The sequence below is a fragment of the Salvelinus fontinalis genome, chromosome 13 (genome assembly GCF_029448725.1).
Source record: "Salvelinus fontinalis isolate EN_2023a chromosome 13, ASM2944872v1, whole genome shotgun sequence".
Taxonomy (NCBI): domain Eukaryota; kingdom Metazoa; phylum Chordata; class Actinopteri; order Salmoniformes; family Salmonidae; genus Salvelinus; species Salvelinus fontinalis.
In genome coordinates, this window is record NC_074677.1 from 47,375,695 (window position 1) to 47,446,060 (window position 70,366).

At 44.9% G+C, this 70,366-nt stretch overlaps 1 protein-coding gene across 1 annotated transcript; it reads right to left on the bottom strand.

The window, feature by feature from the left end:
* Nucleotides 1-13,625: 13,625 nt before the first annotated feature.
* Nucleotides 13,626-49,260, bottom strand: LOC129868821 (histidine-rich protein PFHRP-II-like). Its single transcript, XM_055943096.1, has 2 exons — nt 49,076-49,260; nt 13,626-19,073 (listed from the first exon to the last, which is right to left on the bottom strand). Exon 2 carries the CDS (start codon nt 18,632-18,634, stop codon nt 17,531-17,533), a length of 1,104 nt encoding a protein of 367 aa, XP_055799071.1. The 5' UTR covers nt 18,635-19,073; nt 49,076-49,260; the 3' UTR covers nt 13,626-17,530.
* Nucleotides 49,261-70,366: the final 21,106 nt, after the last annotated feature.

Genomic DNA, 70,366 nt, shown 5'->3' on the forward strand with positions numbered 1-70,366 from the left:
GAGCAAGAGGGAGAGGGAGAGGGGGGAGGGGGGAGGGAGAGAGAGAGAGAGGAGGGGGGATAAAAAAAGAGGGTGCATGAGGAGCCTGCATGACCTGAGTCAGGTCTAAGTAATTATTTCCATGAATTAGATCAGAACCCAACCCAGAGCCAAACATACAGAAAACGCTCACACACTCACACACGAAGAGCCACACCCCCTCATTCCCTCACCACATGCCAACTCAAGGGCCACTAATTCCCTCCACCGGCCCAGGGACATTGAAAATGGAGGCCTAATCATGGGCAAACAGCTGGCCCCTGGTTCCGGAATGTAGCCACTTGAGTCCAGCTAATACCTCTGTAACAAGGCCAGCCCTGGCAGAGCATCAGACCACTTTACTCCTGGGTTTGTCTGGGCCACTTGGACTAGATTTGACCAAAGAGAGAAAAAACATAATATTAAAGTGCCTTGCAGTTTAGATCAGATGAATACACTGTGTCATCGTTGTTTTGAATCATAACCCTGCTTGCCAAGTAAACGTATCTTTACCAATATGTGGACCAAAACACACAGGCAGTTCTGGTGCTTAAAATCTAGCCCACATCTAAAGAAACAGACATGAAACAGAGAGATCAAGGCCACAGAGAAGTGGGACCGACTTATAGAAGGAGAGGAACAAGGGTACATACCTCTGTGAATAGACAGTAAAGGAGGGTGACGTTTGGAGGGGGGCTCAAAGGAAAACCGTGCCCTCTCCTTCTCTCCCTGTGAGTGTCTTTTCCAGAGCCTTCTTCCTTTCACAGTGTCTAATGCTTTACCCAGACCAGCTCCTTATGGAGGTCATCCAATAGCTCCTTATCCAGATGTTTTCATCCTCAGGTTTTATCTGTCTCTCTCCGCCAGGTTATCAACACTGGGAGAGGACTACACAAAGGCCAGGAGAAAATTACTACATCTTTAAATCTGACCAGCTGCATTCCCTCCCTGCACACAAACACATGTCATTTTGTGAATGCTCTTGTATCAAATACAGGGGCATGTATTGATTCATTGTGATACTGTACGTGAACAAAGGGCGATTTTGTCAGATTTAATCCATGCTTTCCAGTCAGAAGCACCTGCAGCCTATAACACACAGAGTGATATGATAGGAGCAGTGTTAACCCGTGGCCATACAGTATTTTGTGATGTGTATCACAGATGGGCCATTGACCCAGCTGACCCCTGTGTCCTCCAGGCTAGACAACAATTGGCCTGAAAGAGATACTGACAGACAGAGGCCAACTGCAACTACCATCTGGGCTCCCGAGTAGCGCAGCGGGCTAAGGCACTGCAGCTCAGTGCTAGAGGGGTCACTACAGACCCTGGTTCGATTCCAGGCTGTATCACAATTGGCTGTGATTGGGAGTCCCATAGGGCACCACACAATTGGCCCAGCGTTGTCTGGGTTAGGGATTGGCCGGGGTGGGCCGTCATTGTAAATAAGAATTTGTTCTTAACTTACTTGCCTAGTTAAATAAATAAAAATGTATAGATTAAAAAATCTGTGCCAACAGACAGCAGGGTCTGATTACGACTCCCATCCATGGGCTGTATTTCCCTGGTCAATCAGGCTGTTGGCTAAATGAGCGCATGTGCAACACAAGCTATTGAGTGGCGTGTGTCTCTTTAGACGAGCGCCAGGTTAAACTTAGAGGGGTCCCCAAAGTATTTGTTTTCTTGGAAACTCACTGACCCTGAACCTTCTCTGGTCTGAAAGACGTGGCCTCCGAGGAGGCTTTGATCTACTATAGTAGCTATGTTTGTCTACTGTACTTCAAACAATGTGTAGGCAGGTTGCTTAGGATTCAAACATTTTCAAACAGCCTACTTCATACTCTTAATTTTAATAGAGGTGCTGTACTGCATACATAGAAAATAATGTATTGCATGTTTTCCACCTCACACCAAGACATTATCCCATTCCACTACTTTTTCAAACTTTTTATATTAAATTATATGAATGCAAGCTTTGCTTTTATAAGACCATCAGGCTTGATTGAATTTGCTTTTTGTCTTGTAATAATTTATTAGGTACTGTACCTGCCTGCTGTTCTTTGCCGTTTTATTTTATTTAAAATTTTATTTTAGCAATATATGTAATTGAGAAAAATGTATATTTCATAATAACATCATTTCTTGGTCAGTAGCTGTGCAACATAACAACAGGTGGTGTGTGGAACACAGTCACTCATATACAGTGCATTCAGAAAACATTTAGACCCCTGGACCTTTTCTTTTACAGCCTACAATGTATTAAATAACGTTTTGCCCTAATCAATCTACACACACACACACACACACACACACACACACACACACACACACACACACACACACACACACACACACACACACACACACACAATACCCCATAATGACAAAGTGAATACAGGTTTTTAGAAATACCATATTTCCATAAGTATTCTGACCCTTTGCTATGAGACTATAAATTGAGCTCAGGTGCATCCTGTTTCCATTGATCATCCTTGAGATGTTTCTACAACTTGATTGGAGTCCACCTGTGGTAAATTCAATTGATTGGACATGATTTGGAAAGGCACACACCTGTCTATATAAGGTCTCACAGTTGACAGTGCATGCCAGAGCAAAAACCAAGTCATGAGGTCAAAGCAATTGTCCGTAGAGCTCCGAGACAGGATTGTGTCGAGGCACAGATCTGGGTAAAGGTTATACCCAAGAAGACTCGAGGTTGTAATCGCTTCCAAAGGTGTTTCAACAAAGTACTGACCTCGCCTTCTGGATGATAGCGGGGTGAACAAGCAGTGGCTCGGGTGGTTGTTGTCCTTGATGATCTTTATGGCCTTCCTGTGACATCGGGTGGTGTAGGTGTCCTGGAGGGCAGGTAGTTTGCCCCCGGTGATGCGTTGTGCAGACCTCACTACCCTCTGGAGAGCCTTACGGTTGTGGGCGGAGCAGTTGCCGTACCAGGCGGTGATACAGCCCGACAGGATGCCCTCAATTGTGATTCTGTAAAAGTTTGTGAGTGCTTTTGGTGACAAGCCGAATTTCTTCAGCCTCCTGAGGTTGAAGAGACGCTGCTGCGCCTTCTTCACCACGCTGTCTGTGTGGGTGGACCAATTCAGTTTGTCCGTGATGTTTATGCCGAGGAACTTAAAACTTACTACCCTCTCCACTACTGTCCTGTCGATGTGGATAGGGGAGTGCTCCCTCTGCTGTTTCCTGAAGTCCACAATCATCTCCTTTGTTATGTTGACGTTGAGTGTGAGGTTATTTTCCTGACACCACACTCCGAGGGCCCTCACCTCCTCCCTGTAGACCGTCTCGTCGTTGTTGGTAATCAAGCCTACCACTGTAGTGTCGTCTGCAAACTTGATGGTTGAGTTGGAGGCGTGCATGGCCACGCAGTCGTGGGTGAACAGGGAGTACAGGAGAGGGCTCAGAACGCACCCTTGTGGGGCCCCAGTTTTGAGGATCAGCGGGGTGGAGATGTTGTTACCTACCCTCACCACCTGGGGGGTGGCCCGTCAGGAAGTCCAGTACCCAGTTGCACAGGGCGGAGTCGAGACCCAGAGTCTCGAGCTTGATGACTAGTTTGGAGGGTACTACGGTGTTAACTGCTGAGCTGTAGTCGTTGAACAGCATTCTCACATAGGTATTCCTCTTGTCCAGATGGGTTAGGGCAGTGTGCAGTGTGGTTGCGATTGCGTCGTCTGTGGACCTATTGGGGCGGTAAGCAAATTGGAGTGGGTCTTGGGTGTCAGGTAGGGTGGAGGTGATATGGTCCTTGACTAGTCTCTCAAAGCACTTCATGATGACGGAAGTGAGTGCTACGGGGCAGTAGTCGTTTAGCTCAGTTACCTTAGCTTTCTTGTGAACAAGAACAATGGTGGCCCTCTTGAAGCATGTGGGAACAGCAGACTGCGATAAGGATTGATTGAATATGTCCGTAAACACACCAGCCAGCTGGTCTGCGCATGCTCTGAGGACGCGGCTGGGGATGTCGTCTGGACCTGCAGCCTTGCGAGGGTTAACACGTTTAAATGTTTTACTCACGTCGGCTGCAGTGAAGGAGAGTCCACAGGTTTTGATAGTGGGCCGTGTCAGTGGCAGAGGGATAATGGACTTTACAGTGTCCTGATATCAAAATAAGTATATACACACTGAGTATACCAAACATGTACCTTCGGGGCATGGTGTTGAAAGCGTTCCACAGGGATGCTGACCCATGTTGACTTCAATGCTTCCCGCAGCTCTGTCAAGTTGGCTGGATGTCCTTTGGGTGGTGGACCAATCTTGATACACACAGGAAACTGAGTGTGAAAAACCCAGCAGCGTTGCAGTTCTTGACACAAACCGTTGTGCCTCGCACCTACTACCATACTCAATCAGTGTAGTTGAAGGGGAGGAGATAGGTTAAATAATTATTTTTAAGCCTTGAGACAATTGAGACATGGATTGTGTATGTGTGCCATTCAGAGGGTGAATGGGAAAGACAAATGATTGAAGTGCCTTTGAACGGAGTATCGTAGTAGGTGCGAGGCGTATATATATATATATACATGTATATATACTTATTTTGATATCAGGACACTGTAAAGTCCATCATCCCTGTGAAGAGTATGAAATAAGCAGTTTGGTTAGGATTCAAATCTTCTCAACCTGCCTTCACATTGTTTGAAACACAATATGCCAACATAGCAGTAGGTCAAAGTTGTGTGGTGGAAAACCTTCGTTAGTGCACCATTGTGGTGCTAATTTAACTACCAATTGGATATCACGAAATTGGGGAGAAAAAGGTGTGAACAAATATATTTCTGTTTTAAAGTTCCATGGTTTTTACACCGGAAAGTGATTTTCTGTTAAAGGTGTATTATTCCAAAGCCAGATTTTTTTAGCAACGAAAAGGCTGTCATTAGCAGTGTTATTATAACCTATAATGCAGCCTCTGACAAAAGGTCTGGCCCTTAATGGCACAGGTGGTGTGCTTACATAACTGCAAGTGTTGCTGGCTTAAACTCTGGTCTGCTGGCCGTCTAAAATCAGGTTTGAACGAACTAGATTGCGACAGAGTCTTACATTGTAAAGTATGACTTCCCATTCAAAGCAAAGTTTTAACTCAAAGTAAAAATGTTTTATAACTGAGTGACTTTTAAAGGTCTTAGCTCAACATTCATAGAGACGTTTATGGTGTTTCTGAGTTATGTGTCGTTATACAATGGTTGTCATCAGGGTTTGGAGGGAGGTTGCCCCCACCAGCAGTGTGCCACTGGATCCGGCCCTGCACGGTGGAGTTGTTGACCAATAGAGTTAGCTAGTACACATGGGCTAGCTGTCAAGTAGCTAGCTCGGAGCTGTCATGGCAAAGTTGTGGTCAGAGATCTTTGGGATTAAATGGCAAGAGAAGAGTGAATAGTTGACGATGACAGGGAAGGGAAGGGAACGTACTGAATTTGCATCAAGGTAATGACCTGGAACTTCTTCTGAATGCTCAGCCATGTGTATCTAGTGTATTTATCTATTGAGCATGTACCCCATTCAATAAATGGTCATGTTAAACATTATACCGTCTACTAATGAAGTTGTCTGCCAAATGGGGGGAATTCCCCGACACTGCCCAAATGCTCCGTCTCAACTCGAATTCGCCTCGGATGCGATACAGTTTTGGAAACCTTTGGAACTTAACTTTCATATAAGCAAGAAATTGCTTTCTAAACACAAAAGATGCACTTACTGTACCCAGTTTAGGAAAGTTGCACTTGAATGTATTTTGAGAAACACCGGAAATGTGGAATGGAATGGTAAATTGGAAATGCAAGCGCAAGATGAGAGAATGTGTTGTATCCAAGGTGGCGAGTGTATGTTTTGTATTTGAAAATGATTTCCACTTATATGAGAGTTAAGATCCAAAGGTTTCCAAAAATCAAGGTTCTCTGAACCTTGGGTTCTTGAAAGCTAGTGAGCATGTACAATTGTTTCTTGGCAAGGCAATTTGTTTTCTTTTTATTTATTTATTTTTATTTCACCTTTATTTAACCAGGTAGGCAAATTGAGAACACGTTCTCATTTACAATTGCGACCTGGCCAAGATAAAGCAAAGCAGTTCGACACATACAACAACACATAGTTACACATGGAGTAAAACAAACATACAGTCAATAATACAGTGAAAAATAAGTCTAAATACAATGTGAGCAAGTGAGGTGAGATAAGGGAGGTAAAGGCAAATAAAATATATCTATAAATAAAAAATAAAAAAAGGCCATGGTGGCGAAGTAAATACAATATAGCAAGTAAAAAAAAACACTGGAATGGTTGGTTTGCAGTGTAAAAAGGTGCAAAGTAGAGATAGAAATAATGGGGTGCAAAAGAGCAAAATAAATAAATACAGTAGGTAAAGAGGTAGTTGTTTGGGCTAAATTAAATTAAATTATTCTCAGCTACAGTTTGTTGTTGTGTGTTGGCTGGTCTTAGACAAGGAAATATAGGTAGCTAGTGATTTGAGTAATGCAGAGTTACTAGCGTGGCAGTTTCCCAAAGTTTTGTGTTGGCTTTAAACTTATCAAGCTAGATAGCTTGTTTCGTGGAAGAATATGGGATATATTAAACATTGAGTTGTGGTGCATGAATGTCCACACCACTGTTTGGGTATCATTGGCAAGCTAACGTTAGCTCTGTGAAGTAGCTAGCTAGCAAGCTAATGACCGAAGTAATCTGTGTAAAAACCTTCCATAACCAAAATATAGCTAGCTTTCTGTGCATGTTTGGTAGCTAGTTAGTGGGCTCTCATCTAAGTGGTGTTAGCTAGCTAACGTTAGCCAGCTGCTGGAGTTTTGGAAAACAAGCTAACCAAAACGAAACCACATTCATTGGCTAACTTATTAAATCGGAAACAGCTCACTAATGAAACCCCATTTTTAATATCTGACAATTATCTGTGTACATTTATTGATTAACCTCAGCTGGAATACCACCATAGCTATCTACAGCATCATCCCTCATTCTCATCTACATCTGAATACCAGCAGTCTCAGTGTCTGTCTGCCTGTGCAGCTGCATGCTGTTGAGTTGCCCAGCAACCGGGTTGCTAGACATATAGATGTTAGACAGATAGATGTTAGACAGATAGATGTTAGAATTGATAGATGTTAGACAGATAGATGTTAGAATTGATAGATGTTAGACAGATAGATGTTAGACAGATAGATGTTTGACAGATAGATGTTAGACAGATAGATGTTAGACAGATCGATGTTAGACAGATAGATGTTAGAATTGATAGATGTTAGACAGATAGATGTTAGACAGATAGATGTTAGAATTGATAGATGTTAGACAGATAGATGTTTGACAGATAGATGTTAGAATTGATAGATGTTAGACAGATAGATGTTTGACAGATAGATGTTAGACAGATAGATGTTAGACAGATAGATGTTAGAATTGATAGATGTTAGACAGATAGATGTTAGACAGATAGATGTTAGACAGATATATGTTAGACAGATAGATGTTAGACATATAGATGTTAGACAGATCGATGTTAGACAGATAGATGTTAGAATTGATAGATGTTAGACAGATAGATGCTAGACATATAGATGTTAGACAGATAGATGTTAGACAGATAGATGTTAGACAGATAGATGTTAGACATATAGATGTTAGACAGATAGATGTTAGACAGATAGATGTTAGACAGATAGATGTTAGACACATAGATGTTAGACAGATATATGTTAGACAGATAGATGTTAGACAGATAGATGTTAGACATATAGATGTTAGAATTGATAGATGTTAGACAGATAGATGTTAGACATATAGATGTTAGACATATAGATGCTAGACAGATAGATGTTAGACAGATAGATGTTAGACATATAGATGTTAGACAGATAGATGTTAGACAGATAGATGTTAGACAGATCGATGTTAGACAGATAGATGTTAGAATTGATAGATGCTAGACAGATAGATGCTAGACATATAGATGTTAGACAGATAGATGTTAGACAGATAGATGTTAGACAGATAGATGTTAGACAGATAGATGTTAGACAGATAGATGTTAGAATTGTCAGATATGCTACTAAAAGGTAGCACATTGTTGGTTTTTATTGGACATGTGAGAGCAATACATTATAAATGTAATAAAAATTGTTGCACCGGCAAACTTAGTCAATCCGACAAATTTTAAGTCCAATGGTCACCTTACAGACGTTACAGTCTCGGTTTAATCCAACGTCTGTGCCACAACCGGCCGTGTCCAGGAGTCCCATAGGACGGCGCACAATTGGCCCAGCGTCGTCCGGGTTAGGGGAAGGTTTGGCTTTACTTAGTTCATCGCCCTCTAGCGACTCCTTGTGGCAGGCCGAGTGCCTGCAGGCTGACTCCGGTCACCAGTTGAACAGTGTTTCCTCTGACACATTGGTGAGGCTGGCTTCCAGGTTAAGCTGCCGGGTGTTAAGGAGCGTGGTTAGGCGGGTCATGTTTTGGAGGACGCATGACTCTACCTTCGCCTCTCCCGAGCCCGTTGGGGATATTCAGCAATGAGACAAGATCGAAAATTGGGGAGAAAAAGAGGTTAACATACATCAACAATATAACATTTATATATTTATGAACATTTATGAACATCTGTTTTATTGTTGTATGTTTCCCCTTTTTCGCCCCAATTTTCGATCTTGTCCCATTGCTGAAAATCCCCATCTGGTACAACAACAAAAAATGTATTTTAAAAAATCTGGTACAACAAAAAAAGTATTTAAAAAAATCTGGTATGTGGTTCTCGGTAATGGCTGAACGTATCATGATGAGAGGCAAGGAGTGTGTCGTGTACCTCCAATCAAGTTGATTTGCAAAATTCAATAGACATTGGTGTCATATTGTCATGGTAGGAAGATTTTGTATTTAAAATTGAGCATCAACCTATGCTTACTATTGTCGCCTATTGGCACGACCATAATATGGTTTGTGCCTGAAAAGACCATCTGTAGCAATCGCTGAATGTATTAGATCAATTTATTTTTGGGTGAAAACACAAACCATGGTTGAATAGAAAATCAATCATGCAGAAAAATGAGTTCCAAAGCTTCTACACCTGCATTGTTTGGTGTTTTAGGCTGGGTTTCTGAACAGCACTTTGTGACATCAGCTGATGTAAGAAGGGCTTTATAAAATACATTTGATTGATTGATTGATCACACATGCATAGTAAAAGCTCAGACTGGGTAATGGAGGTTTTCAGAGCTCTCTCCCTCTCTGGTTAACTTCACTCTGTCACCTCTCATCATGTATCCACCATACTACTATCTCTACAGCTAATCTTCCTCCATCTCTCTTGTAACCCAGTCCCTTTCTCATCATACTCTCCCTCCCATACCATGTTGTCTTATTGTTCTCCTCTGACAATTTCATGTCTCTCCTTCTCCCCTCGCCATAAACACTGTCATAAGTGGTGTACTGTGAGTACAGACTTTTAGGGGTGTGCTCACACTGTGAGGAATGTTAAAATGAATGCAGCCCGGTAGGTTTGCCCAAGGCCAGAGGTTGCATTAGTCAGCTAACAAACTGCAGAAGGAACAGGCTTGACCCAATCAAACCCATTCAGCAGGATATAATGCACCCAGGCGCCCTTCTACGCCCCCAATGCACAGCCAGGCTGGCAGCACTCACAGCAGGCAGACAGCCCCCTAGAAAGACTGTGTAATCCCCAATTTAACACACACTCAAGTGAGCAGGCCGATATAAAAAGAGTGTTAATGGTATGCGTCACTCACTGAGCTTTGTTTCACACACACACACACACACACACACACACACACACACACACACACACACACACACACACACACACACACACACACACACACACACACACACACACACACACACACACACACACACACACAAACACACACAGACACCAGAGACACACTCAGAATGCTTCTTATTGTGCTCAGAAAGGAAACATCTAAACTGAGTTGAACAGTACTTCTTTGCCTAGAAAACAATTTGAACACATGCAAGAATTCACTATTGAAAAAACAAGACTGACAAGAAATGGATGTAACCCAAATGCTCTATTCCTCTTAACCAATGCTCTATTCTTCTTAACCAATGCTCTATTCTTCTTAACTAATGCTCTATTCATCTTAACTAATGCTCTATTCTTCTTAAACAATGCTCTATTCTTCTTAACCAATGCTCTATTCTTCTTAACTAATGTTCTATTCTTCTTAACCAATGCTCTATTCTTCTTAACTAATGTTCTATTCTTCTTAACTAATGCTCTATTCTTCTTAACCAATGCTCTATTCTTCTTAACTAATGTTCTATTCTTCTTAACTAATGCTCTATTCTTCTTAACTAATGTTCTATTCTTCTTAACTAATGCTCTATTCTTCTTAACTAATGCTATATTCTTCTTAACCAATGCTCTATTCTTCTTAACCAATGCTCTATTTTTCTTAACCAATGCTCTATTTTTCTTAACCAATGCTCTATTATACTTAACTAATGTTCTATTTTTCTTAACTAATGCTCTATTATACTTAACTAATGTTCTATTCTTCTTAACTAATGCTCTATTCTTCTTAACTAATGCTCTATTCTTCTTAACTAATGCTCTATTCTTCTTAACTAATGCTCTATTGTTCTTAACCAATGCGCTATTCTTCTTAATGCACCAAGTGCAAGCTACACTGTTGGTGGTGCAGGCAGCGTGTTCCAGCTTGGCGTGGGGATAATCACCCTTTGTTTGACAACATACAGCAGGGTGCAGGGCTAGCATTAGCATACAAGCATAAGCGTATTACCCAGGACCTTGTTACAGATACCCACCACACACACACACAGACACACACACACACACACAGGACGGGATCACAACCCCAGCACCATTGCTAACCTAACATATAATCACATCTTAAAATCAGTTTCCCCCCCTCCTTGCAAAAGTCCCCCTTGGAGGTTCAAGTAGAGTTGAAAGGTGAGGAGGTCAAGGCAGTTGCTGGAGCTTTGGGGAGGAGGCAGCCTCACATGGTGTCATGTGGGGCCTGTCTGAGAAGGGGGGGGGGGGGGACTGGTGTTTTGGGGTAAGAAGCCACGCTTCACTCCTTAAATGCCTTGACACGTTCACACAATGCTCTTTCACACTCTGTCGGACACAAACACACACATGAGCACACACACACTCACTCATACACACTCATTAATATACAGTACCATACAGGTCTAAGTATACAATAATAAATACTTGTAATAAACTTAGAGACAACAAATTAAGGGCATGGCGTGAGAGGGGTGTTGGGTTCGTTAGAGTTCTAGGAGCTGTCCCTGGAAAACTCCTCTGGGGAGTGCTATAAAGATGACAGCGGAGCCAGTCACAGCTCCCTTTCTCATGTGAGGCTGGGCTTTTCACATGCCGGGAGAGTGAAAACTACGGCCCTGTGAGACACCTATGGACATATGGCAAAGTATCACCACACACACACAAGTTCACTGGATACACACTTTGAAGTTGCAAAGAGAGTTTGACACAGAGAAAGTAGCAAAACATATACACAAGAAACAAAATCTCAGACAAAAATGTGCTAATGGACAAGACATGCTCCCTGGAGTGATGTGCTTGTGAAAAATCCATTACTCAACACATCTCTCTCTCTCTCTCTCTCTCTCTCTCTCTCTCTCTCTCTCTCTCTCTCTCTCTCTCTCTCTCTCTCTCTCTCTCTCTCTCTCTCTCTCTCTCTCTCAATTCAATTCAATTCAATTTGCTTTATTGGCATGACGTAACAATGTACATATTGCCAAAGCTTATTTACAATATAAAAATGAGAATCAAAATGGTCAACGGGACAACAGTAACAACAATAACTAAGTGTCAAAATAACCAACACATTCAACAATAACAATAAACATACAGTAGAGGACATGTGCAGGTTGATTGGTCTGTCAGACACTGTCCCTCAACTTATGGCAGGCAGCAATGTAGTGCGCTGCCAACCCACAGCTCTCTGCGTCCTCCCCCAACAGGACGGGTAGCCTATCCTCATCAGAGAGGTCTTTGAAACCTTGAATAAGAGTTTCAAATTTGGGGAAATGACACTCTCTAATTGTTTTATATTTTTGACATTTTGTCAGGAAATGCAGCTCCGTCTCAGGTTCTGTTGTTGTGCAGTGGTTGCACAGCCTTTCCTCTACAGGGAGCCAGGTTTTCCTGTGTCTACCCTTCTCAATGGCAAGGCTGTGCTCACTGAGCCTGTACTTTGTCAAGGTTTTTCTAAGGTTTTGATCAGTAACCATAGTCAAATAGTTAGCCACGGTGTACTGTCGATTTAGGGCCAGATAGCACTGCATTTTGCTCTGTGCTTGTGCTTGTGTTTCCCAATAAGCAATGTAGTTTTGTTTTGACTGTGTTGTAATTTGGTTTATTCTGATTGATTGGATGTTCTGGTCCTGAGGCTTCAGTGTGTTAGTAGAACAGGTTTGTGAACTCAGCCCCAGGACCAGCTGGATGAGGGGACTCTTTTCTTTGCTCAGCTCTTGGTATTGCAGGGCTTGGTAGTGATATGAGAGGGGGTCACTGTATTTTAGATGATTCCAAAACTTAATTGCTCTTTTTTGAGTTTTTATTATTAGTGGATATTTGCCTAATTCTGCCCTGCATGCATTGTTTGTAGTTTTCCTCTGGACATGTAGGAGAATCTTACAGAACTCTGCATGCAGGGTTTCAATGGGATGTTTGTCCCATTTGATGAAATCTTGTTTTGCAAGTGGACCCCACACCTCGCTGCCATAAAGTGCAATTGGTTCAATGACATATTCAATTAGTTTTAGCCAAATTTTAATAGGTATTTCAATTTGAATTTGCTTTTTAATTGCGTAGAATGCCCTGCGTGCTTTCTCTCTCAGTTCATTCACTGCCTCATTAAGGTGTCCAGTTGAGCTTATTTTTAAACCTAAGTAATTGTAGTGTGTGCAGTACTCTATATATTTTGTACCAATTGAGAACTTTGGTCTAATTCCCTGAGATCTGGATCTTCTCTGGAAAATCATTATTTTAGTCTTTTTGGGGTTTACTGCCAGGGCCCAGGTCTGGCAGTACTGCTCTAGCAGATCCAGGCTCTGCTGTAGGCCATGTGCTGTGGGTGACAACAGGCATAGGTCGTCTGCGAAGAGTAGGCATTTAACCTCTGAATTATGGAGACTAACACCAGGGGCTGATGATTTATCTAGAATAGTGGCCAATTCGTTGATGTAAATATTGAAGAGTGCAGGGCTCAGATTACAACCCTGACGAAGGCCCCGCCCCTGGTTAAAGAATTCTGTTCTTTTCTTGCCAATTTTAATGCTGCACGCATTGCCAGTATACATTGATTTAATTATGTCATATGTTTTACCCCCTATACCACTTTCAATAACTTTGTAGAATAGTCCTGTGTGCCAAATAGAATCAAATGCTTTCTCTCTCTCTCTCTCTCTCTCTCTCTCTCTCTCTCTCTCTCTCTCTCTCTCTCTCCTCTCTCTCTCTCTCTCTCTCTCTCTCTCTCTCTCTCTCTCTCTCTCTCTCTCTCTCTCTCTCTCTCTCTCTCTCTCTCTCTCTCTCTCTCTCTCTCTCTCTCTCAGCAAATGTGTACATTCCTGAACTAGTCAGGGAGAGGTCAGGTTAAATCAGTGAGTGGCAGAACGGTGGAAACCGTCAAACATACAATGAGGATGGCGTGTGTGTATACAAACTGTTTCTCTAAACTCACACTAAATCTAGAACAAACGGTACAAAACAAATAAACTGCTGACAGACTAACATATGAACTGGGTAACACTTTACGTGACACCTAGCGTCATAACACGTTATGAAACGGTCAAAACCATGTCGTAACAGCTGACATTTGTATTTATTATTAGGGGTCCAAACACATTAAGGCACTTACATCAAACATCAAACAAAAGATAAAACAGTACATCATATAACATTATTACACCACTACATATCTACAATACAAAATGTATAATACCACCATACAACAATATTACAATGTACGTGTGTACAGAGTGTGTGTGCTAGCGCTTGTGTGTGTATGTGTGTGTCTGTACCTGTGTCTGTGTCTCTTCACAGTCCCCACTGTTCCATAAGGTGTATTTTGATCTGTTTTTTAAAACTAATCCTCGTGCTTGCATCAGTTACCTGATGTGGAACAGAGTTCCTTGTAGTCATGGCTCTATGTAGTATTGTGCGCTGGACTTGGTGATTGTGAAAAGACCTCTGGTGGCATGTCTTGTGTGGTATACATGACTGTCCGACTGCTCTGTGCATTCAGCATGTCAACACTTCTCACAAAAACAAGTAGTGATGAAGTCAATCTCTCTTCCACTTTGAGCCATGAGAGATTGACATGCATATATATTAGCTCTCCGTGTACATTTAAGGGCTAACTGTGCTGCCCTATTCTGAGCTAAGTGTTGCAGTCATTTCAGTCGCTGTAGTAGCTGATGTGTATAGTGTTGAGTCATCCGCAGACATAGACACACTGGCTTTACTCAAAGCCAGTGGTATGTCATTAGTAAAGATTGAAAAATAGTAAGGGGCCTAGATAGCTGCCCTGGGGAATTCCTGATTCTACCTGGATTATGTTGGAGAGGCTTAGTGTTCTGTTAGAGAGGTGTTCTGTTAGAGAGGTAACTCTTTATCCACATTATAGCAGGGTGTGTAAAGACATAACACATACGTTTTTCCAGCTGCAGACTATGATCGATAATGTCAAAACCCGCACTGAAGTCAAACAAAACAGCCCCTACAATCTTAACATAACATGCCATGACCTGTCATAATATGGTCATGACATATATAATTAGACCGGTTGTAACATATATTGTGTTATTTTATGGCTGGTTATGACACCTACATAAAAGGGGCAGCAGGTAGCCTAGTGGTTACATCGTTGGTTCGAATCCTCAAGCCGACAAGGCTATGTCAATGTACCCTTGCTCAAGCTAAATGACTAAAATGTCAAATGTAAATGTAAGAATGTCAAAACCCCCAAAACCTACCACACAAGGCAAAACATATCACACCATAGCCTACTTATCAATAGCATTTTTATGTTATATAACGTTTTCTGAAATTGACCATATTCAATTATAATTGTTATTGCGCACACATTGATGTCAGACATGCACCTACCCCAATGCTCTGTTGCTGATGACTGGGATGCATGCAGGAGCAGATTTCAGGACAAGACACCCTCCTTTTGACTGATGACAGACATAAGGGCATGCACTGTACGTGATAGGCCTATCTGGCTTATAAGATGCTGGTGGTCATAATGCTTCTTGACAGTGTCATAAAGTGTATTTTCTTAGTCCAAGTAAAGTGACACAGTACAGTCATAGTGCTTCATGACAGTGTAAAAGAGTATTCACTACAAGGTACTTAAAATATGATGAAAAGAAAAGAAAGAATTCATTACAACAACAACAAAGGATTAAAGAAACAAACTTTCAAATGAATGGACATTTCTTGGAAGTGAAAAAACACATTTTAATACATTTGGGTTTTGACACTTACTGTATGTAGGTGTCATAACCAGCCATAAAATAATGCAATATATGTCAAAACAGGTGTAAATATATGGGTCATGACAGTATAATGACCATATAATGACAGGTTATGACCGTGTTATAACATGTTGTGATGCTATGTGTCAGGTAAAGTGTTACCAAACACCATTTGGCAAAAACTTAGTTTTTGACAACATTTTCAGTTTGAAGCCTATAACTCTGTGATTGTGCAGCAGGTCTTTGCAGACCTAGAATTACAACACACTGCTGCCAAATAAGGCAAATACACTTGCTCTCCTGTGACCACTGAGTTTTTCTCCATAATCCTGTAAAATACCAAAAACCGGTTGAAACTTTGAAATCCCATACATTTCGGTAGTAGGGCTCAGAGAGTTAATGAGCAGCTCATAAATGTGAATGTGGAGGTCAGGGCATTACTATGAGTGATATAGAGCTCTCCTCTATAGAGTTTCGCAGGCAGGCAGGCAGGCAGGAAGGCAGGCAGGCAGGCAGGCAGGCAGGCAGGCAGGCAGACAGACAGACAGACAGACAGACAGACAGACAGACAGACAGACAGACAGACAGACAGACAGACAGACATTGAAGAGGAATGGAAGCTAGCTGGAAGAAATATATACAATATGTATCTATTAGTTCACTGTGATGCCAACCAATTAGATTTTAAACCTGAAAAGTTTTAAGGTGAACTCATCCAGAAGTGTTGTATTCGCTCCAATCGCTTGAGTGAATACTTTCATTCTTCCTGCTTAGCACTTTTCTTCGGTGTACAGTAAGTGTTCCCTCAGAAGGTTTATGGCAGGACATGGGGAGATTGTGTTTTTCACCCATCCTGAGTGAGGCCATGCAATGTGGTCCCACTGAAGCCCTGTCCTCCTGGCCAGACAGAAACAGGACATGAGGCAAATTAACAGATGGGGGGCAACTGGAGATTGACCCGTTTGAGGACCTAAAGTGCAGGCCATCACTGTAGCAAAAGAACATAAAGACATGAACAGATCACCATCCCCCTAATGGTTTTAGGAGACTGGCAGTAGAATATCTAAGTAAGTCTGAAGAAAGACTAACAGACACTAACACTGCACCCACCACTTCAATGACCCCTGGACAGCATTAGGGAGCCTAAAAGTTAATCAAATGGGGAGCTAAAAGTTCATCACATGGCTGAGGTGTATAATCCTGTCTGTCTGTCACGTGTGACTCATAGAGTGTCAGTCTGGGTGAAATCACACCATCAGGAGTGAGTTGTCTCTAAACCAAGAAGCCCACACACCTCCTTGTAGTTATCAGGGCATGGGCAACATGAAAGACCCTGTGTTCTCCCCTCCCTCTGCAGAGCAACTGACCATCGGCCTGATCAAACACAGGAATTATGATTAGCGGAGGTAATAGGTAATAATGGAGCAAAGGTTAACTTTCTCTAGATGATACTCATTTCCCTCAAAGAACAAAACACACACATGCAAGACCTCACGCACACACAAATGCACACACAAATGCACACACGCACATGAAGTTCATGGGAGTGTGAACTTTACGCTTCTGACTTGTAACACACATTTTTTACTTTGGCAAATCAGAGGGCAAAGTCTTTCTCTACAACACTGTAGGGATAATAAGACCTGGTAGGTTCCATCCGCTAGCTTGTCATTCAATAAAAGTTTCAGTTTTAAATGTTTTGCATGTGACTGTGATACAAAATACAAGAAAGCAGATAACTCAGTTCTAATGTAGCAGTTAACGCGTGTAATTAGCCCTGTTATCTTGTTACCAGGCCTAACTTTGTTTCTGTTGCTTACAACTGTGAGTGGTTCAGGGATGATGAGGGCACACATAGCCATACAGTATGGACATCAGGCCTGATGCAACAGTACTTATTTTTACATATAGTGTAACTCGATTTTGTGTTACAGTATACAAATTGCGGAGATGGCCACTGAAGTAAAAACTAACACCAACAAACCTGAAGTGGGTAAATGGAGCCCCCTGTTGAGTTGTAACAGTTGGGGTGTGAATGCTGAGGCCAGAAATACTTTTCCTTTAGATGATGCTGTCTGGCAGAACACTCACACTCCCTGCCCTTGTACTCCAATGCTGCAGGCTGTGTGCGTGAGTGTTTTTGTGAGTGTGTGTGAGAGAGAAATGAAAACAGAGATAGAAAGGGAAAGAGAGACTGAACTGTGTGAACAGTGTTGTGCAAAGGGTGTATATGTGTATACGCGCAACGATGCATGTGTGTGTGTGTGTCCGTCTGGGCATGTGTGATGTGTGTGTCCGTCTGGGCATGTGTGATGTGTGTGTCCGTCTGGGCATGTGTGTGTGTGTGTGTCCGTCTGGGCATGTGTGATGTGTGTGTCCGTCTGGGCATGTGTGTGTGTGTGTCCGTCTGGGCATGTGTGATGTGTGTGTCCGTCTGGGCATGTGTGATGTGTGTGTCCGTCTGGGCATGTGTGATGCGTGTGTCCGTCTGGGCATGTGTGATGTGTGTGTCCGTCTGGGCATGTGTGATGCGTGTGTCCGTCTGGGCATGTGCGTGTGTGTGTCCGTCTGGGCATGTGTGATGCGTGTGTCCGTCTGGGCATGTGCGTGTGTGTGTCCGTCTGGGCATGTGCGTGTGTGTGTCCGTCTGGGCATGTGTGTGTGTGTGTCCGTCTGGGCATGTGTGATGTGTGTGTCCATCTGGGCATGTGTGATGTGTGTGTCCGTCTGGGCATGTGTGATGTGTGTGTCCGTCTGGGCATGTGTGTGTGTGTGTCCGTCTGGGCATGTGTGATGTGTGTGTCCGTCTGGGCATGTGTGATGTGTGTGTCCATCTGGGCATGTGTGATGTGTGTGTCCGTCTGGGCATGTGTGATGTGTGTGTCCGTCTGGGCATGTGTGATGTGTGTGTCCGTCTGGGCATGTGCGTGTGTGTCCGTCTGGGCATGTGTGATGTGTGTTTCCGTCTGGGCATGTGTGATGTGTGTGTCCGTCTGGGCATGTGTGTGTGTGTGTCCGTCTGGGCATGTGTGATGTGTGTGTCCGTCTGGGCATGTGTGATGTGTGTGTCCATCTGGGCATGTGTGATGTGTGTGTCCGTCTGGGCATGTGCGTGTGTGTGTGTAGGGGGGATTTAGAGATCTACATGAGTGACTCTGATCTGATTAACAGTGTGGCCCGGGTGGCTGGGACTGCTAATAGCCATGTCCTCCAGGCAGAACCAGGCAGCACCATGTGACCCAGCCAGGCCAACAACACGGGCCCTTTCTCCCCGACCCTGTCAATGGAAGACAGGCTGGGCCCACCGATGGAGACACAAGACCAGTTTGGCCCATGTAGGCGTCAGCGTGGAGCCAGGCCTAAGGGCCTGCCTTCAGGGGGAACCATTGTGTAGCAACAAGTCCCTCTATTCAGCGCCAGTGTGTCGCTACAATCTGCTAATGAGCGTGCCCAGCAGCTCCGACCAACATCACAGGATGCCCATTCAGTCCAGAAACCAGGCCACGGCTACACTGCAGGCCAGAGAGAGAGGGAAGGAGGGAGGTAGAGAGAAACAGAGAAAGGGTGGTTAGACAGGAAATTTGTCACGGCAAACACAGCAGTATTTTGCCGCTTCTCACACGAGAAACTAAGTCAACAATTGTGACAGCTTTTTGACTACTCAGTGTAAACAGATTATGCAATACGTGTCAGCATGTAAATAACGAACACAAGAGAAGCACTATCAATTATTCCATGGACACCTGCCTGTTATAACTTCCATTATACTGTAGCTATACTTAGCCTCCTCTCACTGGTTTGTCTCATAGAACAGAGCTGACAGTATGATTCAGTGTTGAATCATAACAACTATCAAATTGATATGAAAAATTAATGACTCTGCTGCAAAGGAGCTCTCGATGAGAAGAACCAGGTACTCTGTCAGGAACAGACTCTCCCTTACCCACGTATTGTACCCACCCTCTCTGCTCTCTAAGAGCAGGGGGGAAGGGGAGGCAGTTCAGCTCAATTCCCCGAAAGGCTACATTCTAAATTCTCTAGGGTTTCTCCCCGTGTCACCCAGCCCTGGCCACGTGACGAGTTAGCCGGCAGCTAGCTAGAAGAGCAAAAGGAGGGCATGTCATCTCCCATCAGCCAGAGAAGCTTTTCTCTCCTCTCACAGCACAGCAGCTACTCTAAAGCCTCCCAGGAGCAGCAGAGTGGAGGCTGCCCATTAAAGCCCTGTTAAAACATTTCTGATGTTTTCAGAGGAGCCCGGGGAAGCAGGGTGGCTCAGCCGCCAGATCACCCAGACACTCTCCGTTTCCCAGCATTCTCTCACCACCACTGTCCAGCTCAGAAGCCTTCAGGTGTCAGATTAGCATCAACCTCATTTCAAAATTAAAATGTAATGTGCCGCTCCGAGGGCTAGATGAGTGCCTGTTTCATAGTTTCAAGTTTTAATGTCACATGCACAAGTACAGTGACATGCCTTTCCTGCAAGCTCTTAACCCAACATGCGTAAACAGTATCAATGTAGTACTAAAACTAACATAAGGTAGAACAGAAACACACAAGAAATTAAAATAAGACGAACATGAGAAAGTAAGTAAGCTATATACAGGGTCAGTTCTAATACCATTATTTACAATGTGCAGGGACACTGGAGTGACAGACGTAGAGACACTACATGGTCAAAAGTATGTGAACACCCCTTTCAAATCAGTGGATTTGGATATTTCAGCCACACACGTTACTGACATGTGTATAAAATCAAGCACACAGCCATGCAATCTCCATAGACAAATATCGGCAGTAAAATGGCTCATACAGAAGAGCTTAATGACTTTCAACGTGGCACCGTCATAGGATGCCACCTTTTCAACAAGTCAGTTAGTCAAATTTCTGCCCTGCTAGAGCTGCCCCGGTCAGCTGTTAGTGCTGTTATTGTGAAGTGGAAATGTCTAGGAGCAACAACGGCTCAGCCGCAAATTGGTAGGCCACACAAGCTCACAGAACGGGACCGCCGAGTGATGGAGCGTGAAGCGTGTAAAATTGTTTGTCCTCGGTTGCAACCCTCACTAATGAGTTGCAAACTGCCTCTGGAAGCAACGTCAGCACAAGAACTGTTTGTCTGGAGCTTCATGAAATGGGTTTCCATGGCCGAGCAGCCTAAGATCTAAGATCACCATGCCCAATGCCAAGCGTTGGCTGTATTGGTGTAAAGCTTGCTGCCATTGGAAACGCGTTCTCTGGGGTGATATTTCACGCTTCACCATCTGGCACTCTGATGGACGAATCTGGGTTTGGCGGATGCCAGGAGAACGCTAAAGTTTGGAGGAGGAGGAAAAAGTTTGGAAGAGGAGGAATAATGGTCTGAGGCTGTTTTTCATGGTTCGGGCAAGTTCCCTTAGTTCCAGTAAAGGGAAATCTTAACGCTACAGCATACAATGACATTCTAGATGATTCTGTGCTTCCAACATTATGGCAACAGTTTGGGGATGCCCTTTCCTGTTTCAGCATGACAATGCCCCTGTGCACAAAGCGAGGTCCATACAGAAATGGTTTGTCGAGATCGGTGTGGAAGAACTTGACTGGCCTGCACAGAGCCCTGATCTCAACCCCAACCCCCCATCTTTGGAATGAATTGGAACGTCGACTACAAACTGTTTATGAGCCTGTTGGTGTCAGATTTGATGCACCGGTACCGCTTGTCTTGCAGGAGCAGAGATAACAGTCTATGGCTTGGGTGGCTGGAGTTTAACGATTTTACGGGCTTTCCTTTCACACCACCTGTTATAGAGGTCCTGGATGGCAGGGAGCTCAGCCCCAGTGATGTACTGGGCTGTCCGCTACACAATGCGATTGAGGGCGGTGCTGTTGTCATACCAAGCAGTGATGCAGCCAGTCAAGAGGCTCTCAATGGTGTAGCTGTAGAACTGTGTGTGTGTTTGTGTGTGTGTGTGAATGAGAGAGTGCTGTGAGAGTTAGCAGTGCGTCATAAGTTGTTTGTTTCAGTGTCTGATCATCAACTCTGACCTAAAGATGCCCAAGGATGAGACTTTTCCTGCTAAAACAGAAAACATAAGGAGCTTGTTTTCCTGACAAGCAGGACTTGTGGAAAAAGACTACAACAGACATCCAAGTTCACACCACAAGGTGTCGACAGCTCAAGTGAGAGTGTATTTCAGATTGAGAGTGTATTTCAGGTTGAGAGCGTATTTCAGGGTGAGAGTGTATTTCAGGGTGAGAGTGTATTTCAGGGTGAGAGTGTATTTCAGGGTGAGAGTGTATTTCAGGTTGAGAGTGTATTTCAGGTTGAGAGTGTATTTCAGGGTGAGAGTGTATTTCAGATTGAGAGTGTATTTCAGATTGAGAGTGTATTTCAGATTGAGAGTGTATTTCAGGGTGAGAGTGTATTTCAGGTTGAGAGTGTATTTCAGGGTGAGAGTGTATTTCAGGGTGAGAGTGTATTTCAGGTTGAGAGTGTATTTCAGGTTGAGAGTGTATTTCAGATTGAGAGTGTATTTCAGGTTGAGAGTGTATTTCAGGGTGAGAGTGTATTTCAGATTGAGAGTGTATTTCAGGTTGAGAGTGTATTTCAGGGGGTTGAAGTCGGAAGTTTACATACACCTATTTAAAATATATTTAAACTCAGTTTTCACAATTCCTGACATTTAATCAGAGTAAAAGTCCCTGTCTTGGGTCAGTTAGGATCACCACTTTATTTTAAGAATGTGAAATGTCAGAATAATAGTAGAGAGAATGATTTATTTCAGCTTTTATTTATTTCATCACACTCCCAGTGGGTCAGAATGTCACGCCCTGACCGTAGATTGCTTTGTATGTTTCTATTTTTTGTTTGGTCAGGGTGTGATGTGGGTGGGCATTCTATGTTTGTATGTCTAGGTTTTGTATTTCTATGTTTTGGCCGGGTATGGTTCTTAATCAGGGACAGCTGTCTTTTGTTGTCTCTGATTGAGAACCATACTTAGGTAGCCTGTTTTCCCACTGTTAGTTGTGGGTGGTTATTTTCTGTTTAGTGTTGGTTGCACCTTGCAGAACTGTTTCGGCTATTCTTTTTTTGTTATTTTGTATTCAGTGTTCAGTCAGTTAAGCAAATAAAGATGAACACGTACCCCGCTGCATTTTGGTCTGACGATTCCTCTTCTTCTTCCGGTGACACAGAAGTTGACATACACTCAATTAGTATTTGGTAGCATCGCCTTTAAATTGTTTAACTTGGGTCAAACGTTTCAGGTAGCCTTCCACAAGCTTCCCACAATAAGTTGGGTGAATTTTGGCCCATTTTTTGGTCCCGTGTAGCTCAGTTGGTAGAGCATGGCGCTTGCAACGCCAGGGTTGTGGGTTCGTTTCCCACGGGGGCCCAGTACAAAAAAGTATGAATGTATGTACTTGTAAGTCGCTCTGGATAAGAGCGTCTGCTAAATGACTTAAATGTAAATGTAAATGTACATTCCTCCTGACAGAGCTGGTGTAACTGAGTCAGGTTTGTAGGCCTCCTTGCTCGCACACACTTTTTCAGTTCCGCCACAAATTTTCTATAGGATTGAGGTCAGGACTTTGTTATGGCCACTCCAATACCTTGACTTTGTTGTCCTTAAGCCATTTTGCCACAACTTTGGAAGTATGCTTGGGGCCATTGTCCATTTGGAAGACCCATTTGCGACCAAGCTTGAGATGTTGCTTCAATATATCCACATAATTTTCCTACCTCATGATGCCATCTATTTTATGAAGTGCACCAGTCCCTCCTGCAGCAAAGCACCTTCACAGCATGATGCTGCCACCCCCGTGCTTCACGGTTGGGAAGGTGTTCTTCGACTTGCAAGCCTCCCCCTTTTTCCTCTAAACATAACGATGGTTATTATGGCCAAACAGTTCTATTTTTGTTTCATCAGACCAGAGGACATTTCTCCAAAAATCACAATCTTTGTCCCCATGTGCAGTTGCAAACTGTAGTCTGGCTTTTTAATGGCGGTTTTGGAGCAGTGGCTTCTTCCTTGCTGAGGAGCCTTTCAGGTTATGTCGATATAGGACTTGTTTTACTGTGGATATAGATACTTTTGTACCTGTTTCCTCCAGCATCTTCACAAGGTCCTTTGCTGTTGTTCTGGGATTGATTTGTACTTCTCGCACCAAAGTACGTTCATCTCTAGGAGACAGAACGTGTCTCCTTCCTGAGCTGTATGACGGCTGCGTGGTACCATGGTGTTTATACTTGCGTACTATTGTTTGTACAGATGAACGTGGTACCTTCAGGCATTTGGAAATTGCTCCCAAGGATGAACCAGAATTGCGGAAGTCTACAAAAAAAAACATTCTGAGGTCTTGGCTGATATATTTTGATTTTCCCATGAGGCACTGAGTTTTGAAGGTAGGCCTTGAAATACATCCACAGGTACACCTCCAATTGACTCAAATGATGTCAATTAGCCTATCAGAAGCTTCTGAAGCCATGACATCATTTTCTGGAATTTTCCAAGCTGTTTAAAGGTAGTCAACTTAGTGTACGTCAACTTCTGACGCACTGGAATTGTGATACAGTGAATTATAACTTAAATAATCTGTCTATGAACAATTGCTGGAAAAATGTGTCATGTACAAAGTAGATGTCCTAACTGATTTGCCAAAACTATAGTTTGTTAACAAGAAATTTGTGGAGTGGTTGAAAAACGAGGTTTAATGACTCCAACCTAAGTGTATGTAAACTTCCGACTTCAACTGTAGGTGTGTGAGTGTGGGCTTGCGTGTGTCCCCATCATGTTAACCAGGGCTATGGAAGAAGAGGGAGCAGTGAGGATGGGCAGGTGGGGGTGTCCACAGTGTGAGGGAGAGCTGCCTGACTGCCTGCATGTATGTTTGTCTGCTCTTTCCCCTGCTCCCTGGTGGCCCCCTGTGATGAGGCTTATTCACAGAAAATATAAAAGGGGGGAGAGAGAGGGGAGAGCAGGAGGAGGGGAGAGTCACGGTTGGCTGGCTGATCTGCAGTGACAGGCCGTCTCCAGTGAGATGGGAACTTAGCATGTCAGGCAGGTCAGCACGGGCCAGGCAGACAGTCGATGAAATATTGAATCCAGCACATTGCTATCATGAATCTGATGCCTCCGAAACAGTCCGCGGCTAGGAGATCTCTGGCTATCTCTTAGTGTCTCGTAACAAATGTGTGTGCAAAATCAAGTCAGTTAAAAGTGAGCTAGCTGTCTCCGCGGGCGAGCCAATGGATTTTATCAACCAGGATTACATGCTGGGCTATAAGGAGGTGAAGTTCAAAAGTGCACTGTGACCCTTTGTGGTCATATTCTCTCTACACGGTGGATGAGAAAGAGGCAGATCTTTTCTTTATTTTCACTTCTCTTGTATTTCCTCTGGGCCATTTCTGTTCTCTGTTGTCATTTACTGCTGCTGTATCCTTCCTGGCTCTGTTCAGAAATAAATGAATGTAAGAGCATGTGTCTCTTTTGGCAAAGCACCAACTCTGGAGTCTGTGTCGCACTGGACTACTCAAAACCAGAGCATGATGCATTCTGGGATGGTAACGCAATTACCCATTTCCTATCATGCCATATGAATTGGCTGTACTCCATCATGTCTAATTCACTACAAGTACACGAGCACACATACGTCACCCTCACCTTCTCTCTAGCCTCCCAGAGCTAACCATAACTATAAAATAGCCATTTACATTCCCATTGCCCTCCACTCCAATGCATTGCAATAGACACTTCACCAGCTCATTCTCTTCCATTTCATTCTTAGAATGGACACCTCTCGACCACTTTTCAACTTATTATATATTGATGAAGGAATGCGTTGTAAAACGCATGTGTTGGCAGAAGAGCTGCTACTGCCGTCCTAAAAGAACCAGGTGATCTCACGCTTTGCCTTGACACAGTGTCCCAGCGTTGCTTCACACCATCACCATAGGGCTGACTGGGCTGGAGGCTGAGGGCAGAGAGATGGACTGGAGGCTGAGGGCAGAGAGATGGACTGGAGGCTGTGGGCAGAGAGATGGATTGGAGGCTGAGGGCAGAGAGATGGACTGGAGGCCGAGATCAGAGTGATGGACTGGAGGCCGAGAGCAGAGAGATGAACTGGAGGCCGAGGTGAGAGAGATGGACTGGAGGCTGAAGGCAGAGAGATGGACTGGAGGCTGAGATCAGAGAGATGAACTGGAGGCTGAGGGTAGAGAGATGAACTGGAGGCTGAGGGCAGAGAGATGGACTGGAGGCCAAGAGCAGAGAAATGGACTGGAGGCTGAGAGCAGAGAAATGGACTGGAGGCTGAAGGCAGAGAGATGGACTGGAGGCTGAGAGCAGAGAGATGGACTGGAGGCTGAGAGCAGAGCGATGGACTGGAGGCTGAGAGCAGAGAGATGGACTGGAGGCTGAGGGCAGAGAGATGGACTGGAGGCTGAGAGCAGAGAGATGAACTGGAGGCTGAGAGCAGAGAGATGAACTGGAGGGCAAGAGCAGAGAGATGAACTGGAGGCCGAGAGCAGAGAGATGGACTGGAGGCTAAGGGCAGAGAGATGGGCTGGAGACTGAGTGCAGGGAAATGGGCTGGAGGCTAAGAGCAGGGAAATGGGCTGGAGGCTGAGAGCAGAGGCTGAGAGCAGAGAAATGGACTGGAGGCTGACAGCAGTGAGATGAACTGGAGGCTGAGGGCAGAGAGATGGGCTGGAGGCTGAGTGCAGGGAAATGGGCTGGAGGCTAAGAGCAGGGAAATGGGCTGGAGGCTGAGAGCAGAGTGATGGACTGGAGGCTGAGAGCAGGGAAATGGGCTGGAGGCCGAGAGCAGGGAAATGGGCTGGAGGCTAAGAGCAGGGAAATGGGCTGGAGGCCGAGAGCAGGGAAAAGGGCTGGAGGCTAAGAGCAGGGAAATGGGCTGGAGGCCGAGAGCAGGGAAATGGGCTGGAGGCTGAGAGCAGAGTGATGGACTGGAGGCTGAGAGCAGGGAAATGGGCTGGAGGCTAAGAGCAGGGAAATGGGCTGGAGGCCGAGAGCAGGGAAATGGGCTGGAGGCTAAGAGCAGGGAAATGGGCTGGAGGCCGAGAGCAGGGAAATGGGCTGGAGGCTAAGAGCAGGGAAATTGGCTGGAGGCTGAGAGCAGGGAAATGGGCTGGAGGCTGAGAGCAGAGTGATGGACTGGAGGCTGAGAGCAGGGAAATGAACTAGAGGCTGAGATCAGAGAAATGGACTGGAGGCTGACAGCAGTGAGATGAAATGGAGGCTGAGGGCAGAGAGATGGGCTGGAGGCTGAGTGCAGGGAAATGGGCTGGAGGCTAAGAGCAGGGAAATGGGCTGGAGGCCGAGAGCAGGGAAATGGGCTCGAGGCTGAGAGCAGAGTGATGGACTGGAGGCTGAGAGCAGAGAGATGGACTGGAGGCTGAGAGCAGAGAGATGGACTGGAGGCTGAGAGCAGAGTGATGGACTGGAGGCTGAGAGCAGGGAAATGGGCTGGAAGCTGACAGCAGTGAGATGAAATGGAGGCTGAGGGCAGAGAGATGGGCTGGAGGCTGAGTGCAGGGAAATGGGCTGGAGGCTAAGAGCAGGGAAATGGGCTGGAGGCCGAGAGCAGGGAAATGGGCTCGAGGCTGAGAGCAGAGTGATGGACTGGAGGCTGAGAGCAGAGTGATGGACTGGAGGCTGAGAGCAGGGAAATGGGCTGGAAGCTGAGAGCAGAGTGATGGACTGGAGGCTGAGAGCAGGGAAATGGGCTGGAGGCTGAGAGCAGAGTGAACGACTAGAGGCTGAGAGCAGAGAGATGAACTGGAGGCTGAAAGCAGAGAGATGGACTGGATGCTGAAAGCAGGGAAATGGGCTAGTGTTCCACTTAGGCCAGACACCTGCTGGGGGATGAAGTGGTATGTAGCACTTTATTAAGTCATCTAATGGAAGAAAACATGGACAAAACACACATTATGTTAGTGCAGTAGCGGTCAGGTGTTGCTAGACCATCACTAAGCTTGCTGTCATTATTTCAGTATACCTTGCAGTAATATTTAAATCAATTAACAAACTATTCACTGATAGACAGAATACAGTTTACACAATGTCAAAGCATACATCAACCACAGAAACTATGATGATTTTCAAGTATCTGGCCCCAGTGATGATCACAATGCGAAAGTATTACTCCATAAAAATAATACGGTAGAAAACAAGAGGGAGAGGCGACTGGTATTCTGTCAACTGAAGGAAGTGTGATTGGAGAGTGGCCTTGTGCCTGATGGTAAACCTCATTAGGATGGTTAGAGGCTGACTAGTGTTGACTTACAGCCTAGAGGCAGGAATGGGACTTCACTGCAAACAGCTGGAGTTTTCAGATCTTTCATGAAAATGTAAAGAAACGTACAGGATAAAATAATGTGACCATCAAACATATGGTGTACCATATTAATCCCATATACACTGCTCAAAAAAATAAAGGGAACACTTAAACAACACAATGTAACTCCAAGTCAATCACACTTCTGTGAAATCAAACTGTCCACTTAGGAAGCAACATTGATTGACAATAAATTTCACATGCTGTTGTGCAAATGGAATAGACAAAAGGTGGAAATTATAGGCAATTAGCAAGACACCCCCAAAAAAGGAGTTATTCTGCAGGTGGTGACCACAGACCACTTCTCAGTTCCTATGCTTCCTGGCTGATGTTTTGGTCACTTTTGAATGCTGGCGGTGCTGTCACTCTAGTGGTAGCATGAGACGGAGTCTACAACCCACACAAGTGGCTCAGGTAGTGCAGTTTATCCAGGATGGCACATCAATGCGAGCTGTGGCAAAAAGGTTTGCTGTGTCTGTCAGCGTAATGTCCAGAGCATGGAGGCGCTACCAGGAGACAGGCCAGTACATCAGGAGACGTGGAGGAGGCCGTAGGAGGGCAACAACCGAGCAGCAGGACCGCTACCTCCGCCTTTGTGCAAGGAGGTGCACTGCCAGCGCCCTGCAAAATGACCTCCAGCAGGCCACAAATGTGCATGTGTCTGCTCAAACGGTCAGAAACAGACTCCATGAGGGTGGTATGAGGGCCCGACGTCCACAGGTGGGGGTTGTGCTTACAGCCTAACACCGTGCAGGACGTTTGGCATTTGCCAGAGAACACCAAGATTGGCAAATTCGCCACTGGCGCCCTGTGCTCTTCACAGATGAAAGCAGGTTCACACTGAGCACATGAGCACATGTGACAGACGTGACAGAGTCTGGAGACGCCGTTGAGAACGTTCTGCTGCCTGCAACATCCTCCAGCATGACCGGTTTGGCGATGGGTCAGTCATGGTGTGGGGTGGCATTTCTTTGTGGGGCCGCACAGCCCTCCATGTGCTCGCCAGAGGTAGCCTGACTGCCAATAGGTACCGAGATGAGATCCTCAGACCCCTTGTGAGACCATATGCTGACACATGCACATTTGTGGCCTGCTGGAGGTCATTTTGCAGGGCTCTGGCAGTGCACCTCCTTGCACAAAGGCAGAGGTAGCGGTCCTGCTGCTGGGTTGTTGCCCTCCTACGGCCTCCTCCACGTCTCCTGATGTACTGGCCTGTCTCCTGGTAGCGCCTCCATGCTCTGGACATTACGCTGACAGACACAGCAAACCTTTTTGCCACATCTCGCATTGATGTGCCATCCTGGATAAACTGCACTACCTGAGCCACTTGTGTGGGTTGTAGACTCCGTCTCATGCTACCACTAGAGTGACAGCACCGCCAGCATTCAAAAGTGACCAAAACATCAGCCAGGAAGCATAGGAACTGAGAAGTGGTCTGTGGTCACCACCTGCAGAATCACTCCTTTTTTGGGGGTGTCTTGCTAATTGCCTATAATTTCCACCTTTTGTCTATTCCATTTGCACAACAGCATGTGAAATGTATTGTCAATCAGTGTTGCTTCCTAAGTGGACAGTTTGATTTCACAGAAGTGTGATTGACTTGGAGTTACATTGTGTTGTTTAAGTGTTCCCTTTATTTTTTTGAGCAGTGTACAACAGTGTGATAGTATATTCACTATGATGAGATGCTCTTCCTAGAGGTACACGAGAAGAGGTACAGTACAAAAAAAAGTTGCAAGTAATATCCTTTTGAGTGCTTTTCTGGCAGACCCGAGCCACTCTACGACACACTTATCGTAGGAGAAAGCACTATTTGTAGTAAGAGCCCATATTTCTCTCTATCAGTCTAATTTATTCAGCAGAGTTTATACTACAAGCACATATCCAGTTTAATTGCTGAGATGAAGCTGCTCTCTTTATTTGCCATGATTCTTGCCAGATCAGTTCTGCACAAATAAACATGGCAGTGTTGATGTAAAAATAGGACACAGAGAGACTTGGTTCCTCAGAGAGTTTCCGGAGGGGTGATAAACACAGGGAGGCCTGGCTACAGAGGTCCCAATACCTCGCCCTGTCTCCCCCTTCCCCCTTGTCTCCCCCTGTCTGCTGTGTAGACTGTGGCTTGGCCAGCGGTGCTGAAGGGTCACCAACCTAACAGACAAGGCCGAGGGCTGTCCTGTCCTGCCGCCAGGAGTCAGGAAAACAGCTGTACACTGTCTGACCAGAGCAGCTATGCAGACAGACAGACAGACAGACAGACAGACAGACAGACGGACAGACGGACAGACGGACAGACGGACAGACGGACAGACGGACAGACGGACAGACGGACAGACAGACAGACGGACAGACGGACAAACGGACGGACAGAGACAGACAGAGCAGACAGAGAAGACTCCAGAGTTTAGGCCTGGCCAGTGTACTTGAAAGCAGCCATAAACTCAGGAGTCTGTCTGTCTGTCCGTCCGTCCGTCCGTCCGTCTGTCACAGCTGCTCTGGTCAGACAGTGTACAGCTGTTCCCTTGACGCCTGGCGGCAGGACAGGACAGTCCTCAGCCTGGCTGGTGACCCCTCAGCCCCACTGGCCAAGCCACAGTCTACACAGCAGACAGGGGGAGACAAGGGGAGGTAGGGCGAGCTCCGCTGTCTGTCTGTCTTTTAGAGGATAGTCAGGCAAACAGTTTCCATCCTGGGTTAATTGTAGAGATTGAACAAGGTAGCCTGGCATATAAAATGTATGATTTAGACCTGAAGATGAAGAGTGTTGGATTGCAATAATCAGAACATCTCTTATAATATATTTAACTTCTAACTTATAGACTCACAGGAATGTGTTGGCTCTGGCAACGAGCTCCAAGCCTCCAGATATTTATATTCATGATTGGCCTGAGTAGGGTGCCTCCTTTTTGGAGTTGTATGTTCAATTGACAATTTCTGATAGTGACATGGCTGAAATGCCTTAGCGTGGGTCAATGACCCTGTAGGCGTTTGGGCCTAACAGGGGGACGGGTGTCCAAACCTCCCTGAACGACGGGGGCACGACCCTGAGCCTGTTGGTGGAGAAGAGCCCTAGAGGGGAGGCGTAATTGTGGCAGGTAGTTTTGGATTACCTCTATGGCTTTGTTTCATGTGGTTATAGGTTTATCTGGAACATTCTGTGTGACCAAATAACTCTTTTAAAAGCTGCCAATGTGTCATAATGAAAGCAAGCCTATACATAATGCGTCTATATGATATTGGATGGATGAATGCACATTGCACCCCAAAACCCAAGGGAAACAAAACAATAGCATTTTTTTGCACATTATGCTCAACCCTATACGTTTTTCTTTGTGTGTAGTTTCTTTATGTGTATACATCTATATTTCATGGTTAAACTGAATCCATGCTCTGTCAGGCAACAATTTCACCATGTGGAATTCATGGCCTGTGTTTCATATTACACTCCATCTCTCCACAAACTCAAATTCCCTCCGATTTCAAAAACGAATACATGCGGTTAGTCCTTCGGGAAGACAGAACAGTATTTAATTTGATTCTTCAGTTTTTTGGGGAGAAAGTTGAAACTGACACCGATGTGAGAAGGCTGGACAAGTAAGGAGTCAGAACCATGATGTGGAGACCGCAGTGCAGCAAGAAGAAAAAGAGTCACAGAATCTGAACTGCCTTAACTGTTGCACTCTCTGTGCTGCTGAAGGTTCATACATCACTATTAGGCCACAGCTCTTGCTGCTGCTTTGTCGGGCTGGCTGCCTTAACGGGGTGTAGCAATAGTGCACGGGGACGGACTCTTGGCACTTCGCACACATTGTGCCTGGGCATGGATAATGCTATATATGCACCATGAAAATCCCATGACTGCAAAGTTAACATTATTCTTAATAAAGCAAAGGAAAACCTGTCTCGCTATACTTTCTCCTGAAACGAAAGACGTGCGTGTTAAGGAACACATTCTAGCCGTGGGTAACTGAATATCCTGGTGGATATCAAGCTTCCTTCACAAAGTACCGTGTCTAATCAACCCAGGGGGAATGAAACATTCTGTAAACATTTCCAAAATCAAATGTTGAAACAGATCTAAATGTCTTCTGTTATCCACAAACCGGTGAAGTTTGAAGATCGACGGTGCCAATATTGCAGGAGTAATGAAATAACTAAACATAATTCTCTGAGAGCACATGATCATCAATAAATTTGATTCAGTCTTTATAGCTTCCCTCTTAATTTGATTCAGAGGGTGAAAAGGAGAGCAGCCATGCCCCATTTGCTTTTCCTCTTCCCCCCTTTCTCCCAAAATCCCCCTCTCTTCTAAATACCTAATGGGAATCGGAAGTTTTAGTAGGGCAGCTCTGCTAGCTAGCTCTGGTCTAACCTTGCCCATCTGGAGGGGGCTTGCCAGCCTCAGGGCGAATCCAGGCCCCTCCCATCTGCTGTGGACAGCTTTCCGTCCTTTCACATGGACACAGGACTATATTTAAAAACAAATCTGTCAGTCTCCCTCCAGCTGCGGACCTGACTTCTGTCCACCTAACTAACTGGTCATCTGGCTTCCATTTACTATGGGGGACCAGGGCAGGGTTGACCCTTGTCCACGATGCAGCGTCACTCTGACAGCTCAACGTGTTAAAGCTGTGACAAGGCATACAGGGGGGATAATGCTGCTGCCCTAATGGGACTGGCTATTAACCCAGCACCCCACCACCCTGCCTGTAGCCTCATACCCAAACAGCACAGTCTGGGCCTAATGGACGAGGTGAGGCTCATTTATCCACTTCAACATAGGGCTCTGGAGTGGTGCAGCGTTCTAAAGCACTGCATCTCAGTGCTAGAGGCGTCACTACAGACCCTGGTTCGATTCCAGGCTGAATCACAACTGGCCGTGATTGAGAGTCCCATAGAGCGGCGTGCAATTGGCCCAGCGTAGTCCAGGTTTTGCCGGGGTAGGCCATTATTGTACATAAGAGTTTGTTCTTAACTGACTTGCCTAGGTAAAAGAAAAACATAGAAGAAGGCTGGCGCTCGTTGTGATACCGTTATAGTTCATAATGTCCCCTCCTCACTCCAGACTTGTTTGTGCTGTGTGCAGATAGTACTGCATTATGAATTGAAGGGATGTTTACTCCAGATGTCGAAGACTTGTTTTTCTCCTCTATTTTTTTTGAAAAGACGGTCATTTAATTTATGCTTAGAATACATCAAATATATGAACATGTTTGTTCCAAGGTAACGAATGCATGGAGCTTTTTGCACAGCAATTCGTTAAAAAAAAGTAACAGCACAGCCGAGGAGCCAAGGAGATGAATAGACAATGAGAAGACAACCCAGGAGTGATGGAACAAACACAAGATGAGCTGTCAATGAAACAGCTTGGTAGAACCTTCAAATCTCCAAGCAGACACAGCTTACTGAAAAAAACACTTTAGCACATTTTCTCCTGACAATATTTCACTTGCCTGTCAATACTCCAATTGGATTAAATATGAATAATGTGGCCTTTTGCGTCACGTGTGGGGTGCCAGTGTTTGCGGGGTGGTACGGTGTGCTGGGTGGTTAGGGCTGCTCCTGTATTCATGAGGCTGTATAATTCATGCTTCTTGATCCCTCAGGTGAGGGCCACACAGCAGCGTGCCAAACAGACTTGTTCCAGAAACACTTCCCTCATCCGCAACAGCCAGCCCCAACGCCACTGGAAAGCAGCACAAAGGCTTTCTTCACATCTGTCAAATGAGCCAGAAACACAAAAAGCACGAGGCCAGGTGTGCACAAGCATGACGACACACAAAAACGCAGATGCAGAGGCACGCGCACACGCACACACACACACACAGCACCATCCAGCCCACCCTGCTTACAGTGCACCACCACTGAAGCACAGGTTCAGTCTGTTATTTTCTGTACTGCACACTGGTCCACTGTGGTCAAGCACATGGGCGTACGCAATAATTGCACAGTAAAGTTACGGTCTAATTGCAATTTGGCAAAGGCCACTTCAGGACAGGAGAATTATATACAGTCGGTGAATGAATTCCTGTAAGACTGTGTAACCGTTGCTTTGTTCTGACTGGTGTTGCTTTTGGCTGACCGGAGTATTCTAAAATACACAAGACTGGCTTTAACTGCAAATTTGTACGTTATCCTTGTAGTTGATTACACATTTCAGAAGTCAAAGTACAGATCACACACAACCCAAAGCCCCAAAGTGCATTGAATAACATCAGAGCCTTTCCAACCAGTATGGCAGTGCTGACTTTTGACTAGAATGGCTTGTTCCAAACCTATCAAATGAGTCCCCACTCTTGGCTCTGGCCAACTGGCATTGATGTGTGAGAGAGAAGGTGGGCAATGGGGCATGAATGGCTATGGAGGTCCCTGTGACTAACAGGAATCCCACACTGGTCATTTGGGTTTCAAATTGGGGTCCAAAGTTGAAAGTTCTCTGTGTTGTTTACCAGCCCAGAACAGCCCACAGAGCTGTAAAATGTGCTTATAATCAAATTTCAATGGTCCAGTGCCTCTCCATATGAATGTGTAGAGAGCTTTGCAGAGGCTGAGAAATCCTTCTGGTGGGGATTATCTAGCGGTAATGGTCAGATTGAGGCCTGTGCCAATGGACAGTGTGCTCTTGTACAATGGCACCATTAGAGCTGCAGAATCTCATGTTAATGATATAATCACTGTGCTCAATATATTAGTTACTGTAGTTATCAAGTGACTCAGGGTGGGCCAAAATCCCATGAAATGTGTTGATGTACAACACATGAATTCAATAGATGACGGCTTACTCCTCTTCCCTTCTCATCCTGTTTTTGGCAACAGCAGATCAAACCTAACAGTCAAGGCACCATAGGGCCTACAGAGTGGATATCAGATGTGCCACCCACTTGTTCTCTGGTAGCCACAGCTCCTTCCCTGGGGCCATGTCTCTCCCAGCCATGGGTTTACTGCTTCTCCTCAATCTGATTCTGCTTTATTGGATCAAGCTTATTGTTTGGTGATATTTACAGTGCCTTCAGAAAGTATTCACATCCCTGGACTTTTTCCGCAATTTGTTGGGTTACAAAGTGGGATTCATGTGGTTTATTTGTCATTTTTGGACATCAATCTATACAAAATAATGTTGAAGTGGAAGAAAAATGTCTATAACATTTGTATTGTTATTAATGGAAAATAAAACACTAATATATTTTAATTAGATAAGTATTCAACCCCCAGAGTCAATATACAGTACCAGCCAAAAATGTGGGTACACCTACTCATTCAAGGGTTTTTCTTTATTTTTACTATTTTCTACATTGCAGGATAATAGTGAAGACATCAAAACTATGAAATAACACAGATGGAATTATGTAGTAACCAAAAAATAATTAAACAAATCAAAACATATTATATATTTGAGATTCTTCAAAGTAGCCACCCTTTGCCTTCACGACAGCTTTGCACACTCTTGGCATTCTCTCAACCAGCTTCATGAGGTAGTCACCTGGAATGCAAAGTCCATATTATGTCAAGGACAGTACAAATAAGCAAAGAGAAACGAGAGTCAATCATTACTTTAAGACGTGAAGGTCAGTCAATCTGGAACATTTCAAGAACTTTTAAAGTTGCTTCAAGTGCGGTCGCAAAAACCATCAAGCGCTATGATGAAACTGGCTCTCATGAAGACCGCTACAGGAAGACCCAGAGTTACCTCTGCTGCAGAGGATAAGTTCATTAGAGTTAACTGCACCTCAGATTGCAGCCCAAATAAATGCTTCCCAGAGTTCAAGTAACAGACAAATCTCAACATCAACTGTTCAGAGGAGACTGCGTGAATCAAGAAAACACGAGCAATGGACATCAGACCGGTCAAAATCTGTCCTTTGGTCTGATGAGTCCCCATTTGAGACTTTTGGTTCCAACTGCCGTGCAGTGGTGTAAAGTACTTTAAGTAAAAATACTTGAAAGTAGTACTTAAGTCGTTTTTGGGGTATCTGTACATTACTTTACTATTTATATTTTTGACAACTTTTACTTTTACTCCACTACATTCCTAAAGAAAATGTTTTACTTTCTACTCCATACATTTTCCTTGACACCCAAAAGTACTCGTTACATTTTGAATGCTTAGAAGGACAGGAAAATGGTCTCGCACTGAAAGAGAAAACAACTGGTCATCCCTACTGCATATCAAATCAAATTTCAAATCAAATGTATTTATATAGCGCTTCTTACATCAGCTGATATCTCAAAGTGCTGTACAGAAAGAAACCTAGTCTAAAACCCCAAACAGCATGCAAGGCAGGTGTAGAAGCACGGTGGCTAGGAAAAACTCCCTAGAAAGGCCAGAACCTAGGAAGAAACCTAGAGAGGAACCAGGCTATGAGGGGTGGCCAGTCCTCTTCTAGCTGTGCCGGGTGGAGACTATAACAGAACATGGCTAAGATGTTCAAATGTTCATAAATGACCAGCATGGTCAAATAACAATAATCACAGTAGTTGTCGAGGGTGCAACAAGTCAGCACCTCAGGAGTAAATGTCAGTTGGCTTTTCATAGCCGATCATTAAGAGTATCTCTACCGCTCCTGCTGTCTCTAGAGAGTTGAAAACAGCAGGTCTGGGACAGGTCCGGTGAACAGGTCAGGGTTCCATAGCCGGTTCCATATGATCTGGCGGACTCACTAATCACAAATGCTTTGTTTGTAAATTATGTCTGAGTGTTGGAGTGTGCCCCTGGCTATCCGTAAATTTAAAAAGAAGAGCATTGTGCCGTCCAGTTTGTTTGATATAAGGAATTTGAAATGATTTATACTTTTACTTTTGATACTTAAGTATATTTTAAACAAAAAACCTTTTTACTTAAGTAGTATTTTACTGGGCGACTTTCACATTTACTTGAGTCATTTTATTTTAAGGCATCCTTACTTTTACTCAAATATGACAATTGTGTACTTTTTCCACCACTGCCGCCGTGTCTTTGTGAGACGCAGAGTAGGTGAACGGATGATCTCCGCATGTGTGGTTCCCACTGTGAAGCACGGAGGAGGTGTAATGGTGTGGGGGTGCTTTGCTGGTGCCACTGTCTTTGATTTATTTAGAATTCAAGGCACACTTAACCAGCACGGCTACCACAGCATTCTGCAGCGATACACCATCTTATCCGGTTTGCGCTTAATGGAACTATCATTTGTGTTTCAACAGGACATCGACCCAAAACACACTTCCAGGCTGTGTAAGGGCTATTTGACCAAGAAGGAGAGTGATGGAGTGCGGCATCAGATGACCTGTCCTCCACAATCACCCAACCTCAACCCAATTGAGATGGTTTGGGATGAGTTGGGCCGAGAGTGAAGGAAAAGCAGCCAACAAGTGCTCAGTTTATGTGGGAACTCCTTCAAAACTGTTGGAAAAGCATGAAGCTGGTTGAGAGAATGCTAAGAGTGTGCAAAGCTGTCATCAAGGCAAAGGGAGGCTACTTTGAAGAATCTCAAATATAAAATATATTTTGATTTGTTTAACACTTTTTTTGGTTACTACATTATTCCATATGGGTTATTTCATAGTTTTGATGTCTTCACTATTATTCTACAATGTAGAAAATAGTTTTAAAAAATAAGTAAAACCCTTGAATGAGTAGGTGTGTCCAAACTTTTGACTAGTACTGTATGTTAGAATCCCCTTCGGCTGTGAGGCTCTCTGGGTAAGTCTCTAAGAGCTTTGCAAACCTGGATTATTCTTCAATCTCTGTCAAATTGGTTGTTGATCATTGCTAGATCACTGCCATTTTCAAGTGTTGCCATAGATTCCCAAGTCAAAACTGTAACTAGGCAACTCAGGAACATTCAACATTGAAGAAAAAAAAACTCCCTTGTCCTTGCCGATGAGAAGCATCCACATTACATGAAGCAGCCACCACCATGCATGACATTTTGAAGAGTGGTATTCAGCGACGTGTTGTGTTCGATTTCCCCCAAATGTAATGCTTTGTATTCTGGACAAAAAGTTAATTTCTTTGCTGGATTTTTTTGCAGTATTACTTTAGTGCCTTATTGCAAACTGATTAATGTTTTGGAATATTCGTATTCTTCACAGAATAATTATTGTGGAGTAACTACAATATGTCTGATCCATCATCCGTTTTCTGTCACAGCCATTTAATAACTCTGTAACTGTTTTAAAGTCACCACTGGCCTCATGGTGAAATCCCTGAGGGGTTTCCTTCCCCTCCGTCAACTGAGTTGGGAAGGACGCCTGTATCTTTGTAGTGATTGGGTGTATTGATACACCATCCAAAGTGTACTTAATAACTTCACCATGCTTTTTGTCCCCAATCTACCAATGGGTGCATTTCTTTGCAAGGCATTGGAAAACCTCCCTGGTCTTTGCCGTTGAATCTGTGCTAGAAATTCACTGCTCGACCTTGGGACCTTAGAGATAATTGTATGTGTAGGGTACAGAGATGAGGTAGTCAAACAAAAAGCATGTTAAACCGTATTATTGCACACAGAGATAGTACATGCAACCTATTATCTGACTTGTTAAGCAAATTGTTACTCCTGAACTTATTTAGGCTTTCCATAACAAAGGGGTTTAATACTTAGTGACAGGACATTTCAGCTTTTCTTTTTTAAATTTGTAAAAATGTCTTTGACATTATGGGGTATTGTGCGTACACCAGTGACACAAAATCTAAATGTAATCCATTTTAAATTCAGGCTTTAACACAACAAAATGTGGAAAAAGTCAAGGGGTGTGAATACTTTCTGAAGGCACAACTGAGTATGCAGATGATGTAATGTTCTGTATTTGATCAATAAGAGGACTTCTGTTGAGTTCTTTGTGTTCTTGTCTGGAGCCTGAGGCCTCTCGGGGCGCCATAGGAACAGAGTGTGTGTAAACACCGCACTATTCCAGTTAGGGGTGTGTGTGGTGGGGGACACACAGTAAACCTCTTCACCCTTTCTCTGCCCAGCCACACTGGCTCCCATTGTGTTGCATTGAGTCTGCTGGGGATGTGACTGGGAGAAAAGAGCCACATCACTGAGAATAATCTGACACAAACCAACACAGGCATGCAGTAGGGGAGAGTGGGGTGAGTTGAGACAATTTTTACATTCAGTATCACTCAATCAAGGGAAATATAGTACCTTCTCTAGTCTGAATTAATGTGAACATTTGTTTTGAAAACATAGCTTGTCCCAAAAAAGTGAACTCTTGGCTCAACTTATCCTGGGTATGGGCTAAGTTGAGCCGTGGCACAGGGTAAGTTAAGCCGTCTACACATTTCTGTACTGAATGAAATGTTACCACTACCTTTTTAAATCCATGTTTATCTTTATTTCCCAAACACAATTCAACACAATCACAAACGCTTTTTGTCTCTTAATCATATTAAGCATCTTTTAACACAGGGTTAACACCTAACAAACGTGTTGCACTTTTTGTTTTACACTTTTAACATAGGCACTGTTGTTACCTCATTTCCCAGCAATAATGCCTTGCAACTTACCTTACCCCATGGCAAACATTTGGACTATATTAGCCCACACAGATACAAGGATGCACCTTCCTATTGAAGCTTATAGAGACCCCAACTGATGTATAGAACGATCATTTACTTTGGTTTAGATACAAGAAACCCCTGTCATGTTGATCACATTTCAGTCAATCAGTCTCCAGGTCCCAGCCTTCTGCATCTCTTTTCTCTTATTTATTTAACCTTGATTTAACTAGGCAAGTCAGTTAGGAACACATTCTTATTTACAATGACAGCCTACCCTGGCCAAACCCATACAACGGTGGGCCAATTGTGCACCGCCCTATGGGCCTCCCAATCACGTCCCGGATGTGATGCAGGCTGGATTCAAACCAGGGACTGTAGTGATGCCTCTTGCACTGAGATGCAGTGTCTTAGACCACTGCGCAACCCGGGAGCCCAGTGAGTTCTGTTTTGTAAAGCTGGCCCGGGCGCCACGCCACTAATGCTGCCACAGCGCAGAGGTCCTGCTTTGTTGTATTGGGTCAAGGTGGGGTCTAGATGGTGTTTGGGGGCGTTTGTGGATTGGGGGGGTGATGCCCTGCCTGTACTGGGAGGTAATCAAGCTCATAGATTAAGGGCCGCTAAAGCTGTGAGATCAGCACGGCTCAGAGTTCTCATTAAAACCCCTTAGGGCGAGGTGTCTGCTCCGCATGCAAATACACACACACACACACGTACACACACACACACGTACACACACACACGTACACACACACACACACACACACAGATCACCAACATACTGTATGCTATAGATTATATTTGATCAGTGGTTGAGCTGAGAGAGGCAGGCAGCCACCCTACAAAACAGTAACTCAGACCTAAGTGAAGTCTGCTGCATCCTTAAGAGTTGCTTACAAGACACAAGACACGTGATACTGTTCACCAGGGCTGGGGTCAAATCCATTTCAATTCCAGTCAATTCAGAAAGTTAACCAAATACCAATTCCACATTTTCCTCATTGAAAAGCAATGAACAGAATTGGAATTGGAATTGCTGTGTACTTCCTGAATTGACTGGAATTGATCCCAACCCTGCTGTACAGAGTGTGTTGAGGTGACAAAAGATGTTGACCCCTCCCCTCTCCACTTGACCCCACACTCACCCCATAAAAAAATGCTAAATGAATCTCCAAAACACCAAGAGGTTAAGCCGTGGGGGAATAAACAGGGACAGGCCAGTAAGGGGAGCATCTCAGTTTAACCCACATAGAAAACATTGCTCAGCAGACTCAGCAGTCTGATTAAAACGTGACAGCTGTTTACGGCAAAGAATTTGCCGCTAATTTACCGAGACAGGTTCTAAGGAGCCTTATTGTGGTCATCACCTCATTTACATAATACTCACACAAAACACTGAGGCTCTGTTTACACTCAGGCCCCTATTCTCTACCGTTTAGCCTACTCTCAATACAAAGGCTGAGAGCTGATGTCAGTGGTGTGACATTCAAACTAGTGACAAGGAATGAGAGAAGTACAAACACACACTTGTATAGAGGAACAATGAGGACTGATTTCAATCCGATGTAAATGTGAATCAGATTACATACATAAAGAAGGGATACTGAACCTGGGACCAGTGTGACATGTTTTATGTACTCTAAGAAGTCATTAACATCCAAAGTGCCATTGAATAATGCTGCTCTAAAATGTATAGTGTTCGAGACAGCCAGTTGATTGTGATAGCATTGTGGTCGATGTCGATGTGCATAATAACTTCAGGGGGGTTAGCCTGGTTAATAAATATAAAGAGAGGTGACATGGTTGATGTATGAAGAGCTATACTATAGACAGGGGCTGGCCACTATGCCCAGTATCAAAGATCCCTTCATTTATTCCATTATGATTTTAGGAGTGATGCATTTTGCTCACTTGAATTGTCTTTCCCTCTGTGTAATTCTCCTGAGCACGCAGTAACATATGTATGAGCGCCACTGCAAGAAACTGGCAGATCAGGGCAGGGAAGGGTAGCGCCATGACTCCTAGCAGGAGAGGCACAGCCCCGGCGGACTCTCCACTATAACAAGAACAGCGTGGAGTGCGTTTTTAATGCGTTGGAATTCTAAGCTAAATGGTGTGCCCAGGCTACATAAAACCTGGGCAGGCATTTGAAAAAATATTTTCTGTTTTTATGAAATCTTTCCCAGTCATGTTTCTCAGGCCTCCTTCCTGCCTTGTAGCTGCAGGCTCCTTTGGTACAGTGGAGGGAGGAATTCAGTCACGTGGTTTTATTGAAAACATTGACTGTGACTGTGGAGGTGGCCAGGCCGGGCAGAGCTGGCCTCTCCAGACACAGCAAAGAAGAGAAGAGAGGGAGGCCAGCAGACAAGCAGGCAGCTCTGATGATTACAGAGACAAGCACCAGGCCTCTCCTTTAATGAGCTACAAGCCCAGTGCGTCACCATGTAGCTGTGCCAAAATGGAAAAACTAGACACGAGATGCTGTACGCCTGGCCTGTAACCTTAGCCTTTTCTGCCTAACTGTCCCCCTCTTATTCTTCAGCCACACCACTGAGTGCAAAATCAAAAACACAATGTGTTAGGGACCGGCATCAAGCCTGACGCGAACAGTATGCAAAATGTCACATAGAAACCTGTTCGGTAGGCGCCACAGCACGGAAGAGCACGGGGCTGGGGTAGGAATAGAGTGGGGGACACAGTCTCAGTCTTGCACCCTCAACTCTCTCTATCCATTGTTTACATGGGACTGTCTCTCTCTGTGGATGATTTGTTGTCTCTAATCCAGGAAGCAGTGTAGCAGCGTGCTAAATTAAACATGAGGTCGCTGAGCCGAGGCAGAGCCATGTGTGAGAGGGCCCTGACCATGTAATTATACAGTCTCTCTCTCAGACCATAAAACAAATAAAGACTTCCACTTCATATTTAATGGAGACCCAAACAACGGTTTTAGAGGTGTTCAGAAATATGAATTTTAAACATAAAAACATTCATTTCAAGCTAGGCCACAACACATGTGAATGATTTCATCGTGCTGTAAGTACCAGAGGTCAAAATTAAACAGGTTTGAATGAGCTGGAAAACATTTGTGCTTCAATGCAAATGTGTACAATATCAACAAAACTATTCCTAGCACTTTTCTCTAACTGGTGTGCCCTAACCCCGATCTCATCTTACCCCAACCCATCCTACCCTACCCCAGACCAGCCGGTGGTCAGGTTTTCACCGTTTGCAGTAATTAACGTGATTTATAACGTGACAGCTTGCACCAAGTCGTAATCTCCACACTCCTATGCTGCTGCTGGTACTGGATGAGTTTTTCAGTTCAAAGCCTTGTTTTATAGCTTTTCACAGAATGAATAAGACATGAATCCCTGATGGACAGCCTGTACTATGAAGAGCATCTGTCACCACATTCAAATGATATTGACAGTGACAAAAATATAGGCCCATTTTCTGGGTGAGGTTTTAACCTTTATGATGGGGTTGTATTCTACGGAAATAAATATCTGCAGCAACAGAGGAACCTGTAGGCAATCAACCTACGGTAATATCAACCTTGTCTCAGAGCATTTCGTATTATTCATATCATATGATATGTTACGAATAACAATTTGAACAATTTGAAATTTGTAACAATATGTTACAAATTTGCAAAACGTACAATATGTTACAAATTTGCTAAACATGATATGTTATGAATTCTAGCTAGGTGGCTAACGTTAGCTAGCGGTCTAACGTTAACTAGGCAAGGGGTTAGGGTTAGGGGTTAAGGTTAAGTTCAGGAGTTAGGTTGAAGGGTTAAGGTTAGGGGAAGGGTTAGCTAACATGCTAAGTAGACGGGAAGTAGCAAGTAATTCAAAAGTTGCTCATTAGCTAAAATGCAAAAGTTGTCCGTGGTGCGATTCGAACTAGCAACCTTTGAGTTGCTAGACGTTTATGTTATATGTCCAGCCATTCTGTCACGTTCCTGACCTGTTTTCTGTTGTTTTGTATGTGTGTGATGGTCAGGGCGTGAGTTTTGGGTGGGCAGTCTATGTTTTCCGTTTCTATGTTGGTTTTGGGTTGCCTGGTATGGCTCTTGATTAGAGGCAGGTGTTTTGCGTTTTCCTCTAATTGAGAGTCATATTAAGGTAGGTTGTTCTCACTGTTTGTTTGTGGGTGATTGTCGCTGTGTCTGTGTTTGTTGCACCACACGGTACTGTCTCGTCTCGTTCTTTCGGTCGTTCCTGTTCATGTGTTCTTCGTTTCATGTAAGTTCGTAGTTTAGGTCTGTCTTCATCGTTTATTATTTTGTAGGTTATCAAGTTTAGTTTGTTATAGTGTTTTCGTGTTTTTTCCCGTCTTGTTTAATAAAGTCATTATGTATTCACAACCCGCTGCGCCTTGGTCTACTCACTCACCGAAAGACACATTACACATCACGTTACACATTCACCCTGACCAACCATCCTATTTCAACCAACCATCCTATTTGCCTTAAGTAACCATCAGTCTTATGTAACCATACCAAATATAACATATCACACTAATTTGAGGTGTCCCGGATTTACATTGACTATGTTTTGTCTAGTCTATGTGACCAGGCTGGTAATATGCGTTTTATGACATTAAATTGCTTCCATGTGGCTATGCACTCTAAGGGTATGGTTAATGGGTTGTAAAAATGTATGAAAAAGCATTAACTCCGGTGCATTCACTGACATGATGCCACAAAAACAACAACACACAGTAAATGTTTCATTGTACGCCTATGATCAGATTACCCGGTGAAAATCACAGAGACTGCTCTCATTCATTCAACTAGATAAAGTGACAGGGGTCAGGAAATCACTGGCCAACACTAAAATTACAATTCAAGACTTTATTTTTCGACTTCCTGAATGAACTGCCTTCAATTCGAATTGAGCCCAACCCAGGAACAGTCTAGCCCACATCTGAGACGCATCTAGATGGTACATTTAGACAGTACACTGTCCTTCTCTCAGCACATATCAAAGCTGCAGGCTAAAGTTAAATCTAGACTTGGTTTCCTCTATCGTAATCGCTCCTCTTTCACCCCAGCTGCCAAACTAACCCTGATTCAGATGACCATCCTACCCATGCTAGATTACGGAGACATCATTTACAGATCGGCAGGTAAGGTTGCTCTTGAGACGCTAGATGTTCTTTACCATTCGGCCTGTCAGATTTGCCCCCAATGCTCCTTATAGGACATATCACTGCATTCTATACTCCTCTGTAAACTGGTATTCTCTGTATACCCGTCACAAGACCCACTGGTTGATGCTTATTTGAAAAACGCTCTTAGGCCTCAATCCCCCCATCTGAGATATCTACTGCAGCTCTCATCCTCCACATTCAACACCTGTTCCGCCAGTCACATTCTGTTAAAGGTCCCCAAAGCAAACACATCCAAGGGTCGCTCGTCTTTTCAGTTCGCTACGGCTAGTGACTGGAAAGAGCTGCAACAAACGCTCAAACTGAACAGTTTTATCTCAATCTCTTCATTCAAAGACTCAATCATGGACACTCTTACTGACAGTTGTGGCTGCTTTGCGTGATTTATTGTTGTCTCTACCTTCTTGCCCTTTGTGCTGTTGTCTGTACCCAATAATGTTTGTACCATGTTTTGTGCTGCTACCATGTTGTGTTGCTACCATGCTCTGTTGTCATGTGTTACTGCCTTGCTATGTTGTTGTCTTAGGTCTCTCTTTATGTAGTGTTGTGTTATCTCTCTTATCATGATGTGTGTTTTGTCCTATATTTATATTTTATTTCATTTGTTTTTATTTTTAAACCCAGCCCCCGTCCCCGCAGGAGGCCTTTTGCCTTTTGGTAGGCCGTCATTGTAAAATAAGAATTTGTTCTTAACTGACTTGACTAGTTAAAGAAAGATTACATTTTAAAAGATCGCCAGCATTGCGAGGAGCCAGGCGAAGGGGAATGAGGTCTCCACTGCAGTGACCTGTTGGACTACAGCTACAGTATTTACTGCACTTGGCAAGGCATTAGCTCAGCACAAGCAGCGCGCCTGAGATCACATACAGCTCACTGATCCCGTCTTGTCCATGTGGAGGATGACAGGGTCTTTACACTCTGCCCCTCGAACCCCCCCGGGCCTTAGCCAGATGCCTTGCACTTGCCCAATTGCACCCTTCTGATATTAACCTCGCATGACAGCCAGCTTTTCCTCTTCACATCTGAGCCAGAGACAGATGGGTCTAAAAGGTGTGCCACATCATGTGAACAAGGGAAGTGGTTCTGTTCTGTGTGTGTGAGAGGATGCTGGACTACAGGGCTGTCTCTGTCTGAACCGATCCCTAGCCTGGTGGTGACCGTGACTGAGAGGAGCTGCCGTGACACCCTGCTGCATAACGGGACTGATACAGTCCTGCTAGCCCATTCTCCACTTAACAGACAGCTCAACATTTACTGTATTCACACAAGAGTGACCATCAGACAAGAGCAATAATCAGACGAGAGCAATAATCAGACAAGAGCAACAATCAGACAAGAGCAACAATCAGACAAGAGCAACAATCAGACAAGAGCATACAGAGCAGCCTTCGGTGTCACACACAGGCTTTATCTTCTAAAGAGATGAGGAAGTGATAGAGTACACTAAACTACACTTTGCGTGTGCGGTCATATGCATGTGTGTGTGTGTGTGTGTGTATGTGGGAGGGGTGGGGGGGGGGGGGGGGGACAGTGCGGAGGAGGGTCAGCCTCTCAGTAGAAATTAATGAACTGAGAATGACCTTGATCAATGATTCAAAGCAGGGAGCTCCCTCCTCTCCTCTGCCCTTTCATTCATCACAAAGTCCTTTTGATCTTTGAGGCGAATCGCGTATGCTTTCCCAATCGGGCTAGGGCCTTGCAGAGCCGCAACAGCATCGGCACAGCACAGAGACACTCACACAGCATAAACACAACACACTCACAGCCAGCAAACAGTAGCTGCAACCAGCGCCTTCCATCATAAGGATTATAGTAACCCTATGGAAACCAACTTTGTGTCATATAGGGTCAACCCTGGACCCTGACTTAAACCCAGGGAACAGGTTTGATTGTACAGACAGTACAATACTGTTAAACAGCAACTCTTTGAATGGTGTTTATCTGGTGAGAGTTTTACATATTACCAGTACAAATGTACGAGCTTACTGCAAACTAAGCCTAACGATACTGTGCCCCTTTTTAAGCAGATGCTGGCTTGTGGATATCCATGTATAATCTAAACAGGATACACACTCTAGCTTCCACAATTATTGTCTAAATGCAGAATATTTTTTTTACAGTTTATGAACATTCAAAAAATCACATTTGGATTCTCTCCTTTCATGTAAATCATATTGTATGGAAAGACACGCCCTAAGCCTGTGCACGGTGAGTTAACATGAGAGACAGCGCATTAGATCCTATATCTGAAATAAATGTCAACTGCAACCCATGTAAATTGCAGCAATTAGCTACTTACAGCATATAATATAAACACACAAACACTTGCCCTTGAGGCAAATCAGCTCTTTTTTCCCCTCTCGCTTTTCCTTCACACTTCATAACATTGGCTGAAGTGTGACTGTACAAACTATAAATAAAATGCTGTGGAGCTAGCTGGAGCTAGCTGGCCCTGGCGGTCTGGCCTGAGAGAGAACTCCATGTACCCTACGCTTCCCATATCTGGCCGTGCTGGGGGAAACGAGGTCATTAGTTGGACTTTTCAAAGTGATTTTCTCTCTTGCAGCCTGATCCCCAACTACTCAGGTTACCAGAGAGACAAACAGGATTGGACACTCCAGATTACTGGATTATTTCCCAATACAGCTGCTTCAATATGTCCGCCCACAATATGATGAAAGATATTTTTCTATATAGTTTATTGAAAAAAATCTTCTTTCATATGGGTTTGTGCAATGAGTCTCTGGTTGACAAATCTGACAGGCTGTGAGGCCGGGGCTTTATTCTGCTTTCTAAAAGCTCCTCCCAATGAGGATGAATGTGTGTCTTACTACAGGACAAGCCAGAGAGGACCACAATTCCCTCAGAGCCAGACAAACCATTTCACTTCCTATTGTCCATTTTTTGGCGAGGCCTTGTGCTACTGTGAAGTCCAGCTGAACGTCTTGATAAAAACTACAGCGCCTTCATGTGTTAAAAGGAAAATACATATTTACTTTAAATCTATATATAAACATCCAAGAAAAATCTGTGATCAACTTGTGGCTTTTTGAAGTCTTTTGCTTTATTGTGGGTGTGTGAGTGTTATTTTCAACAGTCCATAAATTGCGCTCCATTTTCCCCACAATCATTGCAGGCTTCTCCGGCTGGCAGAGTGGGTTGGGGTGGGGGGTGGGGGTGGGGTGGGGGGGGGGCTCTGTCTACATCTGTGGCACTGCAAGGCATTAATCAGTGCTGGCCAAGTGAAGTGGAGCTGTATGTCTGGGTCCATGGAATGGTCACAGACAGCTGGTTTCTCCTCTGGCCTGAGGGCATCAGTGTGTCGGCAGCACAGGGCCCAGACCATAACCTGGACCAGGTCAGACCACATATGTACAGTATGTATGCATCCAGTATTGCTTCACCTGCTATGTGTACTGGGTTATTGGTGCAACACAAAAGTATAGCGTACAGTATGTAGTACATAGGTATCTTCATTATCTCTGCATCAGTCCTGTTCAAGCCCATCCTCAAGACAAGAAGTAAGATCAGATATAGTATCTAACCTGAATGGCCGTGGTTAATGTATGACCATTCAAGTAGGTCAATATTTAAAATACAGGTTGCCCTCGTTGAGAGGATCTCCTAAAGCAGCTATGTAATACAATACTTCCGTTTGAGAAAAGCCATGATGTTTAGGCCTATCCAAGTGTCTAGGAACTCTATAGTCTATCGATTTTTATGTGATCAGGCTGAACCATTCAACGTCGTGAAGGCTACCTCTCCCTAAACCTGAAAGGTGACTGAATGAAGCCTCACCACACACTGCGCAATTACTGTAAGGCTCTGACATAATATTTCTTAAAAGTGAGCAGTGGTAGCCATAACCCAGACAGTTTAAAAGAGCTTAAAGTAAAGCCACCTGATTCATTAAGCTGTATATTTTAAACTCTCCTTCCTCTCCTCCAAGGGCAGGCAGGCAGGCCCCACTAATGGCCCAGTGTTTAAATATCATTACTCTTTGGGAGCCAGAAAGCGGGCCGCTCTACAGTACCTGCCACCAAGACCTCTCACTCATCCACTGAGGTACTTTTAAACAATGACAACACAACACAGGAGGACCGACCAGGAAGACAGACACCAGGCAAATGTAGATGTATGATCAGAGCCTCCTCCTTAACAGGGGAGGGTTACACACAGCTCAAGGCCTGAGGAAAGATGTGATAGAAGGACAGGTAGGTGGAGAGGAGCAGAGCCAGAACCAGAACCAGGTGAATGAAGGTGGAGCTATTCATTTCTTTCCACGCTCCAGTAATAAAGACAACAAGGTCAATGACCAAAGAAGAATAACTGATGGTAAGCAACACTGTCAACCCACATTTATGATCCTCTTACTTTTAAACAGAGTTTTCAAATAAGCTAGCATGGATTACTTTTGCACTTTTGGACTGGTTGTCCTAGACTTATTTTTGACTTATTTTTGATTCCGAGAGTGAAATACTTACACTCTCATCTCTAACATTGAATAAACTTAATTTGAACTTACTTTACCTGTTGTCTGCTGATTTTGTCCTTATGTCACTGGTAATCGGAGACAAAATATCCACACGTGTTATTAACCCGACTTTCAGTACGCTGGTTTGTATATCTGTTTGTATTTCCGGTTTGAGATTTTCAATACTGACGCAATTCGCAGAGACAAAACACTTGCACAATATGTAAACAATGGCAAAGCTTAACCAAACCACAGACCGAACGTTGTCCCACGCAATCAGCTCGAAAATTTCTCATGCACTTCCAGCTGATTGCAAGGGAAGTGCTTTGGTAGACAACATTTGGTTACATTCGGCTATTGTTTACATATTGTCCATCACGTGCAATGTGTCAGGAGATGGAAAATACAGGGGACAAAACCTACTGCTGCTGCAAAACATCGGGTAAACAACACTTTCCTGTGGATATTTTATCTCCACTTCCTACTGCCAAAAGGACCAACAGCAAGTAAGTGTAAATATTTTATAAAAAAATTCTGGCTTGTAAGAGACTTTTGCATTTTTTTTAAGGTGACTTCTTTCAGACTGAATAGCCATGGGTTAACCATGGTAACAGGCTGATGTTTATGCAAAGGTTGTCCAAGCCTATACCGTATCTTGCATTCTTAATGAATCATTATGTCACTACCACTCAAAACAAAATTGAAGTGATGCAGTAAAGTGTTGTTACAGTAAAGTGTTGTTACAGTAAAGTGTTGTTACAGTAGGTGCATAGTCTGTTAGTATGTGTTTCTACAGCCATGTGACGGTGCAGGATCTTTCCAGTGCATCACAGTGAGTCTGCAGCTCAGCTGTGAACACAGATGGCTACACTGATCTAATCACTATCAGACCTTTGATATTATGCTAGTCAAACATGCTATACAGGAAGAGCACAAGACCAGTGAGGATGGAGAGGCAGAATACAGTCAGGAAGATAAACTACAGACAAAAATAATGATCTGTAACAAGCTAACTGGTTGTGAACAAACTGTACTGTGTTCACCAGTCAGTGGTATAAACACCCACTGATCAGCTCCATGCACACATCTCTGTACACAACAACAGTAACAGCGGTGACACATTGATCACAGATCAGACCAGAGGAGCCAGAGGAGGAGCAAAGAGAGAGGAGGTGGAGGGGCTGAGGGGCAAAGTGAGGAAGCACCAGTAGTGGAAGAGAGGAGAGGAGGAGGGGAGGATAACCAGAGCAAATGCATGAAAGAAGAGACGCGGGGCCTGGGAGCATCCGGGAATAGTTTGAGGGGAAACAGTGTCCGTTTGTGGCCAGTGATAATACTTTCCATTCAACTGGGCTCACAGATAGCTGATTCTCTTGATTGCAGCATGGCGCCCTGCTGGCGAGCCTCCGCACTGAAATTAAATCCTCTGCTCAGTTATAAATTATAATTGTCCATAAACAACAGCCCCATAGGAACACAGAGGAGAGAGATGCACACCATGAGGGAAGAGAGGGACGCTGAGGGAGAGATACACACCATGAGGGAAGAGAGGGACACTGAGGGAGAGATACACACCATGAGGGAAGAGAGGGACACTGAGGGAGAGATACACACCATGAGGGAAGAGAGGGACACTGAGGGAGAGATACACACCATGAGGGAAGAGAGGGACACTGAGGGAGAGATACACACCATGAGAGAAGAGAGGGACACTGAGGGAGAGATACACACCATGAGGGAAGAGAGGGACACTGAGGGAGAGATACACACCATGAGGGAAGAGAGGGACACTGAGAGAGAGATACACACCATGAGGGGAGAGAGGGACACTGAGGGAGAGATACACACTATGAGAGAAGAGAGGGACACTGAGGGAGAGATACACACCATGAGGGAAGAGAGGGACACTGAGGGAGAGATACACACCATGAGAGAAGAGAGGGACACTGAGGGAGAGATACACACCATGAGGGAAGAGAGGGACACTGAGGGAGAGATACACACCATGAGAGAAGAGAGGGACACTGAGGGAGAGATACACACCATGAGGGGAGAGAGAGAGACGCTGAGGGAAAGATACACACACGAGGGAAGAGAGGGACACTGAGGGAGATACACACCATGAGGGAAGAGAGGGACTCCGGTGGGGAGATTTGTACATGTGACATGTGCTGGGATTGTCCATTGGTGAGTTGAGCATCCATAAGCCGTGTGGATATTCCAAGATTCCATCAGTTCCAGTACACGTCAGCAGGAGGTGTCACTCAGTTCCACAGCACCTCTGCTGGTGGGATGAGGATGATGCTGCACAAGGAAGATAGCGACGGGGTGTGTTCTGCTGTACAGCGAGGTTAAACCCAGACAGTAAACGGACTACATGACAGCATACAAGCAAATACACAAACTGGGGCAAGCTCAAAGTGCTGTTTCAGCTCCAGCACTAGTCTGCGAGAGCAGAAGATTCTGCTGTGTGTTAATGTTTAACCCAGAAAGTGCAAAGCCAAATAAGAGTACACAGTGAAAAGGGGAGCAGAGAAAACCTCACATCGGCACATCTCTGAAAAACAAGGAGTTTCTCACAATGAAACAAATCGTATAATAACTGTGACACTCCAAACGAGCATCCTCAATCTAATGGGGAGTAGAACAAACTGTTACTGTAAACATTTCATGCACTGGTCCATCTGTTCCATGGGTCCCCTGAAGCACATTACCAAGCTGACAAAGACTCAATGGTTGTAGTCGGACTGTCTGTCTCTGTGCTCCCTCCTGGCTAGTCAGCCACAGCAACACATCTGTAACCATCTGACCAGCCCACACATCCCCCAGGGTTTACACCCTCTGTTACAGTTTTGCCTCCTCTCGCTGAACGTAGCTCCCCTCACTTAGGAACCTACAGTATAAATAATGCTAGTTACAATGTCTTATGTTCTATTGGAATACTATTCCTAATCAGACATTAACTGTGTCTAATCAGACTTAGCCTCCAGTCCAGCCTCTGCTACAGTAAAAATCACACAGACAGCAGCCCAGATTAGCACCGTGGGCCTGTTAGTTAGTGACGCTCTTGTCCCCTCCAGAGCACAGGGCTGAGAGGCTGTCAGTCTGCTGGCGGGTCTGACTGTTCCTCTGATACCATCCGACTGCCCACATCACTGAACTTTATGCCGCTTCATTGGCGTTTTTTTGGTGCCAGGTTACGTGCCATTTCGGTATCAGTCAGTGCAAAGTGTATCTTGGGCGATACTGTAAGCTGAGAGTGGCCCCTAACCCTTGCAGCAGCAAGTGGGAAATAGAGCAAGTGGATTTGTGTAAAACGGGGAGGGGACGAGGGGAAGAGGGGCCCATTTGAAAGCATAAGGTTTGGAAGGTTTTGATGGTCTGCTTTGTCTTCACTCTCCTCCCTCAGGAGATGAACTGTCAGCTCATATAGCCGTGATGGACTCCAGCAGGGAAGGTGCAGACGAGAGGAGAGACAAGGGGGAGACCACAATATGAATCTACATTAGCAACACTACATACTGTGCATACCACTTGGTATTAGTCACAGATTACTAAAACCCAAGTCCTGATGTCTGTTCTGGTGTGGCCACCTCTCACAGCATCATATTAGAGTAGGCGACATGTCAAATCAAGCCAAACTATATTTGTATAGCACATTTCATGCACTATGAGTTTAACTGACACAGAGCTTGCCATCCATTTTGAGAGCTGAGTCTTGTGTATATTAGAACCAACATGTGTAGGATCTTAATTTGATCACCGTGTTGCAGGAGAACTTTCAGGACATGTTTTACTTGAATTGCCTTTGAGGTTTAAAAAAGGCTTCTGAAGTTGTCATTTCTGTATGAGCTTAATGGACACAGAGCTTGTCATCCATTTTGAGAGCTGAGTTTTGTCGATGTTAAAACCTAGGATAAAACCACTGCCTCTTTTGATATTACTCACAGCCTCTGACAGTCTGGTGAGCTCTTCACCTTCCGCTATTCCCGACCCCTTCTGTGAGAAAATAAAGGCAAGGTCTTCAGAGTAAAAACACTTGATCCCTAAGTTTCATTTTAAACTTGCTTTAATAAACAGTCCCATGTGTTTGATATCAGGGCAAAGCTGTGGCTGGCTGCACCATCCCGGAGCAGGAGCGTTAGGAGGAGGAGAGGGAGCTAGCTGCAGAGGGCTCTGCTCAGCTCTCCACAGGGGAGAAGTACTGGTAACCTTACATAACGCCAGCGAAGCATTGCCAGGTGCCAACTTTCAAATAGCAATATCACAGTTTGATGCATTAGGACCTCTTTGTAATCGTACTTTCATAACATTGAATACTTTCTTCTCTATAGGCGGCAGGTAGCCTAGTGGTTAAGAGCATTGGGCCAGTAATGGTTGGTGGTTCAAATCCCCATGCCGACTAGATGAAAAATCTGTCGACGTGTCCTTGAGCAAGGCACTTAATCCTAGCTGCTCCTGTAAGTCACCCTGGATGAGAGCGTCTGCTAAATGACATACATGTAAAATATATAGAATAGTACAAGCTAGCCTTATCAACTATAGCCAACGCTGTTACACAGGTAATAATCTTTTGAAGATAATTAGAAAATATCAGAACAGATTTGAGTGCAGCGTCTGGTTTTTCCCTTTATTGCACAGAGATTGTAACACTATGTGACATGCCACACTAGGAGCAGAAGTCTGCCATTGGCACTGGGGGGGAAATGTTCCAGAATGGAGGTCAGTGCACCGCATCAAACAACTGTCTCCAGACCAGCACCATATGCCAAACTCACACTATCAGCTGTGGCAGACAGCTGACTCCAGACCAGTGCCATATGCCCACTATCATATGTTTCCCCTAAACAATCTATAGGCTAGGTTTGATGTGAAGGCCTACAACTCTCTGGGTGTTTCTCAATATGTATACTACCGTGCTCCGAACACGTACATTTGAGCCTGGGAGATTTGGAGTCAAAATCAAATTCTGAGAAACGGATCACGGAGGGCACTTCTCGGATGCGCACTCTGTTTGTACATATTTTGAAGAATGCATTGATGCACGCTTCAACGGGAAACAATGCACAGAAATATAATGCAACCACTTGAAAAAACGATGGAAAATTCATTGAAATCAATGGCACACCATTTTAAACTGACATCGGAAAGAAATGTTGCTCATTCACATCTCATATGTTGACTGACTACAATATTACGTTAATAAATACATACTGCGTTCATTTTGGCATGTTTAGTTCCTGCCTACAATACCCACTGTAGTGTGCGTAGATCTCAAGCCCATAGTAAGTCAATAGGGCTAACTGGCTAGCTAGCTATCCACAAATAAATGGTAGCTAGCTACCCATGAAGAATTGACAGCTAGTCATCTACCTTGCATAACATTAGTTTTAGGTCATTTTTGCCTGTTAAACTAGCTGGACAGCTAGATTATTATGATTCACATATAGCTAGCTGACTATTATGAAGTTAAACGTTTGCTTTGTGTAGATCTCATGTTTACTGCTGTTAGTACAGCACTATAAAAAGCGCAGTTTACACTTTATTTGGATAGTCCAGATAGTGAAGTTATTCTATCAACAAAGTATCTGTTGAAAAGCAACTGCTTGCTTAGGGTTAGGATAAGGGTTAAGGTTAGGATAAGGGTTAGGATAAGGGTTAAGGTCAGGGTGAGGGTTAAGGTTAGGGTAAGGGTTAAGGTTTGTAGATAGTTATATTAAATGCTACTGATAGTCTGTAGAGCATCTGTTATTTATTTATTTTTAAATTAAAATGTAACCTTTATTTAACTAGGCAAGTCAGTTAAGAACAAATTCTTATTTTACAATGACAGCCTACCAAAGGGGAAAAATCCTCCTGCGGGGACGGGGGCTGGGATTAAAAATAAAAAAGATACAGGACAAAACACACATCATGACAAGAGAGACACCACAACACTACATAAAGAGAGGCCTAAGACAACAACATAGCAGATCCATCTACATCTACAGATGGACTATCCAAATAATGTGTTACCAAAGCCCATCCATAAACACTAACCAGCAGGTACAGTAGAGTTAAGGTACGGTAGGTACTTAGCAACATCCCAACCTAAAAGGACAACAATCAGTCTCAGGGTGGCAGGAAGCCTGGTGGTTAGAGTGTTGGACTAGAAACCAGAAGGTTGGAAGATCAAATCCCCCAGCTGACAAGGTAAACATCTATTGTTCTGCACCTGAACCCAGTTAACCCTGGCTGTCATTGAAAATAAGAATTTGTTCTTAACTGACTTGCTTAGGTAAGTAAAAAAAATATTAAAAAAATTGACAGCAGCCCGGCGATTGGGGATAAATTAAGTGCATATTTGGTTCTTAACCACCATAGGACATCAGGTACCTATGCATCATGAATAATGTCACACACTTAGCTATCATAAAGTCCTCCACACTGTCCAATCCCATCAGTCTGTCTGATTGTTCTGGAGATGAATTACAAGTGATTTGACACATTGACCTGCTTTCTCAGCTCAGACAAGTTTTTCTTTGACCTTCTGAACTCGATGTACGAACCAGCTTGCCTTGAGGAGCTGTCCCCCACATCTTTACTCAAACACCCATTTCATTTCAGTATGATGTTTCCAGTCGCAACTTACTTCGTCTCCAAAACGCCATTATTAAACTAATGGACATGCGAGCCATTTCATGAAACACCCTATACAACTTAACCACACAACTCAATTCAATATAATCACCACACAAACATGAGCAGCTGATTTCCTGTTGGGGGATCCAGCCAGAATAATGGTAGTACTGGGTAAACAGTACAGTACAGTGTCAGGGTACCTGGGAGGATGCGGAAACCCGAGAGCCATTGACAGCCTGATCATTATTACTACGCTGTGTGCTGCTGGTAAACAGATCATTATAAACCAAGGGGAAAAGGGGAAGGGAGTTGCGTGTGAGTGTGTGTGCTTCGGTAATCCAATCAGATCATTCTCTCTGCTATAAGTGACCACGACGCTTGTTGCCACATCTAAAGAATAGTTACAGTATAGACCCTCTTTCCTCTGGTCACGCGTTATGAAAAAGTCCTGCTCCCTTGGTGCAGTATGGTGATACTATGCAGCGTGACAAGTGTGTGGCTGTCTGCTGTGGGATGACATCAGCCTGGGAGGCCGCAGGAACGAGTCACGGTGAGGTAATACGACTTTACCAGGAGACTCAGGCACTACAGCAGGATGCAATGTTATTAAGGGTAACAACACTGTCAGTCTATGGCCCCTGAAAAGTGATCAGAACCCAGGCATGTCCTCAACACTGAAGTCCTAGTATCTTGACAAAGATACTGAGACTCGACTTTCACGTCAGTTTGACTCATGGAAACAGTTTTTACGACACTCCTGTACTTACACTATTACAAGCAGATGGAGGGACGCTTACATGCTCTTTGGATTGACTATTAACTCCATCAATGTTTAACACACATAATTGGATCAAAACAACACATAACGTAACATACTGTAGAAGTGTACAACTATAGTCTGTTACATGTCCGACCGATTTCTAAAGTGTAAAAGCCCCTGTGTAAAACATGTGACCTGATGCCCTATACAGTAGGTCACCCCATCCCATGTGTGCATCACAGACACTCAGACACCCTCCAGAACAGGATGTGGTGACCCTGCTCACCCAAAGTAATAACACAGCCCCAATAATAACTGTATTAGCTGTATTAACCGGTCAATTATTATAAACAAGGAGGGGACATGGGAGAGAGGCCTGACATAATAAAAGTGACTTCACGTCCCTGCACATCAGAGGATCCCATAAAACGCTACAAAGGCTTGTCGTTTTTGGACACTTTCAAAGGGGAGGTCAGACTGGTATGTAGGAAAGCACTTTGCCTAGGCTAAAACAACAGTCTAGCAGCGAGCTGCCATGGCAACATCTGTATCCAATTACACACTACATCCTCGGCAGAGCTCCTTGGTAAGGAAGAGAGGAGTGTGGGTAAAGCTGTGGGCTCAGGAGAGATGTCAAATGTAGGTTAGACAGGCACACGGACAGGAGCTGAGATGTTTCATTAGAACTGTGCTCAGAACAGATAGTGATCTGAGAGGTTCCCACATTTTGACTGGGATCCAGTCTGCTGAATTAAAACATGTCAAACTTCAGGCCACATCTCCTCACTGAACCTGTGTCAGTCACAGGCTTCTCCCTGAGGATCCATACACAGCTTTGTTCTCTCTTTCGTTTCAAAGATAACCAAATAAAAACATTAGGATTTTTGTGTTTTCATCTATCACCTTCAATTGCCTTAGAATAAGTAATGACACACACACACACACGACAGTGCTCACACACAGTGTTTACCCAACTGGCACCTGTGTAGTACATCCATCTCATGCCGGCTGGCTGCACAGATCAATGTTTGTCATTGTCTCTGGCTTTAGACTGACGCTGAAAACACAGTACTGTCCCCTCTCCTCTGTGTGGAGCTGACAGGCCCAAAACACGGGTAGTTTGATGTGTCACTGCTGAGCAGCACGGGGGGGGGGGGGGGGGGGGGGGGGGGTAGAGGGGCTAACGGCTGGGGGCAAGCCTGACCCACGCAGCACACAGTGTCACATCAGCTCAGCTGTCACCTCACTCACCATGACAGAGCAGGCCCTCACCTACAGTGACAAACCACTCACACTCCACTCAGCCAAAGGCCAGGCTAGCTCACTGGCAATGTGACAATGTGACAAAAAGAGATACTGCACTGAAATTCATGTCACTACATGAGAAATCTCATCAAAATTAACATCCTTCTAAATATAATTGTATATCAATTAAATAATAACTATTAGTCCATCACTTGTATCTGTTTCTAAATGCAAATCTTCCCTGATCGTCCCTACAGTGGACACTGAAGCCTGACAACAGGTGGAGATGTAGTTAGTTAGATCCTTAGAAGCAGTGGTGAAGTGACAGTGCCAACAGGCTAGACTGGAAGCAGAGCCTCTCCTGCTCTGTCTCTGTGTCGACTGTGGTGTAGTGACATTTACCTAATGCGGCTAAGCCGGCGCTGCTGATCATTAGAGAGGGGCTGATGGTGATGTGGTCTGACTGATGCTGCTACTGCCAGCCAGCCTCTAACCAGACCTCTGTTATTTTATACTCATTGTACTGAACATCCCCCTAAAAACACCACACTGCTTCCTTTCTCACTCTCCTCTCACCCTGCCTGCCTGGAGCTCTCCTCAACTCTCCATGAGGAAGGGGGGGGGGTGGCAGAGAGTCCCATTGCTACCCATTTTCAAATGATGAGAGATGTCGGAACACCCAGAGAAGGGCCGGGTAATCCTGCAGTAACATGACAACAGGCCGGGCAGGCCAAGAGGCAGGCCAGAGGTGCGGGCGGGGCAGCGAAATATTTCAGTTGGCAACCATCCACCTGTGCCTAAAGGACTAGGCCAGCCAGAGGAGCAGAGTTCACTGAGACCAGTTCCTGTACTCCCTGGGAGAGAGAGAGAGAAACATCCACAATAACAAGACAGGCTCCCTTTCTTTAGTCTAGAGTACAAGCCAATCCACACATCAATCATCTTTTTTATCTGAGATCACAATGTTCCATCGATACGGGTTTATCCCTCCGCCTCTTTGTGGCACGTCACCTCCTACGTTCCCCACCATCAGCCCTGGGGGACCTACAGTCATAAATCTCTCTCTCTACTGCTCTACCCTCCAACTCACCCCCTGGAGCTGGGCCAAGGGAAGGAGAGAGGGGAGGCAGGACGAGAGACACTAAAAGGCCAGCTCAGACCAGGAGCTCTCAGGACTCTCTGGGCTGTCCACAGACACTATTATCAGCCTGTGGAGGTGTGCAGACAATCTCCAGTGTCTGAACACGATACCCCCTGGCTTTGCTTCAAACATACTATACACCCACCATAAAAATCTTAAACCAGCTTTTACACAAGCTACATTTTTCCCTCCTGGATGCCTTAGTTATTGAATGTGTCAATTCCACACCATTTCAAAAGTTGAGTCAATATCTGGACGGGGGTCTCTGCTCGTGTCTTTGCGTTGGGATGTAAAGAATGGCATGCTCGCTTCCATGTGTCATCTAACAGCATGTCGAGGCATCTGGCTCTGTTGAGCATGTCTGGATGTGGGACCATAAAATGGACAGACAGCTTGTTGAGCCACATGAGCTGCTCAGTGAGTGGCAAGAGAACTTTGTTCAACAGCATGTCATATCTGACACACCAGATCTGTTTAGACCTACTGCTTTTTTCAGTCTTTCTTGGATAACTTGTGAGCAGCTCCTAACAAGGGCCAGTGGTTTCACAGTTTCAGAATAAAAACAACAGGAAAACATCTACGCCTCTCCAAGTCAACCCCCACCTGTACAGTAGTATCAGCTGTTTACTCAGCTGACCCCCCCCAAATGGAGGAGCAGACAACATACAGGTGAGAGGGCTCTATCAACAACTAGTGAAGCGAGATACATCCTACACACTTGTTTTGACCAAGTGTGTAAATGGCCTGGAACAATATGCATCAGGTGGAGGGTGGGTGGGGTGGGGTGGGGGGGCTGTCCTGTCCCTCTCCCAGATTGTGGACTACCCCCTCTGTTCCACAGCTGATGTCACGTTCTTCTCAGTCTGATGTCTCCGTCATACCACTACGGAGCCCTGGCATGGGGGCCTGCTGGAGCTTGGGAGGCCTCCAGACTACTACACTACACCAACACTGACCCCAGACTACTGCACTACACCAACACTGACCCCAGACTACTACACTACACCAACACTGACCCCAGACTACTACACTACATCAACACTGACTCCAGACTACTACACTACACCAACACTGACCCCAGACTACTACACTACACCAACACTGACCCCAGACTACTACACTACACCAACACTGACCCTGCCCAATGTATGAGGCCAACACTTCGCATCTGAATCTCCAGAGGTCACTGATGTTGAGCTGAGCAGCAGGCATTAACATAGTCCTGTTTGAGACAGATTCCTGTCAGGCCCATTTAGCTGTCACATATCCTATCCTAGAGGAAAACAAGAAGAAATTACTAGGTTAAATGAGGGAAAGGATGGAACATATTTAGTTGTGTATTTTACTAAATTAATTGCAGCATGCAGAGAGGGATGTGCCAGGGTCCAGCCCTGTGTCTCTGTTTGTTTGTGGAACTGACTGGGCATGAATGTTCTGGAGCCCAGCCAGAACCAGATGGATGGATCAGGGACATGCCAGGTCAGCAGCCTCCACAGCTGCCAGCGAGGTACATGTGGCTTTAATAAGCAGAGGACAGCCCTGCCTATACTGGCCTGGAGGATTAGGGGTAAGGGGAGGTAGAGGATGGGCCTCCACAGCCTCCTCACGCTCGGCAGAGGCACTGTCAGCGCCATGCGTTCTGTCCTGGGGGGCAGAAGGCATCTGTGTCTGCAGAGTGGTGTCTGGTGGAAGTCTTCACAGGAAAACCTGCAGACCTCGCTGCACAATCACAGCATTCATTCTACGCCCCCCCCCCCCCCCCCCCCCCCCCCCCCCCACCATGGTTCGCTCCCAGCCCTTTCTAATCAGAGACAGAGCGTCTCTAATTGGGGTAAGCCAAGCGTCACAGCGGGGGTAGACGGGAAAGCAGCCAGACCATCCAGCTCGCTCTGAGGAGATCAACGGAACCGCACCAGTGTTCCACCACCCCAGGCCCAATGGAACCAACCCCTGTGCAAGCAGCACCTCAGTGAGTCTCCAAACACACACTGGCCTCCCTGGCCCTCAGCCCTCACACCTCCATGCTCCTGCTGCTTTCACAGAAGACAGTCTCAGTCAGGATGGATGGGTGTGTTTTGGTTGGAGTTGTTGGAAAGCGGAGGATGATGGAGGGTTAATGAAGGAGCAGGCGGAGTGAGAAGGGCCGCCACCGGAGCGTTGGGGGATGAGGGGGGGTGTTCTGGTAAATTACGGCCAAATGATTCATCGCTGTGTGGTCAAGGGTCAGCCACCTTCTGAGCAGCCAGATCAGAGCGTAACATTCAGACACCTACCCCCTCTCAACCCTGACGGTAGAAATCACTCGCCCTCTCACAAATCTATTTCACAGCCTCGGTTCAGACAGCAGTCCCAGCAGAGGAGAATCCAAGCCCAGCCCAGGCTAAGGGACAGGAGAACAGACAATGGGGCTGGCGTTCTGCACTCGCTTTATGACCAATGCAGAGAAAACCCTTAAACCCTTAAATAGACCAGACTTTTGAAAGCTGCCTGAAAGTAAGCTTGCGGCTGCCCGAGGCGTTGATATGCATTTTTTCTCCTCTTTTGTCTGCTGTTTGTTTGTCTTAGTGCATGGCTGGAGTGGATGTCTGTGGCGTGCCCCCGTCCTTCACTCTCCTCCGGCCCGTCTTCCCCAAACTAAATGATCCTTTCATTTCCTCCAAGACTCCTCAGGCCTGCGGCGGGCACTGGGCCCCGTGGCCTGGATCGCATGTGAAGTTCACAGCTCGTCCTCCAATCTGCAGATCCTCTATCATAACACAGCTCGGCCAGGCCAAGCGCTTCCTGTCTGGGATGGCCTTGCGTGAGATGCCCCTTGGCTGGATCTACCTCCAGACTCACTTCCCCTTTGTGAAAAGAAGCAACAAGCAACTTGACGCAATCCACACACATGCACACACCACTCCCAAAATGCCAATCCTCCCTACCCCCTTCTTCTATCACCCCCCTGGCCAAACCTCCTTCTTGCCCCCCTTAACCCGTCCACAGAGACCCGACTCCGGAACTGACTTAGGAAGTCCCTTAATGGGTACCAAACTTTTGGGAACTGTTTGCACTTTCTGGGACTAACCATATGTCTAGAGGAGACAACATGAGCAATCACCACTTGACCCCTTGACAGACCTTGGGTCTCATACCCCCTCGCAGTAGAAAGAAAACTTTAAGCAGATAATATAATCAAGTGAAAGTATAAGACTGCTGAGGAGGGACTGCAAACATGCCCATTTCCAGATGTCTGATGAGACGATGCAGAGATTCAGCCGTCGATAGACTCCACAGAGGATTACACAAGGTTCTGCGGTATGAAAAGAAGAAAATACGCAAACAGCCACATTTATCCAGTATGCAGAGTCATTCCATACATGCATACACAAACACAAGCACGCGCACACACCACGTGCACACACATTTACCTTTTACATTTTAGTCATTTAGCAGATGCTCTTATCCAGAGCGACTTACAGTTAGTGCTTTCATCTTAAGACAGCTGGGTTGGACAACCATATATCACATATCACAGGCATAGAAAGTACATTTCTCCTCAATACCGTAGCTGTCCGTAGACTCAGAGCTAAGGGGGGGGGGGGGCATTGTACACCACATGCACACACACCATGTGCGCAAGTTGACCTATGTAAAAAGGATGAGTACATGGAAAAAGGAAAATAACACATTTCTTATGTCTGTGACTCAAGCGTCAATGTGTGAATAAGATGTGAAAGGAAAACAAAGTGGAGTAAGACTTAAACAGTCTCCTGGCTTTTCCCCGAGGGAATCTTTCATCAGTCCTTTTACTGACTCCATGCCTGAGTGTCTTGTGAAATTATTATTTATAACCAGTGAATCACAAATGTGAGAAATCACAAGTCTGAGAAAATGACACCTCAATAACCACAGCGGCAGACAAAATTGAGTCTTTCATCAATCCTGAGACCATTCATCTTGCTGCAATGGAAAATTGAATCAAGTCCAAAGCATGAAGAGCGCTGAAACTGGACAAAAAGAGGGAACACAAGGAAAAACAGTGATAAATTCATCTTGTCTGGAAAAAGTGTAATCATTGAAGGGTAGTTACTCATCCCCAGCTCTTACTTACCTGTACAGCTGTGAAGCTCTAACACCCTCTTACTTACCTGTACAGCTGTGAAGCTCTAACACCCTCTTACTTACCTGTACAGCTGTGAAGCTCTAACACCCTCTTACTTACCTGTACAGCTGTGAAGCTCTAACACCCTCTTGCTTACCTGTACAGCTGTGAAACTCTAACACCCTCTTACTTACCTGTACAGCTGTGAAGCTCTAACACCCGCTTGCTTACCTGTACAGCTGTGAAGCTCTAACACCCTCTTACTTACCTGTACAGCTGTGAAGCTCTAACACCCGCTTGCTTACCTGTACAGCTGTGAAACTAACACCCTCTTGCTTACCTGTACAGCTGTGAAGCTCTAACACCCTCTTACTTACCTGTACAGCTGTGAAGCGCTAATGCTGTGAAGCTCTAACACCCTCTTGCTTACCTGCACAGCTGTGAAACTCTAACACCCTCTTACTTACCTGTACAGCTGTGAAACTCTAACACCCTCTTGCTTACCTGTACAGCTGTGAAACTCTAACACCCTCTTACTTAAATGTACAGCTGTGAAGCTCTAAAGCTGTGAAGTTCTAACACCCTCTTGCTTACCTGTACAGCTGTGAAGCTCTAACACCCTCTTGCTGACCTGTACAGCTGTGAAGCTCTAAAGCTGTGAAGCTCTAACACCCTCTTGCTTACCTGTACAGCTGTGAAGCTCTAAAGCTGTGAAGTTCTAACACCCTCTTGCTTACCTGTACAGCTGTGAAGCTCTAACACCCTCTTGCTTACCTGTACAGCTGTGAAGCTCTAACACCCTCTTGCTTACAGACAACTCATTCTCAAGCTCACAGATTTGTCGAAAATCATTTAAAATCATAAAAAGGATGGGTAACAGCAAATGCTATGCTTTTTCATTGATATGCTGTTAACCCGAAAATTCGGCAACATATTTATAACCCTAAAAGCACCAACTGGGGACATTTATTTATGGTTGTCAAGTAGTACAACTCTTTCTTTTATTAACAATTTGAAACACAAGTAAATGGTTTTAATTCACCAAAAAGTATCATATATTTTAAAATTTTCACACATTTATAGTCAAATTTGATGTTTTCAAATAAATACGTTTTTCATGTTCTGAACATTAATTTGATACATTTCATCCATAGCAAATTGTCATGAATTATTTTTGATGTATTCATTCAAAGTGTTGTGTTTCTGTGATATTAAGAGGCTGAGAAATTGGCGATTGAGCTAATCTGACATACCGGTACGACCTAAATTGGCCGCCAATATGGGAGATATGGGCACCAGTGCCATCATACTTTTAGCTATAACTTTGGAACGGTATGGGCTATAAACTCGGTTCCAATTGCATCTGAAATATGTTACTCTCAACTTGATATCTATACATTGAATGGAAGCTAAATATGTATTAACATGTTTGAGTTCTTTTTTATAGCGGCTGCAAAGCCCCCAGGGGCCAAATCTGGGGTGGCTCCATACATATATATTTTCAGGGGACGTACATCTAACTCTGCGTCAAATTTGCACTACTGAGTCAACGTTTTCACTTTATTGTAATGTTTGTTATTGTAATCTAATTTATTACATATTCTAATTACATTCTCATAAAAGTCAAAAACCACAAATATGTCATTGATTGTGAAAAACAATAGAATCAAAGACTAATAATTACTTGAGGCTTTTGAGACGTAATGTTCGATGGTGCTTCTAAAGCAGGCTACCCTCCTTTAAAAAGTAATCCACAGCCGCAAAACAAAACATAGTACAGTACTACCCAGCAGAGTAAATGGGGGCATAATGAGAGAAATAAAAACCAAATTGTGTTCTGCGTGTGTTAAAAGGTCAGGAGAATAATCATTCATTCAAGAGAAAGAGGGGGGAAAAACACTAGATAAACATTTTTCCGGATGCAATTTTCAGTCCAAGGGTAGATTTCCCAGTAGAAATCAGCAGCTAGGAGGAAATCATTTAGCCTCTGTAAGTGCCAAATTGTATCCTGATTTTCCTGGTCTGGCTTCATTTTCAAAACTGGTGGTAAGCACTCTGCAATCTTTCACCCGATGACTATGTAAACACATCTTTAAGAGGGTAGACCTAATCCCCGTGTGGCCTTGCACACCCAGGCTTAAGAACAATGTTTCAGAGCACAGAACAGTGGAAGGGAGAAGATTTCAAGAGAGACCGAAAAAACAGGAGTGGCGGCCGAGCGGCTAGTGTCATGTAGTGAAATGACTCTGTATTATTTACAACGCTCCTGCAGACAGAACGCTGGGGAGGAGACAAACCGATGTTTCTGATCTATCACAATGATACTAATTGGCCTTTCAGTCTCCAGGACAATTCATCTGTTTATTAGATTTCACATGAAGGAAACTCTGTGTCTGAAACACAACCGCTAGCTGCCAACATGTCTCTAAAATGCATGTCTCTAAATACTCTGAGCTTCGTTTATATGAAAATTAGATAACATCAATTAATACATGGTCTAAATTGAAAATGTATGTGGTAATAATCGTCAATTAAATGGACAACTCTGGTTTCGACTACCACTCTAGGGGGACGCCCTGGAATTAAAACCGGCCATTGCAAACGAAGGATGAGCACAAAGGGAAACTGTCAAAAATGTATTTAAACCAGAGACTGCTGTCAGGGGTGTGTGGAGAAGGTTGGAGGCTGTATGGGGGTGTATGGGGTGGGTTTGAGGCTGTTGGGGGGTGTATGGGGTGGGTTGGAGGCTGTTGGGGGGTGTATGGGGTGGGTTGGAGGCTGTTGGGGGGTGTATGGGGTGAGTTGGAGGCTGTTGGGGGGTGTATGGGGTGGGTTGGAGGCTGTTGGGGGGTGTATGGGGTGGGTTGGAGGCTGTTGGGGGGTGTATGGGGTGGGTTGGGGGCTGTTGGGGGGTGTATGGGGTGGGTTGGAGGCATGGTTATTTGGGTTTTAGCCCTTGTTTGTGTTTGTCGCTAATTTAGTGGATTATGTCCTGCTGACCGGTGTGACTGACGGGGCGTCCGGCCTGGTTTGGGGCGACAGAGGCGTTGTGTGTGTGTGGGGGGGGGGTCCTCAGGGACTCCTTAGGGGGGCTGGTGTTTGTTATATCGCTGCCTGTCATCTTTCCCCCAGTATCCCTGCACTCAGACTCAGATTTTAATTACAGGGTAGCCAATTAGGGGCTAGACTGGGAAGTGCTGTAAGGCATGGGAGGGAAGACACCACATACTGTCCTGTACAAATGTCATGTACTGTAAATGCCAAGCCCTCAGCATCAAGCATCACTGAGCATTAATGACACTCAGTAGATTAGCTGTTTCCTCAAATGTGTGCCAGTGCTGCTGCAGAATAACTCCATTGTTTGTTCCCCCTTTACTTAGAAGTAAATGAGTCGCTGCATGCTTATTGCTTCTGAAGACAGTGAAATAATACAGGGTTTTTTATTCAGCTCAGGAGCTCCCATCAGCCCTGTATGTCTCAGTCTTTCTCTAACGGTTCTCCCCTCAGACCAGATCAGGTGTTGCCTCACTGGAAATGGTCCTCTGTTGATGGATGTTAACCACCCTTTTCCTTTAGAAAGGAAAACATATAACTGGCACAGTTCAACCCTCCCTACTACAGTAGCCCCCTCCCACATCCTTCCCCCTGCTCCCATTCCCTTACTAACAGTACATGTAGAAACAATAACATGACTACACGCTCAGCTGAATGAATTAGCTGCAATAGTGGGCTGCTGCCCTGACATACACTGTACATGCTTTATCAAAAACACATGTCCCCCCCTCACTCCAAGTGCCACTTCCCTTTGTGGACAGCAGTGAAAGAGGGACAGAGCGCTCGCTGGCAGCCTAGTCATAGCATAGCACACACTGAGAGAGGATTTTTTAAAGAACTATAAACATGAAATTGTGTTAGGATCTGAGCTTCCATCAGCAAGGCATTAGTCTTTCAGCATTCCTACATGCGTGCATCCTGTTAGTTTATTATAAACACATTTACCGGCCTTGCTTGTTTCGGGTTATATACACAGGGATTTGAGAGCTCTGTTGCGATTGGCTGTCAGCCCCTTTGCCTGGGGTGAAATTCAGCGTCCGCATCAGTTTACAGGAGAGCTGGAGCAGAGGAGGAGGAGGAGGAGGAGGAGGAGGAGGAGGAGGAGGACAGCAACAGGAAAATGTTTCACATATTGAGTCATAAAGACGGTCCATAATTGTCTTATGAACATATCATACCATTTTGTTTAGGATCTGGTGTTGTTCTATTTAATACTGACGATAACCATCTAATCAGTAATCTAATCGATATTTATCAGTGAGATGAGGCCATTTCTTTGGCTTCCCTTCTAGTATGGTCAAACTCTGCTTTATTTCACAGATGTAACGGATCACAAAGTTTTGTCACATTATAGACTATTTTGTAACAATACATGAATACCAAAGGACTCTAGCCAGACCCACCAAGGAGGGAAATAGGATTGGAATCGTATTATTCCACGTTCCTGGAAGGATTCCCAGTTTCAGTGCAGACGGACATCTCCGAGTGAGAGGAGAGAACAGGGGGGCTCCCAAGCCCTGAAGGTCCCCTCTCCTCACCTCCACATTGTCATCTTGGCCGGCTGGGCGCCTGCCGGGTCCTGCCGGGGCCCGTTGGTCCAGGTCAATCCGCCTGTTGAATGAATAAACAAAGAGCTGCTCTGTCCCTCTCACAACCAGGTGAGCCGATATCGTCTTCCCAACCCGAAACCCATCTGCACAAATAAACGCACACAGGAAATGACCTGCCAGGCCATTCAACCTGCTGTGTGATAGGCCAGGGGTGGGGGTCCGGAATATCCGCACTGTTTCTCTCACATCTGGGAGAATCACGGAAAGAGGGGTGTCATTGATGACTCGCCCTAATAATATCAGTGGATGGAGAGGCATGCTGAAATATAGATAAACCATGCTGACTGAAATGTGTACACTGTGATACTGTCTGCTGAATGTCAAACATGGTGCATCTCCACTCAAAATTAATCTCCTGTCCTGATCATTAACGATCAGATCACCTTGGTGTCTGTGGGCAGAGCTAGAATGGCTGTGTAAATGATGGCGGAGCTAGAGGATGTGTTCAGGAATAAATGCTTGCGGAGTCTCTGTTGTGCAATTGCCATCAGATATCTTATAATGCCTTTCTGCCAGAAGTCAAAGAGCTCTGGATGAGATGTCTGTACAGCTGCCATTTTTTCCCTGTACTTCCTACTAGCATTTTTATTCTCCTATGTTCTCCCCTCTGCTCCATGTACACTTCCTTCAGAAAACTTTGTTCATCACAACTTTGTTCATTTGCACAATTTCTCTAGTTCACTTTTGCTTGTAAATGTCCATGACATTCAGTAGCTACTAGCTATGTATACCTTTATGAGCTGGATTTGCGTGTCTTTGTAATTAGTTTTTTCATTTTCGGTCCTTAGCATTTAGTTAACAGCATCTATGTGATTCCGCTATTAGTTTGTGCTAATTGTGTTAGCATTCTGGTAATAGAGGCCCAATGGGCTTTTCTTGCGTTTTTACCGCCCCCTTGTGAGCTATGTCGGTAATACTGTAAATCCCGGGATAAGAGAAGGACGGTATGACAATATGAAAATCTGGATACTGGCTAAGACTAGAGAAACATGACATCAAATAATGTGGTTGTCCAGTAAAAAGTCACTGTACATCCTGTCTGATCATCTGCAACCATTTGGACCGATTTCATGCGTGCCATGGTCTCTATGAATCATTACATGTGTTGAAGCGATTTAGTGTCTTCCTCCCAGAGGCGCTGTGAAAACACAAAGACCAGAGAGAAACAATAAATCTAGACGGCTGCCAAGACGTGCTGAACCCACTGACGGTCATCTAAAGGCAGAGGCCCCTGGAGACGGTCCGCGGGAGCTGGAAAAGCCAGCTAGCGTTGTGCACCACCGCTGGGACCATCAGTTCCAGCCCAGCCGCCACGCAAAGAATGGTGGCTTTCATGGCAGGCAGTATCAGCGAGGATGCAGGGGAGCGGAAAGCACAAAAATAATCTTAAAATGAGCACCTGAATCGCACCTTTTCATTTCAGCCGATCGGAGCCCCCAGGCCACCGGGAGAAGAAAGAGACAGTGTGGGCGAGAGGGGCAGGGGAAGTAGGCCAGGTGGAACTGTGTCTGTTCAGTAGGATAGAGAGAGGTGCAGGGGTCACAGGATTAGGCTCATATCAGTGTTGATAAAAATCCCTTTCTTGTGAATGGGGGTCCTGTGGGCCTGAATGTGACCACTATCTGCAACAACAAGTCACCTTTATGCACGGAGGGCAAGGTAATTACAGGCCGCAGGTCAGGCTGCTCCGAGCGTATACATTACTGCTGCTTCTGCCAGCGCCCAGCCACCCAGCCCAGCCACCCCACAGCCCTGCCTGCACTCAGCCATGTGGAGAGGAGAGGCCAGAGCGCTGCTGGGAAAAGGAAGTCCAGTCCTAGGCTGCCCTGAGGCATCGTTACCTGACAGGCCCACATTGAGGCAACTGAAGGAGCCACACACACACCTTTACACCTCACCACTCACAGACACTGGCTGCTTTGTCTCCCCCGCTCTTTCACAGAGCCTGCTCGTACGGTCATCTGAACCATGGTCCCTATTTGATCAATAGCTGACCGCCTCTGCATTGAGGGGCAAGACAATCCCCGATGATGGTCATGCCCGTTGGCCAATATTTATCCCTGGTATGTGAGGGACACAAACACTTGCTTATATAACATGAATGGGCCATTGTATTAGTCACTTCCATGGGGATTTCTTAGGGAATTACAAATAATAATTTGGCACTATTACGTTTGAAGTGCAGGCTGACCGAACTTCCCGAAAGGACACTGATTATGCTTGAGTAGAAAACATCAAATCGACTCATTTGATGACAAGCTGTATAAGTCCACTAAAAAGCGTAGATTTCAAACTATGGAAAATGCATGTTGAATGTTCATTACACTGTATTGCGAGATGATCGGCTGAAACAGAGCCACCACGGGCCAGAGCAGTAAGCATCCGTCCACCTACACCGTACTGTGGTGTCAACTAGAAGATCTTCCCAGTCCTGACCCCAGCCTGGCACCTGAACTCTGGGAATATCTGATTCCATAAGGCCCGCATAGAGACAAGGTTTCCTTCAGACAGATCATAGCATGCTGTTCTGTACTGTGCAGAGACATTATTCTATTGCTATCTGTATACGGCAGATAATACTGTACGGCTCCCCTATAGCTGGAAACAAAACCTAATCAAACCGGAGCATTGTGACTTCACTTTAAACAATGAGATCAGGGTAGATCTTTAATCTCAACTTGTCTGCTTTTGTCCTCAGTGGCGGCAGAGGGAGGCAGAGGCAGCAGTGGTCATGAAACCAGACAGCTGGCTCTAAACAGGAAGTGGGGGCTGTAGAATGCACGGGCGAGGGGCGACAGAGAGAGAGAGAGAAGGGGAGCCACCATTCCGATC

Coding starts and splice junctions, on each gene's coding strand:
- LOC129868821 (XM_055943096.1), bottom strand. CDS start 18,634: ATGGACACACACATCACACATGCCCAGACGGACACACACATCACACAT.